The 72,089-nt window shown below is 35.9% G+C and overlaps 2 protein-coding genes and 2 long non-coding RNA genes across 5 annotated transcripts; 2 read left to right on the top strand and 2 right to left on the bottom strand.

Moving 5' to 3' along the window:
• Window positions 1–19,814: 19,814 nt before the first annotated feature.
• Window positions 19,815–24,954, bottom strand: LOC132608184 (uncharacterized; the record flags this gene model as incomplete). Its single annotated transcript, XM_060322253.1, has 4 exons — window positions 24,616–24,954; window positions 20,915–21,158; window positions 20,130–20,578; window positions 19,815–20,045 (listed from the first exon to the last, which is right to left on the bottom strand). Coding segments are annotated over exons 1-4 (1,263 nt in total), but the record flags the coding sequence as incomplete, so codon positions are not given.
• Window positions 24,955–38,433: 13,479 nt separating this feature from the next.
• LOC132605315 (uncharacterized) lies at window positions 38,434–39,887 on the top strand. Its single transcript, XR_009569140.1, has 2 exons — window positions 38,434–38,538; window positions 39,032–39,887. It is a non-coding gene; the product is annotated as an uncharacterized LOC132605315 (long non-coding RNA).
• A 1,713-nt stretch (window positions 39,888–41,600) lies between these two features.
• On the bottom strand, window positions 41,601–45,032 carry LOC132605316 (uncharacterized). The gene is made up of 3 exons (XR_009569141.1): window positions 44,847–45,032; window positions 44,031–44,081; window positions 41,601–42,612 (listed from the first exon to the last, which is right to left on the bottom strand). It is a non-coding gene; the product is annotated as an uncharacterized LOC132605316 (long non-coding RNA).
• Window positions 45,033–52,778: 7,746 nt separating this feature from the next.
• LOC132606813 (uncharacterized) lies at window positions 52,779–54,183 on the top strand. 2 transcript variants are annotated; one of them, XM_060320449.1, is made up of 2 exons: window positions 52,779–53,016; window positions 53,309–54,183. In XM_060320449.1, exons 1-2 carry the CDS (start codon window positions 52,916–52,918, stop codon window positions 54,015–54,017), a joined length of 810 nt encoding a protein of 269 aa, XP_060176432.1. In that variant the 5' UTR covers window positions 52,779–52,915; the 3' UTR covers window positions 54,018–54,183. The 2 variants fall into 2 exon arrangements, with proteins under 2 accessions (XP_060176432.1, XP_060176433.1); XM_060320450.1 differs by having other exon boundaries at window positions 52,800–53,016; window positions 53,316–54,183.
• The last annotated feature ends 17,906 nt before the right edge of the window (window positions 54,184–72,089 follow it).

Here is a 72,089-nt window from a genome sequence, read left to right on the forward strand (position 1 = left end):
TAAACGGTGCCACAAACAAGGCATACATGACAAGTATACACAGCATACTAGTACATACCTAGATCAGCTCATAACAGTGGTTTTCACTAATCACATTTAGATAGTATGCAAAGCTAACAGGATCTTTTTGTTTATATAGAGGTAGGCATAAATGGTCATAGCATTGATCTTTTTGTTTATTATCAAAACTCATCAAATACACAAAATCAACAGTAGGCCTTACGGATTTGGTCTTATACTCATAAGTCTTTCACGGGACAATTTGGGGACAGAAGACGGTGATTCAATACTCCACGACATATTTATCAAGTATAACGATCTGTTAGCCGCTTAGTAATTTGCGAATAAACAGGGAACTGCCTCAGTCAACGCAGTGACAGCTTCCCGAACAAACAAGAAGAGGAAGGAGACTTTCAACAAATGCAGCGGAAGTCATTTCTTGTATACCGGACATTGTGAAAATTCCAGGTAACAGTGAATATATCTAAAGAGGCAGCAACTGAGGGATGCTAAGCAAAATAACATAACCGGTAAAACAACGCGTCACACTTTAGTCTTCCTTAGTCTAGATAGCTACTATGTCTTCATGTATACATGTTAGATCCTTTAACAATTAGGCGGATATATTATACTCATCTACCAGTGAGCAGGCATGCTGAGGAACACGCAACAACTGATTTTGGAAAAAACAGGGGCATTCAAGGGCATTTGCAAACTCGGGTTATTTCTAAAATGTGGTAGAAACAGAGAGAAAGAAAAGAAACAAGCTGAAGATGACAGGTTTAAACCAAAACAAGAATGTAAAACTAAAAATGCATATGCATCCGAAGATTAGATCATATTATCTAACAGCCCATACTTTGAGTGTCTTCTTGAATTAAATCGTTTTTTTAAACCGATAGAGAGAATACTAAAAGCTACAATTGATTCATACTCATAAATTCGCACACCAAATTTGCGTAATACTAAAATGCTTATAGAATCAAATCAATCAAACCATATTGAACTTTAAACAAGTAACAAACATGAATATACACGAATCCTATCAAGCTACCAACTAAGACTACATTCGCTAACGACTGAACACCCGTAAACGAACCAAACTGACTGAAACGACAAACATATGTGAACGCATAAACACTTACAAACTGAAATTAGACACACCAGCTTGAAACATATATGTGTAGGACCATTAACTATCATTGATGTTACTAACACTATATTTCTTTCACTGGTTTTACTTCTATTTACTTGTTATGAGAAAGTGTTAGCGTGAGTATGAATAAAAATGGCACAGCTAACAAGATTAGCAAGACCAGCTAGTAACATCTCTTTCCATCTTTATTTGTCTTTCAAATTGGAGTCACCCTTACTAGTTATAAAGAATGAGATTCACAGAAATATTCTGCAGTCTTGACAGTGCGGGAGATCATGCGTATTTCAGAGTTCGCAGCTAAATACAATGGCAACACATGCAGGAAAGAGAGACAATACCAAACAGTTTAGGACAGGGGCGATATACCAAGCAAGTTCAATTATACATGGCACAAACGGCCTCAGTTAAATAGATACAACAAAGTTATTTAAGCAAATAAATCCTTATAAATAAAGTATGCAGGCAGATTTAACAATATGCTCACTAAGCAGAATTTAAATTCACTAACTATGAGCAAGTAATTAACATAGAACTTATCCGTGTCTATGAACCAAAGAGTAGACCATGCCAACTCCTACTAACAGAAAGGATAAGTCTTGATTTTTTCCTTTTACTGCAAACAGCCTTAAGTTTATCTGATCATTTGAACCAACGAAAGGTTTCACTTCAAGTCGTGGGGATTAGAGTATGATATTCAGAAACAGCACAGACATGATTTATTTCATAAATTTTCATAAACGAAACACTCGTGCATAACTGATATCAGGGTCTAAGACATTTAATTTCATATAAAACATACTCATCAGACAAAACAATAGAACTAGGCCTAATACATAGTTGCTAATGGGATTGAGCATAGAACGTAAACTAGAGGCCAAATCAAAACAGCAAACAACATCAACATATCATATAATCATTGCATCGTATCTAACCCAAGAAGATTATATACATATCAGTGTATATTGCTTGAACAAACAGAGCAAAAGAGGGACAGTGCTGGCCTGTTTTAATCATATACATGATATACCTAAGATATACACACCATAGTGTGTATAGCAGACGTATATCGAGTGTATGCCTTCGCCTTATCTTGATAGCTCATTGTATACCCATGTATATTCGGCTCTAAATGGGTTCTAAGTTATGGAATTCAATCTAAACATCCAAATTACGATATGCATCTTTCGAATTCATTTTTTTGGCGATTAACGTTCTATCCTAACAGCCCCCAAAACATCAGAAAATAATATGACGACAAAGAAACTACATAACATAAAAATAGCAGAACCAGCTAAAAATTTAACCAAAGCAGAAACTAAAGACCCGAAGTAATAAATGTATCGAAGTTTACCTGTTTTGTGCGCAATGAACTGGGGCGTCGAGGCCTCGAATCTACTCTCTCGTATGAGCCGATTCGAAACTCGACTCGAAATTAAAATGATTCTGTCGTAGTTAAAGTTCTTTGTCGAACAGCGAGGGAAATTAATCGAATGGTGAGACCTTAACCTCTCATCACAAATCTCGGATTTTAACAAAAGTATTTTTCCGATTTGAAGGGTTTAAGACCAGATTAAAAGAAAGGAATTTGTAACGAAATATTTATGTATACCCAATCATCCCCAAATCAGTGCTCAGTCCCTCTTGCGGTTGAACTTCACGAAATATTCTAAGAAATTGATGAAGATTGATTTTCAAAGGAGATTTGAGGCGATAAATACTTGCGTTTTTGTAAGGGAATTTTGTAGATTCCAGATCTTTTGTCTCCGTTCCTCCCTTCTTAAAATTAATTTCCACAGATTTATAGGGTTTCGTTTTGGTTTAAGAGAAGAGAGAGAGGAGCGTATGAGATAGGCGTGGGGAACAGGGAGGTGTGGAGATGATGATGGTGGAGATGGCAGAGAACGTTGGGATGGCGATAGTGGAGAGGAACGTGAGGGAGTGTGAGTGGAGAGATTAGGGTAAAGAGAGGAAAGAGGAGAAGATGACCATGTGCGGCTGCTGTTTTCTTTCCCTTAGGTTTTAGGTGAATAAGGTAGATGGGCCGGGTCGGGTGAAAATGGGTAATGGGCTGGATACCGAATCAAATAAATGGGTTGGATTATTTGGGTAGGAAAATAATATTGTATTTATCTTTTGGGCCATTAATTTGGTTGAAAATTGTTGATCCTTCCTCTGCTATTTAATTATTTTTGGGCTTCTAATTTAAGTACTAGTACAATATATACTATGTCAAGATAATTAATAATTAATATGTAAAAAAATAAGGATTTTAGAAAGTGTTGTCTAGTAATTAATTTAACGAATCCGAACCCGAAAACGAAACGATGACTAACTGTTTAAAATTTATGATAAAGTAATGCTCATAATGTTGAAAATAAAAGTAGTGATATTAATAGTAGTAGCAATAAAATATTGTGAAAAATAAAGTATTTAGCTCGTTAGTAAATTTAGAAACCCGAGTAAATTAAATAAAAGAGGGACAAAATTGGGTGTCAACAGTGTTAAAATGAGAAAATGCAGTAAGCTCATACCAGAATGCCTGCAACCATCATTAGGGTAAATGTTAAGATAGGGAAAGTGGTTGGAAAAGCAGTGAGTAGAAGTGAGGAATTTTTTCTTTTTGATCAAGTAGAAGTGAGGAATTATGATGCAATAAGAAGGTTTGCAAAAACAAAGCCAGGAAGTCTAAAAAATCTGCTTTAATTTATTTTTATCTTGTCAACTGGTACTTGAGTTAATCGTGTATGCTGTGTTTAGGAAAAAATTGAGCAATCCATGACTCAAAGCACCACAGATGAGTCCGAGATTTCGCCAAATGATGTCGTCGGAAAGGTACTAGGAAAAGAGCATTCTGGATGGGTAAGGTGCTTGGGATTATGAGCCGTCCCAAGTAGAGCTTTTAAACAAACAAGACCCCGTTATTGTGATTTGAATGCTTCAAGTTACAATAATGGTTCATGTTCTTCTCAATGGCAAGAGAAGTACAATCAGGTGTTGAGTGCTCACAACAAAAGCCAAGACAGCCTCAATTTTCTGATGAATGCTCACATTGAAATGATGAGCGCTTTCAAGATGTATATGATAAGGAAAGAAGGGAGAATACCTGAAGAATTTGCTGGGATCTTTGTTTCTACTACTCCTCCTTCAACGGTAAGATTGTTAACTTTGAAATGTAACTTACTCACATCCTAGATTAATCTCAAACTATAATCCCTTCATTGTAGACTTGTTGGAACCTGAAGTAGTTGCTTTTATGTACCTTTTTCTGTTAAGATGATGATAATGTCAGTAGTTATGCTCTATTTTTATTGTCATTCTTCAAGAATGGATACCTAGGGAATCTGGATCTAGACAACAAATATAAAGGTACATTTTTTGATAGCTACTTTATTGATGGATGATACTCTGTGTCCCTTCAATAATAGGACAAAGATTTTATTGATATGGACATCCTTTTTATTGTTTTAGATGGTCTGAATTTTGGACAAGATTTGAAGGTTAAGTAGACACCGCACCGCCTCAGGAAATCAGCCAAAAAACTGGACCCATTATTCAACCCCATAATTTGATTCTCTTAATTAATTTCTCTTCACCTGTGAAAATTAACATGGACTGAAAATGGATAGTATATAGTTAAGGTTACAAAAGATTCAGAGGGGTTGTGTAGAAATTAGGAGGAAAGTTAAGATATACTATATATATTTGGGAACTTTGCAGAAGTTGGCAGAAGTTGAAAGGGAAATGAGCTTAATGAGGACTGTTGTGTCTCAAATATATGTAGTGTGTATTTGTCATGGAAGATTATAGATTATTGTAATGCCCTTATACTTTGTAAAATATCACTTGAATCAGTGCCAAGAAAAATAATTCTCTCCTTTTATCAATGAATCAGGAGGACTGTCTGTTAGAGCTATTGATTCAAACATAAGTAGCATGAAAAATTATATCTCTGATTATGAGGATTTGATCATTAGTTATTTTAAATTCTTTTTTGTAGCCAAGTGATGCAGCTAGTGGACAAGCTTCACCCACGGACGTAAGAAGATCATTTGGTGGCAGTAATCGTAATGGCAACCAATGAAGTTCCGTGCAATTGTATTAGACAATTAAGTATGGTAGTTGATTGAATGGACGTAGCGGATCCTTTATGATTAGTGGTCTGAGTGGATGTGTTTGATGTTAGTTTTTGAGACTAATGAGGATACTGATGTTGGAGTGAATGTGTTTAATATTAGGTTTGAGACTAATGATAATACTTGCTTTATGTTAATTTCAATATGGCTTAATAATACATTGATGCTACTTGATTTTAGTAAACAATTTGAATAATAAATTGATGCTTCATTATATTTATATATTCTCAATCAGTTTTAGAGTAATAATTGTCCCAAAAAAAGGTATCAGAATAGCATTGCTAGCAATAGGCCGCTAAATAAATGAATTGTGGGGGTTTTAACCCCCAGAACATTTTTTTAATAAAAAAATAAATAACAATTGCGGAGGTCAGAACCGCCGCAAAATACATCACACAACCGCCGTAATTGTGTTGCAGCGGCCAGGAAAACAACCTCCGCAAAATGTTTGCGGCGACCAGAATTGGGGGGGTTTTGTGGACCACTGCTACAGCGGATAGCGGGGGTTAACAACCGCCGCAATGTGTGAATTTAACCCCCGCAAATGGAGCCTTTTTTTGTAGTGTCAGCTGCCACGTTACCGGTCAGTTTTGTAATTTTGAAAAATTGCAGTTTGGCCCCTCAATTGTTTTTGAAAATTATTTAGAAGGTGAAAAAATGACCATTGACGAGTCAACTTCATCTTCTGGAGCCATGATTATGCTCACGGCTACCAACTACACGCTGTGGAAACCTCGGATGGAAGATTTCCTCAGTTGTAAATACCTTTTTGATCCAATAAAGCTGAAGGGTATTAATCCTGACCCGCCCAAGTCAATAGATTGGAAGAAAATTAATAGAAAAACTATTGGTCAAATCCGACAATGGATTGACCATAGTGTCTTCTACCACGTTGTACAAGAAATCGACGTTTATGCCCTTTGGAAGAAGATGAAAGACATGTACCAGGCCAAGACCGCTCGGAACAAGGCCTTTCTGATGAGACGCCTTGTTAATATGAAGCTCAAAAGTGGAACTTCTATTGCCGAACATACCAGTGAGTTTCCAGAGTCTGGTAAATAAATTATCTTCTGTAGAAATGCCACTTGGAGACGAAATGCAATCTCTACTACTTCTTAGTTCCCTTCCTGATATTTGGGAAACACTAGTTGTTACTCTCAGCAACTCAGCCCCAGATGGCAAACTTACCATGTCTGTGGTCAAGGATGCATTGTTCAATAAAGAGGCAAGAAAGAAAGACATGAGCACAGATCAGACTCATGCCCTTGTGATGGAGAATCGACGAAGATCACAAGGAAAACAACAAAGAAACAGTAGAGGAAAATGGCAAAGTAGAGGCAAAAGTCGAGGGAGATCGTCGGATGGCCGAAAACCTTCTTATACCTGCCACCATTGCAGTATAGAGGAGCAAGGCAAGAGCAGTTCTCAACCGAAGAACAAGGGTGGTGAAGCGCTCATCACAATCTCAGGTGATGTAGCGTACTGTACTACCCATGATGAGACATGCCTTCACGTCTCAAGAGAAGACACGGAATGGGTGGTAGATACTGCAGCATCCTACCACGTAACTCCCCACAGGTACTACTTCACAACATACAAAGCTGGAGACTTTGGAGCGGTGAAGATGGTTAATTCCAGTTCCTCTGGAATAGCCGGAATTGGTGATGTACAAATAAAGACAGGTACTGGGAGCACAATCACTTTGAAGGATGTCGGACATGTGCCAGATCTTCGGCTCAATCTCCTGTCAGTGGTATCTCTTGACAAACAAGGGTATGAAAACCATTTTAGCAGAAGTACATGGAAAATGTCAAAGGGCGTTTTTACAATTGCTCGAGGACATGTTTGTGGCACATTGTACAAAACGCAGTTAAGAATTTGTACAGACAGCCTCAACATTGCAAAAGACGCTTCTCAGGATTTACGGCACCAGAGACTCGGCCACATGAGCGAGAAAGGGTTGACTACCTTGATGAAGAAGAATCTTATCAATGTTGACAAAAACGCTGCACTATTTCCTTGCAATCATTGTCTATTTGGTAAGCAACACAGAGTCTCATTTAATTTCACTTCAACAAAAAAGATCAGAGTTGTTAAGTTTGGTACACTCTGATGTCTGCGGTCCCATGGAGGTTGAATCACTCGGTGGAAGCAGATATTTTCTGACTTTTATCGATGATGCTTCTCGGAAAGTGTGGGTGTATTTCCTGAAGACGAAGGACCAGGTGTTTGAGTGCTTCAAGTCATTTCACGTCTTGGTAGAACATGAAACAGGAAAGAAGCTGAAATGTCTCCGATCTGATAATGGAGGGTATACTTCCAAGGCGTTCGATGCATATTGCAGAGCATATAGCATTCGACATGAGAATTCAGTACCACGCACCCTTCAGCACAATGGCGTTGCTGAAAGAATGAACCGGACTATCATGGAGCGTGTCCGGAGCATGCTGGACATGGATAAACTTCCAAAGGCATTTTGGGGAGAAGCAGTCAATACCGCATGTTATCTCATCAACCGATCACCTTCAGTACCGCTCAACTTTGAAGTTCCAGAGAGGCTATGGACAGGTAAGGATCCTACATACTCACATCTTAGAGTATTTGGTTGCTCATCATATGCACATGTATCCAAAGAGCTCAGGCAGAAGCTTGATGCGAGAACTATACCATGTATTTTCATTGGCTACGGAAATGAAGAGTTTGGATACAGGTTATGGGATCCTAAGGAGAAAAAAGTGATCAGAAGCAGGGACGTTGTGTTTCACGAAAATTTGACAATAGAAGACATTGAAAAATCCACGATGTCAAAGAAGTCAAATGAGGGTGCTCAAGTTTCAAATGAAGCACCAGAATTGTTCTTGAGAAATATTGACGAAGTGCCAGAAGAAAACTTAGAAGCAAAAGAAGATGAGGAGATAGAAGAGAGTGCTGAGCAAGGGGAGCCACAACCCACCTCACCAGAACCATCACACGACACAGATGATAGTAGTTCTTCTCAGATGGTTCCAACTGCTCGTAGATCTGAACGAGGCCATATACCATCAAAAAGGTACTCATCATCTGAATACCTTTTGCTTACTGAAGATGGAGAACCAGAGAGTTTTCAAGAAGCTATGTCTCATAAGGATAAAGCAAAATGGCTGATAGCAATGCAGGATGAGTTAGAATCTCTACAGAAAAATCAAACTTATAAGATCGTAGAACTTCCTAAAGGGAAGAAGGCACTGAGAAACAAATGGGTGTTCAAGTTAAAGAAGGATACAAGCGGACAAGTGGTGAAACACAAAGCTCGGTTAGTTGTCAAAGGGTTCCAACGGAAGAAAGAAATTGACTTTGATGAGATCTTTGCACCAGTTGTCAAGATGACCTCAATCCGAGTTATACTTGGCTTGGCAGCAAGTATGAACTTGGAGCTTGAACAGATGGATGTGAAGACAGCATTTCTTCACGGAGATTTGAAAGAAGAAATCTATATGCAGCAGCCAGAAGGTTTTGAGGTTTCAAGTGATAATCTCGTGTGCAAGCTATCTAAACGCTTGTATGGTTTGAAGCAGGCACCAAGGCAGTGGAATAAGAAGTTTGACTCATGCATGAAGAGTTAAAGCTACAATAAGACTACTGCGGATGAGTGTGTATACATCAAGAGACTTCCAGACGGTACCTTCATTGCTCTTCTACTATATGTAGACGACATGTTGATCGTTGGGAAATATCAAATGAAGATAAACCAACTGAAGAAAGAACTCTCTAAGTCTTTTGATATGAAAGACTTAGGACCGACTCAACAGATTCTTGGGATGCAGATCACTCGAGACAGGAAGAATCGCAAGTTATGGCTATCTCAAGAGAAGTACATTGAACGGGTACTTGAGAGATTCAACATGAATAATACCAAACCAGTTAGTGTTCCACTTGCGAATCACTTTAAGTTGAGCAAAAGAACATGTCCCACATCCAAGGAAGAGATCGGGGAGATGTCAGCGGTGCCCTATTCTTCAGAAGTTGGAAGTCTAATGTATACCATGGTATGCACACGGCCAGATATCGCTCATGCAGTGGGTACAGTGAGTCATTTTCTCTCTAACCCCGGGAAGGAGCATTGGGAGGTAGTCAAATGGATTCTCAGATACTTGAAGGGTACCACGAAGTTATGTCTTTGCTATGGAGGAGCTAATTCAGTCTTGGAAGGCTATACAGATGCTGATATGGCCAGAGATATTGATAGTAGAAAATCTACTTCACGATATATCTACACTTTTGCAGGGGGAGTTGTTTCTTGGAAATCAAGATTGCAGAAATGTGTTGCTTTATCTACAACAGAAGCAGAATACATTGTTGCCGCTGAAGCTGGTAAAGAAATGTTGTGGCTAAAGCGTTATCTCCAAGAACTTGGGATCCAGCAGAAAGAGTACAAGTTACATTATGACAGTCAAAGTGCTATAGACTTGAGCAAGAACTCCATGTACCATTCTCGTACAAAACATATTGATGTTCGGTATCACTAGATACACGAGACAATTGATCAACAACTATTGAGACTAGTGAAGACCAACACAAAGGAGAATCCATCAGACATCTGACAAAGGTGGTGACACGAGATAAGCTAGAGCTATGCAGAGACATAGTCGGGATGCTTGTTCTGAATATGCCTGGAAGGGGAGAATTGAAGAATTCAATTTCCAGGACATATCCAGTTACAAGAAAATTGAAGAATTCAATTCCTAGCACTTTCTATGAAGCTTCCTCCAAATCTATGAATGACAACAGATGCTTCCTCACACCTAGGAGTCACCTTCCTCTCACCCACCATTGAAGCTTCCTCCAAGCCTCCTCACACCTTCCTCCTACCTAGTTTTGGTCCTATAAATAGAGAAGCTTGTAAAGCTTTCTATCATCAGATATTAGATCATCACAGCACAACCAAGAAGAGTTGTGTAATATCCTTGAGAGATTTGTGAGGTGTCTTTTGAGAGTTTTTTTTTTTGTTAGAGCTTGTATGTCTCTTCTTTCTATTCTTGAAAGTAATAGAAGTATTTTTCTCTCATATTTGCTCGATACTTTAATTCCCCCAACAGATCTTGCAGAAAGAAGTTATTGCATAAAACACATACAAGAGCATTATACAACAATCCATGCAAATTACTGATGTATTTTGTTGTAGTTCTATTAAAAAGGTTGAATCCTCGAGAGCTATTATGGAGAAACCTTGCAATATAACAAGCGAAGGCGATCTTGAGGCATTGACAATATTGGAAGCTGAACTCCTAGAGCTAGCATGCACTATTGAAGATATAGTTGACTCGAGATCAAATCAAGTTTTCCTGGCAGAAACTGCAGAGGAATGAATCAGTGCTTTGTGACTAAATCTCCTCTTGAACAAGCAGTAGAATGCATTGATTCCACCATGAAGCATTGGATGGCAAAAGGAGGCAGGTACAACATATCTGAAAGCACAAAATTTGTCTCCTACCTATGTACCTCTACAAGCTATAGAGCCCGAGAATATGATGATTGGCCATGAAAATGAATTTGAGATGATGCAGGATCAACTTGGTCTAGGAGAAAGTAGGCGTCTGCAAGACAACTTTAGCTAACAAAACCTACAGCGATCCATTAATTCAGCCTCACTTTGACATTCATGCAAAAGCTATTGTTTCACTACAGTGTTGTGCGAGATATGTACTCTTAGGCCTTTTCTTCTATAAGTGATAGTGACATATGGAATAAGGAGCTTGTGATATCCCAGTTTGTAATAATGGAAGCCGAATACTCTTGACTAATTAGAATATAGAAATGGCTTAACATGCTTCGGAAATAAATTGCACTAAAGTGCAGCGGATTGCCGCAAGCAATTGTTGTGATCATGATTATCAAAACTTTGTTCTGATCACCTATGAGTTTCTTTTGTTACCTAAATTTATTACTTAAGTTAAAGAGGAAGAAAAGAAAAGGGAGATTGACTTTTAAAAATATAAAGAGAGTGTGAAAGAAAAAACATTTTAAAAAGGAAGAAAAAGAGGAAAAAGGTATTATCTCTAATATTTGTATATTAAAGGATGATTTGTAACATAATTAGGTGAATCATAAACGCGCAAAGCGCGGACAAGTTACCTTGTTTTAAAATAAGCTTGGAATTACTCCTCATCATTCAGATAATTATAAAATCGATGGTTCGAATATAATTCATCTACGCTAATCAAGGTCTATCTGAAGCAACATTTGTAGATTCATTTGTGTAGTTTCCCTCGTGATATTTGTTTAATATCAAGCAACCCAGTAAAGAATTAATTATGTATATTGTTTGGTGTTAGAAGCCTATATGATCACTCAATTTTGAGTAATTGGCCTCTATAGTCACTCAACTTTATTTTGTCTTTTAAAAGTCACTCAACTTTATTTTATCTTTCAAAAAGTCACTTAACTTTGAGTAACTGGCCTCTATAGTCACTCAACTTTGGGGAAGTGGCTTCTATAGTCACTCAACTTTGGGTAATTGGCCACCATAGTCATTTTAGCCGAAAATGACTATGGACCAGATCCCTTAAATTGTTCTGGTGGATTCATCAGTTCTATCAACATCCTTCGCCGGAAAATTAGACCGTATATATAGGTGAAATATCGTGATATTTATATGAATAAATGCACACCCTTTGTCACAATCGAGAGTGACAGTCCAGCGGTAAGGGTGTGCATTTGAGACATGCAAGTATGTGGTTAGATAGCCTTTTATAGTCATCATTAAGAATGTGACACGAGGATTGGTAGGCCGGATTCTATTACTAGAACACATTTATTCTGTTCTTTATTAGACCCTACCAGTTCTTCTTTAATTTTGAATGAATTAACATAGGGTTTTTTCTATCTTTTTTTATATTTAATTCAGTCTATAAAATTTAGAAATGCATCATCTAAAGTTAAAATGTCCATATTCTTCTTCTCTTTTCTACTTTTTCAGTCAAAATAAAGCAACAAAAAAAGAAAAATACTTCGAGGCACGCTTTCTTTTATTTTAACTACTATTTCTTTGCCTTTTTTATTTCATATTACCTATAGATTGTTTTGGCCTACGACCTTTTTTTTTTGTACTCTACCAATAGCAGTAGGTACTACTTTTTTTATGTTGCATGATTATTCTTATTTTTAATTTTTAGTTTTGGTGTGTGTTATTCTTTATATAATTCAACTAGATGCTAAAATTGTTTTTGTTGACTTTTCTATGTTAGTTTTGGATTTATACAATTGATAGTTTCATAATTCTAAGTTTTCATATAGAGCACCCGCTCATGAGTAAAAAAAAAAAAAAGGGGGGGCGGGGGGGGGGGGGGGGGGGGGGGGGGTTCGGGTTTTGTGCACCCACTCGACTATAAAAAAAAATTATTCACTCCTTTAAAATTTGAACACCTTGACTAAATTCCTGACTTCACCACTACAAGTAAGCACGCAAAATCATCAAATTAGATAAAATTAAAATAAGTGCCATACTAAGCTCACTATTTTGCGGTACCATAAAAGTCTTTCACACAATTACGTAATTCCCGTTCTTCTGTGTTATTCATTTTCCTCCTCGGAGAATTAAAAATGATTAATGATTTCCTTTCGGTTCATTTATTTGTCATATTTTTTACATGCTCCTTAAGAAAAAGATAATTTGACTAAATTATCCTTATTTTTTTAATGTACTTTCTTTTTTTCACCACATTACTCTCTCTCTCTCTCTCTCTCTCTCTCTCTCTCTATATATATATATATATATATATACATTTATTGAGTACAGGTAAAGGTGGAATTTAAATGGGCGTTTGGCCATGATAACCAAATATTTTTCACTTCATTTGGAGTTTTGAAGTTGGAGTTAAAGATGGAGTTGTATTTAGTTTGTAGTGACTCTAAAAATTTCGTAAGGTTTTATTATAGCGCCTCGGAAAAATTTCAAATTTAATTTAATACTACTACTTCTTAATTTGTGGGGCCATGCTAAGCTTTATAAAAAAACTAGTAAAGGGATCACAACAGAGAGTGGAAAAAAAAAACAAAGAGGTTAGCATTCTTTTTATTATTATTATTTAAAAAAAAGGAAAATGGTGCAATTAATACACCGACAGTGAATGGCTCCAAGGCAATAGGGAAGGGCGTATGCGGTTGATAGCGGCAGTAAAAACAAAACAGACCAAAAAGCTGGTCCTTTATATACATATATATCCTAAAGCCCATTAAAGCTCATTCCAAAAGCTAAAATTATTTTACAAAGTTGTCGGGGAAGCTAACAGTGAGGGTTTCGGCCAAGCTCTTCTGAGGACACTCCAAAGTAAATTCTTACTAATTATGGGTAAACTAGAGTTAGTTAACACTTATAGTTACATCACTACATTTATAGATTGGCTAGATTTTAGAAAGAACATCTAGAGTTTTCAAAAATGCCTAAAGTTGATTTTTGGGATTTTCTTCAAGAAGGTAATTTCTACACTTATAAATTATAAATATGAGTTTTTTATGAGTATCTATGGTGGTGAAAGGTATTATTTGAGCTGGTGTGGAGTGACCTTAAATACAAAACCCTAGCTTGATAGTAATAGAGGGTATGAAATTAGTGAAAGAGATGATGAATAGTATCGATAGGTTTAAATGGTAGACTTATACGGCTCAAATGAATGTATCAACGCGATTGATGGAATTAATTAGGGTGATTAACCAAGACATCACATGAATATTGAATTGTTGAAAATTTAGTGTTGGATACTTGGTTAATTGGCGTAGTTGTGATACGTTGTTGATGAATATGAGTTCGTTTATGTAGATTGAAGTTGTTAGGACCATTTGAAATGCTTGGAACGACTCTTAGCTTAATTAAGGAGACTTCAAGTTATGTCGAGCTTCTAGTTATTTTTATGTTTTAAAAGCTACTCTAATACTTGAATCGATTTGATTTACTCTAGTTTGATCAATAAAATAGATATGACTAACGATAAGGACTTTGATATTTATTTGCTCATCCGGTCGAGGGGATGACCGGACCCATGGGTTCTACACCCCAGTGTATCATTGCTAACCCGATCGAGGGGATGATTGGGCTCGTGGGTTCTGTACCCCGATGTATCATAGCCTATTTGGCGGGGAGAGTACGTCAGGCCTCGCGGATGGTGTCCCGAGTGTATACATCATATATATTTTTGAGACTTGAAATATGGATCAGAACCATGACACTTGAGATGTTTTTAAAATCCTAAATATGTTATAAAGTAACTGGCGTTTCATTACAAACTCTAGTGAATTGTATTGTTTATTTGATTTGTCTTTCAAGCACTTGTTATTTCCTTCATTTATATTCCCTAACTCTTACCGCTCCACGAGTTCTACCTATGACGCATATCTGAGTATTTCCAATACTCAGGCATCGTTTGTTTTAAATAATGTCAAGTTTAGCAGGCGGTCAGGTGCAGGACAATCAGCGTGCTAGTTAGAGTTCCTGTAGCTTTCTACTTTTGGTGGGCCCACTTTTCCAATCGTGGATCATCTATTTCGGTTGTATAGTGCGGGATGACCTCGTAACTTTATTATTTCATTCGTAGCGTCATAGAGGCTCCATAGAGACTTTGTATCATTTTGGGTAGTGGGTACTCATATGGCATAGCGAATGACATTTCTACTTATGTTTACTTTTCGTTTTGATGTACTTTGATCGTGAAGGGAGTTATTTTATTTTGTCTCATATTGTTATTAAGTTAATTATTTGAGTTAGGTGAATATGAGTTTGGGTTACTTATTATGTCATAATGGTTCGCTCGGTGTAAGTTCGCGGATAGATGATTTATTCGACCAGTTGCAGGGTGCTCAGTACTTTTCAAAGATTGATTTGCGGTCTAGTTATCATCAGCTAAAAATTAAAGAGAAGGACATTCCAAAAACGGCCTTTAGGACTCGCTATGGGCACTTTGAGTTCTTAGTGATATCCTTTGGGTTAACAAATGCTCTTGCGGCCTTTATGGATTTAATGAATCGGGTTTTCAAGCCTTTCCTTGACACATTCGTGATTTTTTTTATCGACGATATCTTAGTGTATTCCCAAAGTCAAGAGGAGCATGTCAATCATTTGAGAGAAACTTTGCAGACACATAAGGAAAATAAGCTTTATGCAAAATTTTCCAAACGTGAATTTTGCTACAGTCGGTTGCATTTTTGGGGCACATGGTTTCAAGTGAGGGTATTAAAGTTGATCCAGTGAATATCGAAGCTGTAAAGAGTTGGTTGAGGCCGACGACGCCGACAATAATCCGAATTTTCTTGGGTTTGGCTGGTTATTATCAGAGATTCATTGAGGGTTTCTCTACTATTGCATCGCCATTGACTAAGCTGACTCAAAAGATGACCAAGTTTCAGTGGTCCGATGCTTGTGAGAAAAATTTCCAAGAGTTGAAGGCTAGATTGACCACAGCAACCGTATTGACCTTACCGACAAGTTGAGGTGACTTTGTGGTTTACTGCGATGCTTCTAGAGTTGGGTTGGGTTAGGTTGTGTCTTGATGCAGAACAGTAAAGTTATTGCTTATGTTTCTAGATAGTTAAAGATTCACGAAAAGAATTATCTGATCCATGACTTAGAGCTTACCGCCGTAGTGTTTGCCTTGAAGATTTGGCGTCATTATATGTATGGTGAGCGTTGTGAAGTGTGTACTGATCATAAAAGCTTGCATTACATTTTCAAGCAAAGAGAATTAAATTTGAGGCACAGAATATGGTTAGAGTTATTGAAAGATTATGATTTAGGCATTCTTTACCACCCGGGGAAAGCAAATGTAGTGGCCGATGCATTGAGCTAGAGGTTGTTAGGTACTTCGGCACACTTAACGATAGCTCGAGAGATTTGAGGAGTTGCAGATCAAGGAATTAGACTCGATAAAACAGATGATGGAAATCTTACAGCTTATGCTTTAGCACGTTCCTCTCTTATTGAGCATGTCAAGGCTAAGCAATTTGAGGATATGAACATGGTGAACATCCGGAATGGTGTGCAGTCCAAGAATATTCTTCATACTTTTACTCTTGATAATGATAGGGTACTAAAAATGAATGGTCATTTGTGTGTACCCAACTTTGATGGGCTTCGTGATGAGATTATGACAGAGGCACACACTTCGAGGTATTCTGTACATCCGGGGTCCATGAAGATGTACAAAGACTTGCGACAGATTTATTGGTGGAACAATATGAAGGAGAGTGTTTCTAACTTTGTGTCGAGATGTTTAAATTTTCAACAGGTGAAAGCTAAACATCAAAGACCCGGTGGATTGGCTCAGAATATTAAAATTCAGCTATGGAAGTGGGAAATGATTAATGTGGGTTTTGTAGTTGGCTTACCTTGCACCCGTCTAAAGCATGAATCCATTTGGGTGATTGTAGACCGACTTACAAAGTCGTCACATTTCTTGCCAGTGAAGACGACTGACACAATGCCACAATATGCCAAGTTGTACTTGAAAGAAGTCATCAGACTTCACGGAATTCCAGTTTCCATGATATCTGACAGAGGGTCACAGTTCACGGCTCACTTTGGCAGTCCTTTCAAGAAGGGTTGGGCACTCGTGTCAACTTGAGTACTGCTTTCCACCCTCAAACTGATGGACAGGCTGAGAGGACTATTCAGACGCTCGAGAATATGTTAAGAGCATGCGTCATTGATTTTGGCTGAAATTGGGATGAGCACTTGCCTCTTATTGAATTTGCCTACAATAATAACTATCAAGCAAGTATTCAAATGGCTCCTTATGAAGCCTTGTATGGGAGACGTTGTAAATCTCCCATTGGGTGGTTTGAGTCGATGGAGGTAAGACTACTGTCACGCCCCGAACCAGGGCCTGGACGTAACACGGCACCCGGTGCCTGACTGCATGTGACCGAGCGAACCAACTGGCTGGATGAATCAACATGTGATACCAAAACATAACTAATTTATAAAATAAAACTAACACATGCTGATTAACTAAAAGTCTCACTGAAATATCATAATGCGAAAATACTTAGACAATCTGAACATATCTGAAAGTAGCCAACATGGCTAAACCAAAACGATTGAACAACTGCCAACAAGGCTAATATAATAAATATCTGACTATCTGAACTGTGTCTATGAAGCCTCTAAGAGTACTGAATGATAGAGCTGTCTATAAACTGAAATAACTGGGTAGCTGACAACGCCCCAAAGGAATGTGGGGCTCACCAGTAACTAATATGTGCACTCCTAATTAGCTGAGCCGTCAACCTGTGTATCGTTACCTGCATCGCGAGATGCAGGCCCCCAAACAATAAAAAGGGACATCAGTACATTTGAATTGTACTGGTATGTAAAGCAACTGATGCAATAAAATACTGGAACTGAAACTGAAAACTGAAAACTAAAACTGAACTAAACAGGAAAGCAAGAAGCTGAAGTACTCCCTGTTCTGGATAAAGAATCACCTGTAAAACTGTAAATATAACTGTGGCCTAGGGCCCAAATAATGTGCACAAAAACTGTGGCCACTGGCCCAAGCAATACGTATGCATAAACTGTGGCCTAGGGCCCAAAAGTACAGATACAGGTGTTCAACATTAACAATTTACAAAACTAATTCTGGCTATAGCTGATAGCATGATAACTGCTCCTGATTATGGGACTCTTGCAAATAACTGGTTATACACTGACTGAGACTCATATGATAAAAATGCATAAGTCGATAAAAATTACGTGCTGAGTTCATGATGTTCAAAGTGACAACCATGAACGAATTCTGTAACTGCAACCCTAGAAGATAATAGTTCTATATCATATCATGAAACTAGGCTAAACTATGTTCTGAGTCAAATTTCTGACAAGCATGAAGAATGAGGCATAGGGAGAATCATGAATATTCCCTAACGTAGATAGTTAGCCTCACATACCTTAATTCCAGCCTTTGAGCGTAATACAATGTTCGTCAACCTTTTCAACTTTGATCTATATCAATACAAGTCAAAGGGATTCTATATTACCAATAATATTCATGCTTTGGCCATCTAAGCATTTTATCAAACACTTAGTGGGCATGAAGCTCTACAACCTTCATTAATGGTGTTTTATTCACCCAATCCCCATTTTATGACTTCTAGGTGATTCTACAGTCTTAATTAGATGTAATTAACATCATTCTTCATCACCCATATGAATACAACAATCCCAAGTCAACAATCCAAAAACCCTAGCATAGTTCATATAATTTTCTTTATCAAACCCATTTACTATTCTCCCAAGAACTTATCAACACTTTAATCATCATGAAACATCATAAAACTTACCTTAGTTATTGTGGGAATAAGTCTTGAGTTGAAAAGCTTCACTTGAACAAAACCCTAGTTCCACCTTCTATGGAATTTCTTGACTTGAATGGATTTGATGTGTTTCTCACACTTAGTTTTGTGAATTAATGAAGTGGATCTTTAGTTTCACTTGGATTCTTGCATATGAAGTGTTTGGATGGCTCTAGAGAACCCTTGAGTCGTGTAGGAGAAATGGGAATGAAAAAAATGATTTTGGGTCTCTTATTAATATCTTAAAATCTGACCCATCGGGCAATTCTACGCCCATATTTACGGACCGTCAAACTGTTTGATGGACCGTCAAAATGGTCCGTAAAACTACCCAGCAAAAATTGAGTTTCTGTGACCATTTTACGCTGGCTTGAGTCAATTTGACGGACCGTATAATTGTTTTACGGACCGTCAAAATGAACCGTAAAACTGCCCAGCAAAATATGGTCTTCTGTGACCATTTTACGGACCGTATAATTGTTTTACGGATCGTCAAAATGTTATACGGACCGTCAAAATGAACCGTAAAACTGCCCAGGAAAATATGATTCTCTGTGACCATTTGACGGACCGTATAAATGTTTTACGGACCGTCAAATGTTCTACGGACCGTCAAATGGTCCGTCAAAATTCTTCTTCTCGGACAGTCTGTCGTATAATGGGCATAACGTTTTGCAAAGATGTCTGATTGAGGCCTGTAATATACCGTTGGAAAGCTATTTCAAGGGGATACAACTTTTATCAAGGAAGTTTTCCCAAATTCCAAATTAATAGAGGGGTTATGGTCGTTGGAAGTAAGACCTTCCAAAAACTCGTTTGAAAACACGCCCCGTAGAGTGGCTTCCAACTTTTCTTTGCCCAAAGACATTTCTTATGACTTAATTGGTTTTCAAAACACTTCCTATAACCCTCATCTTGGTTTCATTATATTATCATCTTATGAGTCAAACTCTTGTCCGAAGTTACGGGGTGTTACAATATCTCCCCCTTGGGATCATTCGTCCTCGAATGATAACCATTTGGGATTCTACAAAAAATTTGCCAGAGTTTCCCCTGTAATAAGGCACTACCAACCTGTCACAACAACCCATAATATCATTGCCTCACAGGGCTACATCACAACAGCATTACACATTGGCCACACACGACCAAAAACATAAAAAGAAAGTTTACATACCTCAAAATCTTGGCGCTTCATCATAAATCTCTTCTGCGGGCCGAAACAAGTGCGGGTACCTGGATTTCATATCCTCCTCGGCTTCCCATGTAGCTTCCTCAACTTTCTGACTCCTCCACAGGACTTTCACTGAGGCTACTTCCTTAGTTCTCAACTTGTGAACTTGACGATCAAGAATGGCTACGGGGATCTCCTCATAGGTGAGGCCATCCTTAACTGTTATAGTATTAGCAGGAATAACCAACGATGGGTCTCCTACACACTTCTTCAACATGGATACATGAAACACTGGGTGAACAGCAGCCAAATCTTGTGGCAAATCAAGTTCATAAGCTACTAGACCAACCTTTCGTAGAATTCTGTAAGGTCCAATATATCTGGGACTGAGCTTCCCCTTCTTGCCAAATCTCATGACACCCTTCATGGGTGAGACTTTAAGGAAGACCCAATCATCGACTAAAAATTCCAAGTCCCTTCGCCTCACATCTGTGTACGACTTCTGGCGACTCTGAGCAGTTTTCAAACGCTCCTGTATTAACTTGACTTTCTCCATAGCTTGATAAACCAAGTCTGGTCCTAACAACTCCGCTTCACCAACTTCGAACCAACCAATTGGTGATCTACACCTTCGCCCATACAGAGCTTCAAATGGTGCCATCCCAATGCTGGCATGATAACTATTATTATAGGAAAACTCGATAAGAGGCAAGTGATCATCCCAATTACCCTTGAAATCCAAAACGCATGCTCTTAACATTTCCTCTAGAGTCTGAATAGTACGCTCTGCCTGGCCATCTGTTTGTGGATGAAAAGTTGTGCTGAGGTTCACCTTGGTTCCCAATCCTTTCTGAAAGGATTTCCAGAAATTCGCTGTAAACTGAGCACCACGATCTGAAATAATGGACACTGGTGTCCCATGCAATATGACAATCTCATTAACATACAGCTTGGCATAATCTTCTGCTGAATCTGTGGTCTTGACTGGTAAAAAGTGCGCTGACTTAGTAAGCCGGTCAACGATCACCCAAATAGAGTCACGTCTCCTAGCCGAATGAGGTAGACCTGATACAAAGTCCATATTGATCATTTCCCATTTCCAGACAGGAATATCAATGTTCTGAGCTAAGCCACCAGGCCTCTGGTGTTCGGCTTTCACTTGCTGACAATTCGGGCACTTAGCTACAAAATCTGCTACATTCTTCTTCATATCATTCCACCAATAAATCTCTTTAAGATCATGGTACATCTTAGTGGAACCTGGGTGAATGGAATACCTGGAATTGTGAGCTTCTGACATGATTCGTTCTCTGATCCCATCTACATCTGGAACACACAATCTACCTCGGTACCTCAAGGTACCATCATCTCCCCCCTGTTCGAAAGCCGTTGTCTTATGCTTGTGAATTCCCTCTTTTAGCTGCAACAAGTAGGGATCATTAAACTGTTTCTCCTTGACTTCCACGACTAAAGAGGAAAGAGCCATGTTCTGAACAACCACACCACCATTCTCCGAGTCTAAAAGTCGAACTCCAAGATTGGCCAAACGGTGAACTTCCTTTGTCATAACTCTCTTATCCACGTCCACGTGGGCTAAACTTCCCATGGAACGCCGACTAAGAGCATCAGCTACAACATTCGCTTTCCCCGGATGATTGATAACGTCCAAATCCACCCTATTAATTAGAATGGGCACGGTCGTATGCAAATATAATTTACCCAACTATGAGTCGGGGTCGAATCCCACAGAGAACAATATATAGGCGATTAGGAAAAGTAGGAATTTTCACCAACTACGCTAAAGTCAAACGATGGATGATATTTTGGTTTTGTTTGAGAGAATTATAACTAATGCAAAAATGTAAACTAACCTAGAAAGCAAGTAAAATGATCAATGGCCACAAGCATGGATACAAGGGAAACTACGCTCAAGTAACGATCCAATGTACTTCATGATTTACAAATAATGGTGAGCTTATATTACTTAGCCTCGGATAATGACTCTAAATTAGCTTCTTCCGAAGACTAACTAGACTACCTAATTGAATATCCCTAAAGCAATTAGAAGCATTAAGAACACCCGAATATGGCTACAAGTGGTGTCGCCTATTCCTAGGTCGATTTCCATAAGATGAGGGTTAACGCCCCAAATTCTTGTTAATTAATCTTTCCCAATCCCGAGTTTGCCTCTTCCAAGTTTAAACCGAAATAAATGGGCAAGTCTTAGGGTTAGCTACTCCCTTAAGAATCATTCAACATGAGATTAATTAAAGAAACAATAACTCACTTCATTAGGAATAAAATCATTCAACACATAAGCAAAACAAGAGATTCAATCCAAACTTAAACAATATATACTTCCATAAACAAAGTTCAAGTATTGAAATGAAATACTACACACATAAATATTCAATACAAAACAAGAAATTGAAGAAAGGATTAAGAATATCTCATTAAAGTGCTTCCAATCTTCTCCTCCAATGTGTTGGTGTGAAATCCTAGCCTCCAAGGACTTGTGTTGAGCCAAAGATAAAATGTTTTCTGCCCTAAGCCTCTCTTTTATGCCCCATTTTTCAGATTTGCAATTCTGCCCGTTTTTGCAGATCTGGCCCGTTTTTGCAAAACTGTCCCATTTGGCCTCTTTTTGACTTAATTTTCACTTGGTTTCTTCCGATCACTTCTAAATCACATAAAACCTGTAAAATAGATGTAAACGATATTAAATGCACTATTTTCTCAAGCAAACATAGCAAAAATATAAGATTAAAGAAGAGATAAGTTGGTAAAATACCAACTTATCAATGATAAAGAATATCCACATCATAATCCTTAAGCAATTCGAGCCATCTTCTCTGCCTAAGATTCAACTCTCTTTGCTTGAAAATATATTGCAGGCTTTTATGATCGGTGAAAATATCCACATGTACTCCATATAAGTAGTGCCGCCATATCTTGAGTGCAAAAATCACAGCTGCTAACTCTAAGTCATGGGTTGGATAATTCTTCTCATGAGTCTTAAGCTGTCTGGACGCATAAGCAACAACCTTACCATGCTGCATCAAAACACATCCGAGACCAACTCCCGAAGCATCGCAATAGACAACGAATCCCTCGGTTCCCTCTGGTAGTGTCAAAACTGGAGCAGAAGTCAATCTCTTCTTCAACTCTTCGAAACTGTGCTCACATACCTCTGACCATTGGAATTTGACTTTCTTCTGAGTCATCTTAGTCAGCCGAGCTGAGATAGAGGAAAATCCCTCAACAAAACGCCTATAATAACCTGCCAGACCCAAGAAACTTCTGATGTCTGTTGCTGAGGTGGGTCTGGGCCAGTTCTTGACAGCGTCAATTTTCTGAAGGTCCACCTTAATACCTTCACCTGAAATTACATGGCCTAGGAATGCCACTGACTTGAGCCAAAACTCGCACTTTGAGAATTTTGCATAAAGCTCACGATCCTTGAGAGTCTGCAACACTATTCTGAGATGCTCTGCATGATCTGTCTCACTACAGGAATACACCAATATGTCATCAATAAACACAATGACGAATAAATCAAGATAAGGCTTGAATACTCTGTTCATAAGATCCATGAAAGCTGCTGGTGCATTCGTCAACCCAAACGACATGACAAGAAATTCAAAATGACCATAACGGGTTCTGAAAGCGGTATTCGGAATGTCAACTTCCTTAACCTTTAACTGATGGTAGCCTGATCTGAGGTCAATCTTGGAATAACACTGAGCACCCTGAAGTTGATCAAATAGGTCGTCTATTCTGGGAAGAGGATACTTATTTTTAATGGTGACCTTGTTCAACTGGCGGTAGTCTATACACATACGCAAGGATCCATCCTTCTTTCGGACAAACAAGACCGGTGCGCCCCAAGGTGAGACACTTGGCCTTATAAGTCCCTTATCAAGAAGATCCTTCAAATGAACTTTTAACTCCTTTAACTCTGCTGGGGCCATCCTATACGGTGGAATAGATATCAACTTAGTGCCGGGAAGTAGGTCAATTCCAAAATCAATTTCCCTATCAGGAGGGACTCCGGGTAGGTCATCTGGAAAGACTTCTGGAAATTCACTGACAACTGGCACTGACTAAAGAGCTGGAGTCTGGGCATCTGCATCCCTGACTCGAACTAAGTGATAAATACACCCCTTGGAGATCATCTTTCTGGCTCTAAGGTAGGAATTAAATCTACCCCTAGGTGCTACTGAATTACCTTTCCATTCTATAAGTTCATCGGGAAAATCAAATGTCACAGTTTTGGTTCTACAACCCACAGAGGCATAACAGGACTCTAACCAATCCATACCCATAATCACGTCGAAATCTACCATCTCTAATTCTATTAAGTCTGCTATGGTGCTGCGATGGTAGATTAACACTGGACAACCTCTATAGATACGCCTAGCTATAACTGATTCCCCAACCGGTGTGGATACTTCGAAAGGTTCTTGAAACTTTTCGGGTTCTATCCCAAATTTCTTAGCAATATACGGGGTTACATAAGATAGAGTGGATCCTGGGTCCATAAGAGCGAATATATCGTAGGTGAAGACTGTTAGCATACCTGTGACAACATCTCCACGAGCCTCTGTATCCTGGCGACCTGACAGTGCATACAGACGATTCTGACCACCGCCCGTATTACCGGGCTTTGCTGCTCCGCGCCCCTGCTGGGCTTGGAAATTTCAGGGAGTTGCTGAATTTGAGGACTGAGCTACATTATTGTTACCTCCGGTATTTCTTCTTGCGGACGGACAATCCCGCAGAAAATGACCCGGCTGACCACACCCGAAACAACCATCCATGCCCAAACGGCATACTCCTGAATGTTTCTTACCACAAGTGTTGCATGTAGGGTGCTGAAAACCACGGTTGGTCACGCTGGCCTGTGAATGTGAGCCTGTCGTTCCGAGGTTCCGGTCTTTCTGGTTAAACTTGGACCTTTGAAATGGAGCACTAGCTATTGAGGGAGTAGGTCTTGATGACCTATTCTTAAAAAACTGACGGTTGCCATCACCTTGAGATCCCCCATGACTGAAATTACTAGCAGACTTAGCCCTCTTGCTAAACTCCCTATCTTTTTGCTTTTGTAGGGCTTCTTCTTCCTTCATTCTTGTCTCGTTACCTTGCACGAATGCCAGTATCTTGGAAATATTCATCTTGTCGTTCTGAGCAACTGTGTTGGCATCCCTGTGCAACTCGGGTTTAAGCCCAAGTACAAATCTCCTAACCACGGCTCTCATATCAGGAACCATGTGAGGAGCATGTCTGGACAATGACACGAACTTGAGGTAATAGTCCTGAACAGTCATGTCCTTTTGCCTTAGATTCTCAAACTCTATAGCCTTGGCTTCTCTAACCTCAATTGGCATGAAGTGTTCAATAAAAGCGTCTGCAAATTCATCCCAAGTAGCAGAAGGTGCATCCTCCCCTCGGGACTGTTCCCATGTCTCATACCAAATATGGGCCACATCTTGCAGCTGGAAAGCCCGGAATTCTGCTGCCTCTGTATCAGTAGCATGCATCACACGATATATTTTCTGGAGTCCATCAATGAAATTTTGGGGGTCTTCCTCCTTCTTTAACCCTGTGAACACTGGCGGCTTCATCCGCATAAACTCCTGAGTCCTAGAACTGTTTGACCCACTACTAGCGCCTGAGCTAGGGGCCGTTTCCTGTCGCTGGGCCTGATTTGCCAAAATTTGAGTGAGCAACTGAATAGCTCCTCTAACATCTGCATCAGAAGTATTGGAAGGCGTAGCAGCGACATTAGCTGTGGCGGCTGCCTGGGCCTGAGTGCCCCCTTCTGTTGTTGCGTCAACGGTAGCCCTCTGGCTAGTAGTCGTATTTTTCTTGTTGTACTTCCTTTTTGGAGCCATTTCTGAAATACTAATTTGCACGAGTTAGAATAATTCCTAAAAGCATTACTTTATCTTGCACGATCTAGAGTATGAAAGAAGTGAAACAAATCCTGAATGTCTTGGTGGTCAACTGTTTATATGTGTGGGGCCCTCACACATATAAAAGAGACCCCACTGGACACGGCTTCATAGACTCCCTAAGACACTTGAACCTAGGGCTCTGATACCAAGCTTTGTCACGCCCCGAACCTGGGCCCGGACGTAACACGGCACCCGGTGCCTGACTGCATGTGACCGAGCGAACCAACTAGCTGGCTGAATCAACATGTGATACCAAAACATAACTAATTTATAAAATAAAACTAACACATGCTGATTAACTAAAAGTCTCACTGAAATATCATAATGCGGAAATACTTAGACAATCTGAACATATCTGAAAGTAGCCAACATGGCTAAACCAAAATGATTGAACAACTGCCAACAAGGCTAATATAATAAATATCTGACTGTCTGAACTGTGTCTATGAAGCCTCTAAGAGTACTGAAACTGAAAACTGAAAACTGAAACTGAACTAAACAGGAAAGCAAGAAGCTGAAGTACTCTCTCTTCTGGATAAAGAATCACCTGTAAAACTGTAAATATAACTGTGGCCTAGGGCCCAAATAATGTGCACAAAAACTGTGGCCTCTGGCCCAAGCAATACGTATGCATAAACTATGGCCTAGGGCCCAAAAGTACAGATACAGGTGTTCAACATTAACAATTTACAAAACTAATTCTGGCTATAGCTGATAGCATGATAATTGCTCCTGATTATGGGACTCTTGCAAATAACTGGTTATACACTGACTGAGACTCATGTGATAATAATGCATAAGTCGATAAAGATTACGTGCTGAGTTCATGATGTTCAAAGTGACAACCATGAACGAATTCTGTAACTGCAACCCTAGAAGATAATAGTTCTATATCATATCATGAAACTAGGCTAAACTATGTTCTGAGTCAAATTTCTGACAAGCATGAAGAATGAGGCATAGGGAGAATCATGAATATTCCCTAACGTAGATAGTTAGCCTCATATACCTTAATTCCAGCCTTTGAGCGTAATACAATGTTCGTCAACCCTTTCAACTTTGATCTATATCAATACAAGTCAAAGGGATTCTATATTACCAATAATATTCATGCTTTGGCCATCTAAGCATTTTATCAAACACTTAGTGGGCATGAAGCTCTACAACCTTCATTAATGGTGTTTTATTCACCCAATCCCCATTTTATGACTTCTAGGTGATTCTACAGTCTTAATTAGATGTAATTAACATCATTCTTCATCACCCATATGAATACAACAATCCCAAGTCAACAATCCAAAAACCCTAGCATAGTTCATATAATTTTCTTTATCAAACCCATTTACTATTCTCCCAAGAACTTATCAACACTTTAATCATCATGAAACATCATAAAACTTACCTTAGTTATTGTGGGAATAAGTCTTGAGTTGAAAAGCTTCACTTGAACAAAACCCTAGTTCCACCTTCTATGGAATTTCTTGACTTGAATGGATTTGATGTGTTTCTCACACTTAGTGTCACGACCCGACCAGGGGCCGTGACGAGTACCCGATACTTGTACCGAGCACCCCTTAGCTATCCTATATAAACAGTGCCATATTTTTTTTTTCTAAACATTAATATTTGCAGTAAACTTTCTAATATCGCGTTACACCAGAACGCGGACCATTCGGAATAAAATACATTAAACTGTACATAGCTGATTGTGTATATCTGTCTACGAGCCTCTAGACATAGTACATTTATACAGAGAAAGGGCCGAGTACTGTCGCGCCCGAAAATACATACACAAAATAGTACCGATGAAATAAGGCTCCGGAACAACTGGAGCGCTGTCGAATGCTGCTGATAGGGCACTAGGAATCTGGTCCGTATACCTGCTGACCTGCGCGGCATGAAACGCAGCGTCCACAAGAATGGACGTCAGTACGAATAATGTACCGAGTATGTAAAGCATGGAAAACAATGCAAGCAGTAACATAAAGTACGATCAATAATAATATCACAGAGCCATAGGGCGTATAACGAGGCAAGAACGTAACCTGTACATAGGAAGGCCCCTCTTTAGGCCGGCTGTCATGTAGGCTTTTCTTTTCATCTTTGAAACGTATCTTTTCATAGGCATAGGAATCAACATTTTTATATTACTTATTCTCGTGTACAGAAAACAGTACATTTCAGTAACGGTATCTTTTGCTCACATTTACAGACGCCGAATACAATCGGCTCTCCCAACCCCCCCTCGGTGTCCCTTATTCATGTATACAGAAAACAGTACAATTCAGTAGACGGTATCTTTCATTTACATTTACAGACGCCGAATACAATCGGCTCTCCCAACCCCCTCCCCAACGATGACCTAACATATTACATCACATATGTATCACACATTATATATATATATATATATATATATATATATATATATATACAGACGCCGCGTACGGCTCATCCCATATCCCGCGTCCGGGCATCCCGCGTCCAGGATGGAATCCAGCTGAATCAGGTGGTGATATAACAGTGGCCCTTCCCTTTTTCCCCACATACACATACATATACATTTACTCATCTTTTATGCATATACATGTCTTATATACATTTACTTTACCATATATATATACATACCCATACACGTATACCCGTTTTATGTACCTATATCATATAAGCACACAAGAGAGCCAAGGAAAATCTTGTATCCATCGGAGTGACATAAGGTCGGTGACCTCCGATTACATTACGGAATGCTAGTGAAAGCTTTGTCTCACCTTGAAGAAACAAGTATTTTAAGGCGAAACTATCAACGGAAAATAGTGTTACAGTAACCGAAAATGAAATCTTAGGTATTTTAGAAAATAAAGTTATAACTAGAAAATATAAATATGATTCAACAATTAGTTTATCGCTTTCATGTTTATATGAAGTACTTGGCTTAGTCGTAGAGTCGTTCCGGTCGTACTTATCATAGCTACATTCTCTTGTCTGACATTGTCATTATCATTATCATCATAGAAACACTCCCGCTGGAGTAGTCATAGTACTTATCACTTGGTGACGAAATCGGGATCAAAGGCCCCCTTTTGATTCACTTCAAGTACGTTAACCAAGATTATAGGAAAATCCGAGAGTAACGGGCCCACCTCGGGCCGGACGAGGTAGCGTATATAATTTACCCATATTACGTGTCATAACGTTACTTGTATGAGTCTTAGGGTAATCGGGTCCCACTTAGGCAAGTTATAGGGGTCTAGAAGGTCTTTTCATCATTTTGCACACTTTCTACTTCAATTCAATTGAACGAAAAGTTGAAAACTTTAGGTGCGGATTCCAGGGATTAGGGTTGTCCCCGAGGCTCGTACCCGACTTCTTTTAGTTAAGACATGCCATAGAAAGAAAGGTGAAGCCTTACATACCTCTTTCCGCTCCTTTAGCTACTCCAAATTCGAGTCACAATCTCGTCAAAATCTGCGATTTGGTCATTTTTACCAAAACTCTCATTAGCATACTTAGAGTTAACACCTTAAGGAAACAATTGGCTATCGAAATTTCGGCAGCATTTCCTCTGTAAATACACCATCCTCGACATTCAACATATTCAAATTCGCATCAATCAAAATCCGGGAATTCAAACCCGACCAAACTATCGATATGAATTCAACGACTACACTAGCAACTTCCATATTCAAACAATTCACTACTTTTTTTTTTCAAAAACCGTCCAACTTCAATAAAATCAATAACGAGCTCATGTATACGTTCCAACGACATCACACTAATCATATAGTCTTTCATGCATACAAAGAAACATTACATTCCATTCGTTTAACTTCTAAAGAAAGTCTCCACCATTTCAACTTTGCTAAGGTTCATAGATAATCATTAACACAAAGAATCCGCAACATAACGACAATCAAAGCACTACATAAAATTGACTCGTTCTCCTCCATATTATACCACAACCACACGGCCACACCACTACACACAACACACGGCCACATGCATGCATACTACAATCTCTCCTAAAATTCATTCAACTTCCATTTTCCACATTTCATTCACAACCATAACAACCAACACTAGGCAAGATAATTAAAACACACTTTCTACACCCATATATATATACATATACATACACGGCCATGCTTCATATTCCTCTCCTTCATGATTTTCATCAATTTTAACATACTACTACACATATAAACCATGCATAACTCATAAAACAAGATCAATACTCACCTTTCTTCTTCAACTTCTCACTTGCCTATCTTTTGGCAACTTGTAGGATTATGAGTTGTTCTTGCTCCAACAACAACTCCACCTTGTTAAGCACCTTTAGCTTGGTAGGAAATGATTTTTGGAAGAATTTTATCAATTTTCCTTGGGAAATTTTACTATGGCCGAAATGCCTTAGGGTTTTCTCCTTCTTTCTTTTGTTCTTGTTTTTCTTGAAATTTCTAGAGCTTGTTGTGATAAAGATGACTTAGTCATCTTTTTATTGACCAAATTTTTATTCAATATGGGCTTGACCCATATGCATGGACGTTTGGGTCTCAAATTTCCTTAAAATAAAATATGTCAAGCCCACTTTATATTCTTAGCTAGTTCTTGTAATTTATGGAAACAATTTTTCCAACTTCCAAATTTGCCCTTCGTCGTTCTCCATATTTCCACTTCTAGACTCTTCATAAGCAACTCATGTGCCAAACAAAATAAAATATTGCCTTGCTTGTTGTTTTCCCGCATTTGTCTTGAATTATCCGATTGCATAAAATGCGGGATATAACATCCTCCCCCCCTTTAGAACATTCGTCCTCGAAGGTTAAACTTGCCTCATAGCGTAGTATAATATTTCGGGGAGGTCTCCTTTGTAAATACCTCCTGTCGCTTAGCATATTCATCTTAGAAGCTTAGGTTGCCCTTTTTACGATCTTTACGGTTGAAATTCCTTCTTCATGGCGCCCGCTGCGTCTATCCCCTCACTAGACATGTTCCCGTATACCGCCATATTAGGGATTCCTTGCCTTAGCTAGTGTGGACTCAATATTGGCCTCACCCTGACATTTGTACTTTTCTCCTTCGTTCCCAAAGCTTTCCGTTGTCACGACTTCCCTTTTTCTGTTAGTCTAGTCCGGCTCGGCCTATGTGACTCGTGTGGGGTTTCTAACCACTTCCCACACCCCAATTTACTCTGGGCTACCTACTTTTACACTCGTCTCTTGTTTCCGCATCTATGAAATTTTCAGCATATTTCCCAGGGGGTCACCCATCATGGGATTACTCCCACCTGAGCACGCTTAACCTTGAAGCTTTAATGCATTTCGATGTCTCGGTGTCAATATTTTTACTTCCGCTTCCTCGTACTACTTATGCCGCATAATATGGAACGAGTTGGGGTCTCGGCAGTTTTCGAAACGTCCGCGTAACACGTCTTTTCCTTTATTTACAGTTCTAACCTTCGCAATTTTCGGGTGTTCGCCATTTACCTATGCGTATGGCCACTTTCCGTCCAAATTTCCAAATTCTCAATGTGTTCAGTAATACAGAGGACAGTATAGGGAAAAAAAATTGAATTAATTAACACACGTCTATCACAGAGGATACTGAAAAAGTACCTGTGGCCGCGTCTGCGGAAGGCTCAGGGTCCTGTCGTCCTGTCAGTGCATATAGGCGGTGCGGAGGACCGGCTGAACTAGGTGCTCCTCCCCTACCTCGGCCGCGGCCTGCTGGAGCCTGAGAAGTCTATCCACGAGGGCGCACAGTCGACGACGAACCGATCGCTGATCCGGCTGGCTGAGTTTGGCCTCCTCCATCCTTTAGTGGGCAATCACGTACAAAATGGTCAGTCCGACCACAGGCAAAACAACCACCGGTGTCTAGGTAGCACTGCCCAGAGTGTGGCTTGCCACACCGAGCACATCGTGGTGGGGGAAGCCCCGTCCTGCTAGAATCGGCTCTGTACTGGAGTCTTGAAGCCTTAGAGCCTTGTCCTGTTCCTGAATTGGTAGGTCGGTCAAATCCCCATTCCGCAAATCGAGGAGGTGCACTGGCCGCTGGTTGGCCCGAATACCCAGATTGCTCTTGTGCCTGCCCCCCTCTATACTCGCTCCTACCCCTAGAAAATCTGCCTCTTTTTCTGGAACCCCTATCTGGATAGCTCTCCTCTCTCTGTGTCTGATACTGCTCCTCCAGATTTTGGGCGTGGGCCTGGATGCGGGTAATAGTCATCCCGTCTTGGAGTGAGGCCGTCAAACACTCCTTAACCAAATGTGGCCCTAGCCCGCTTACAAACCGGTGCACATGGTCTCCCCTATCTGCTATCAGGGCGGGGGCATACTTGGCTAGCGAGTTGAAACGAAGACTGTATTCCCGAACGCTCATATTTCCCTGTCTCAGGTTCAAGAACATATCGGCTCGAGCCCGTCGAACCTCTGGCGGTAGGAAATGTCGTAGGAAAGCCTCAGTGAACTCCTGCCAAACCGGAGGGGGTGCATTTGCTCCCCTCGATGATATCCAGTTACCGTACCACAGAACTGCCACATCCCACAGCCTGTATGAAGCCAACTCTACGGACTCCGTATCCGAAGCATGTATGATCCTCAGATTCCTCAGCATCTCGTCTATAAAACCCTGCGGGTCCTCCTCTGGCTTCGATCCATAGAACTCTGGCGGCTTCAGGGTAATAAAGTCTCGGGCCCTTGCGCTTACCGCCCTGTCGCCTGTGTCCACATCTTGCCGCTGAGCTTGTGCGGCGACTAGCTGGGTCAATAACTGCATGGCCTCTGCCATCTGCTGGCCCGGAGCTGCTGGCGGTGGAACTGGAGGTGCGGGGGCTGGAACTGGAGCTCTTCCCTGCTCTGCCGGTGCAGGGGGTGCAGGAACAGTCTGAGGGGGAGCTTCATTGTGAGATTCTTCTTCGTCTAGCTCCTGTTCAACTCTGCGGGCCGCCACCCCCTTGGCTTTCTCGGCCGTCGTAGCCTTTCTCTTCGGCGGCATTACTGAAACCATAACATCGGTTTTAGAAAAGGAGCATGGAAGCCTGGTAACATAGCTCTATCGCACGATTTCAGAATACAAAGAAGGTCACATTTCCTAAATGCCCCGTAGCCTCCTGTCTATAAGTATGGCGCGCTACACACCCATAGACAAGACTCTACTGGACACGGCTCGTAGACAAACCCTAGGACCGAACTGCTCTGATACCACTTCTGTCACGACCCGACCAGGGGCCGTGACGAGTACCCGATACTTGTACCGAGCACCCCTTAGCTATCCTGTATAAACAGTGCCATATTTTTTTTTCTAAACATTAACATTTGCAGTAAACTTTCTAATATCGCGTTACACCAGAACGCGGACCATTCGGAATAAAATACATTAAACTGTACATAGCTGACTGTGTATATCTGTCTACGAGCCTCTAGACATAGTACATTTATACAGAGAAAGGGCCGAGTACTGTCGCGCCCGAAAATACATACACAAAATAGTACCGATGAAATAAGGCTCCGGAACAACTGGAGCGTTGTCGAATGCTGCTGATAGGGCACTAGGAATCTGGTCCGTATACCTGCTGACCTGCGCGGCATGAAACGCAGCGTCCACAAGAAGGGACGTCAGTACGAATAATGTACCGAGTATGTAAGGCATGGAAAACAATGCAAGCAGTAACATAAAGTACGATCAATAATAATATCACGGAGCCAAAGGGCGTATAACGAGGCAAGAACGTAACCTGTACATAGGAAGGCCCCTCTTTAGGCCGGCTGTCATGTAGGCTTTTCTTTTCATCTTTGAAACGTTTCTTTTCATAGGCATAGGAATCAACATTTTTATATTACTTATTCTCGTGTACAGAAAACAGTACATTTCAGTAACGGTATCTTTTGCTCACATTTACAGACGCCGAATACAATCGGCTCTCCCAACCCCCCCTCGGTGTCCCTTATTCATGTATACAGAAAACAGTACAATTCAGTAGACGGTATCTTTCATTTACATTTACAGACGCCGAATACAATCGGCTCTCCCAACCCCCTCCCCAACGATGACCCAACATATTACATCACATATGAAATATATATATATATATATATATATATATATATACAGACGCCGCGTACGGCTCATCCCATATCCCGCGTCCGGGCATCCCGCGTCCAGGATGGAATCCAGCTGAATCAGGTGGTGATATAACCGTGGCCCTTCCCTTTTTCCCCACATACACATACATATACATTTACTCATCTTTTATGCATATACATGTCTTATATACATTTACTTTACCATATATATATATACATACCCATACACGTATACCCGTTTTATGTACCTATATCATATAAGCACACAAGAGAGCCAAGGAAAATCTTGTATCCATCGGAGTGACATAAGGTCGGTGACCTCCGATTACATTACGGAATGCTAGTGATAGCTTTGTCTCACCTTGAAGGAACAAGTATTTTAAGGCGAAACTATCAACGGAAAATAGTGTTACAGTAACCGAAAATGAAATCTTAGGTATTTTAGAAAATAAAGTTATAACTAGAAAATATAAATATGATTCAACAATTAGTTTATCGCTTTCATGTTTATATGAAGTACTTGGCTTAGTCGTAGAGTCGTTCCGGTCGTACTTATCATAGCTACATTCTCTTGTCCGACATTGTCATTATCATTATCATCATAGAAACACTCCCGCTGGAGTAGTCATAGTACTTATCACTTGGTGACGAAATCGGGATCAAAGGCCCCCTTTTGATTCACTTCAAGTACGTTAACCAAGATTATAGAAAAATCCGAGAGTAACGGGCCCACCTCGGGCCGGACGAGGTAGCGTATATAATTTACCCATATTACGTGTCATAACGTTACTTGTATGAGTCTTAGGGTAATCGGGTCCCACTTAGGCAAGTTATAGGGGTCTAGAAGGTCTTTTCATCATTTTGCACACTTTCTACTTCAATTCAATTGAACGAAAAGTTGAAAACATTAGGTGCGGATTCCAGGGATTAGGGTTGTCCCCGAGGCTCGTACCCGACTTCTTTTAGTTAAGACATGCCATAGAAAGAAAGGTGAAGCCTTACATACCTCTTTTCGCTCCTTTAGCTACTCCAAATTCGAGTCACAATCTCGTCAAAATCTGCGATTTGGTCATTTTTACCAAAACTCTCATTAGCATACTTAGAGTTAACACCTTAAGGAAACAATTGGCTACCGAAATTTCGGCAGCATTTCCTCTGTAAATACACCATCCTCGACATTCAACATATTCAAATTCGCATCAATCACAATCCGGGAATTCAAACCCGGCCAAACTATCGATATGAATTCAACGACTACACTAGCAACTTCCATATTCAAACAATTCACTACTTTTTTTTTTCAAAAACCGTCCAACTTCAATAAAATCAATAACGAGCTCATGTATACGTTCCAACGACATCACACTAATCATATAGTCTTTCATGCATACAAAGAAACATTACATTCCATTCGTTTAACTTCTAAAGCAAGTCTCCACCATTTCAACTTTGCTAAGGTTCATAGATAATCATTAACACAAAGAATCCGCAACATAACGACAATCAAAGCACTACATAAAATTGACTCGTTCTCCTCCATATTATACCACAACCACACGGCCACACCACTACACACAACACACGGCCACATGCATGCATACTACAATCTCTCCTAAAATTCATTCAACTTCCATTTTCCACATTTCATTCACAACCATAACAACCAACACTAGGCAAGATAATTAAAACACACTTTCTACACCCATATATATATACATATACATACACGGCCATGCTTCATATTCCTCTCCTTCATGATTTTCATCAATTTTAACATACTACTACACATATAAACCATGCATAACTCATAAAACAAGATCAATACTCACCTTTCTTCTTCAACTTCTCACTTGCCTATCTTTTGGCAACTTGTAGGATTATGAGTTGTTCTTGCTCCAACAACAACTCCACCTTGTTAAGCACCTTTAGCTTGGTAGGAAATGATTTTTGGAAGAATTTTATCAATTTTCCTTGGGAAATTTTACTATGGCCGAAATGCCTTAGGGTTTTCTCCTTCTTTCTTTTGTTCTTGTTTTTCTTGAAATTTCTAGAGCTTGTTGTGATAAAGATGACTTAGTCATCTTTTTATTGACCAAATTTTTATTCAATATGGGCTTGACCCATATACATGGACGTTTGGGCCTCAAATTTCCTTAAAAAAAAATATGTCAAGCCCACTTTATATTCTTAGCTAGTTCTTGTAATTTATGGAAACAATTTTTCCAACTTCCAAATTTGCCCTTCGTCGTTCTCCATATTTCCACTTCTAGACTCTTCATAAGCAACTCATGTGCCAAACAAAATAAAATATTGCCTTGCTTGTTGTTTTCCCGCATTTGTCTTGAATTATCCGATTGCATAAAATGCGGGATATAACACTTAGTTTTGTGAATTAATGAAGTGGATCTTTAGTTTCACTTGGATTCTTGCATATGAAGTGTTTGGATGGCTCTAGAGAACCCTTGAGTCGTGTAGGAGAAATGGGAATGAAAAAAATGATTTTGGGTCTCTTATTAATATCTTAAAATCTGACCCATCGGGCAATTCTACGCCCATTTTTGCGGACCGTCAAAATGGTCCGTAAAACTACCCAGCAAAAATTGAGTTTCTGTGACCATTTTACGCTGGCTTGAGTCAATTTGACGGACCGTATAATTGTTTTACGGACCGTCAAAATGAACCGTAAAACTGCCCAGCAAAATATGGTCTTCTGTGACCATTTTACGGACAGTATAATTGTTTTACGGATCGTCAAAATGTTATACGGACCGTCAAAATGAACCGTAAAACTGCCCAGGAAAATATGATTCTCTGTGACCATTTGACGGACCGTATAAATGTTTTACGGACCGTCAAATGTTCTACGGACCGTCAAATGGTCCGTCAAAATTCTTCTACTCGGACAGTCTGTCGTATAATGGGCATAACCTTTTGCACAGATGTCCGATTGAGGCCCGTAATATACCGTTGGAAAGCTATTTCAAGGGGCTAAAACTTTCATCAAGGAAGTTTTCCCAAATTCCAAATTAATAGAGGGGTTATGGTCGTTGGAAGTAAGACCTTCCAAAAACTCGTTTGAAAACACGCCCCGTAGAGTGGCTTCCAACTTTTCTTTGCCCAAAGACATTTCTTATGACTTAATTGGTTTTCAAAACACTTCCTATAACCCTCATCTTGGTTTCATTATATTATCATCTTATGAGTCAAACTCTTGTCCGAAGTTACGGGGTGTTACAACTACTTGGTTCCGATCTTGTGCATGATGCCTTAGAGAAGGTAACCTTGATACAAGAGCGGCTAAAGACCGCTCAGAGCCGACAAAAATGTTACACTGATGTATGATGACGTGCCTTGGAGTTCAAAGAGGGCGATCAAGTATTCTTGAAGGTGTCGCCGATGAAGGGTGTTATGAGATTCGGGAAGAATGGAAAGTTAAGTCCTAGATTCATTGGCCCGTATCGAGTCTTGAAGAAGATGGGTGAAGTAGCCTACGAGCTAGAGTTATTTGCATCGATGAATACGATTCATCCTGTTTTCATGTATCAATGCTACGTGGGTACAAGCCCGACCCTACTTACGTCATCTCTTCGGAAGTAGTAGAAATAAATGATGGCTTGACTTATGAGGAACAACCATTTGAGATTCTTGATAGGCAAGTCCGTAGATTGAGAACCAAAGATATAGCTTCGGTTAAAATATTGTGGTGTAACCATGATGTGAAGAGCCTACTTGGGAGGCCGAGAAAGATATAAAAATTCGATACCCACACTTGTTCACATCTACAAGTATGACTACTTCCTAAAATTTCAAAGTTTGATAAATATCATGTTTATTTCCGTAAGGCGAGTAAGTAACTTTGTTTAGCTTGCTAATGGATAGAAATTTATTCTTTTTAATATCGTAATTGATTCATTATTGTCTCTGGTGACTAGACTTATCTCATTGCCATATATTTTATCGTTTTGATGCCAGAGGTGCAATTTAGTGATATTTGGGGCATATGAGGCTCGTGGAGGCATGTATGATATATTCATGATGTGTAAAGACGTGAGGGGCCAATTTTATTGTATTCTTGTGGTAAGCTGATAGGTTGAAAATTTTGGATAGGCCTACAAACAAAGGAAATTCTGTCGAAATTTTTGAAAATTTAGAGAGTTGGTCAAATTTTGAGGCCTTGAGAGTCGAAGGTGAAAATGGGAGATTAAGAGAGGTGTTGTGCAAAAAGTTAAGCATGACTTGTGAACTTGAAAATAAGCTACGAACTTCATTCGAGGACAAATGATCCTAAGTGAGGGAGAATGTAGTGACTCTGAAAATTTCGTAAGGTTTTATTGTAGCTCCTCGGAAAATTTTCAAATTTAGTTTAATACTACTACTATTTATTTTGTGGGGCCATGCTAATATTTAAAAACAACTAGTAAAGGGTTCACAACAAAGAGTGGAAAAAAAAAAGCGGTTAGCATTCTTTTTTTTTAAAAAAAAAAAAAAGGCAAATGGTGCAATTAATACACCGACAGTGAATGGCTCCAAGGCAATAGGGAAGAGGGTATGCGGTTGATAGCAGTAGTAAAAATAAAAGAGACCAAAAAGCTGGTCCTTTATATACATATATATCCTAAAGCCTATTAAAGCTCATTCCAAGTGCTAGACTTATTTTACAAAGTTGTTGGGGAAGCTAACAGTGAGGGTTTCAGCCAAGCTCTTCTTAGAACACTCCAAGGTAAATTCTTACTAATTATGGGTAAAATAGAGTTAGTTAACACTTATAGTTACGTCACTACATTTATAGGTTGGCTAAATTTTAGAAAGAACATCTAGAGTTTTCAAAAATGCCTAAAGTTGATTTTTGGGATTTTCTTCAAGAAGGTAATTTCTACATTTATAAATTATAAATATGAGTTTTTTATGAGTATCTATGGTGGTGAAAGGTATTATTTGAGTTGGTGTGGACTGACCTTAAATACAAAACCCTAGCTTGATAGTAATAAAGGGTGTGAAATTAGTGAAAGAGATGATGAACAGTATCGATGGGTTTAAATGGTAGACTTATGCGGCTCGAATGAATGTATCAACGCGATTGATGGAATTAATTAGGGTGATTAACGAGGACATCACATGAATATTGAATTGTTGAAAATTTAGTGTTGGATACTTAGTTGGTTAATTGGCGTAGTTGTGATATGTTGTTGATGAATACGAGTTCATTTATGTAGATTGAAGTTGTTACAACCATTTGAAACGCTTGGAACGACTCTTAGATTAATTAAGGAGACTTCAAGGTATGTCAAGCTTCTAGTTATTTTTATGTTTTAAAAGCTACTCTAATACTTGAATCGATTTGATTTACTCTAGTTTGATCAATGAAATAGATATGACCAACGATAAGGACTTTGATATTTATTTGCTCATCCGGTCGAGGGGATGACCGTACCCGTGGGTTCTACACCCCAATGTACCATCTCACCCGGTCGAGGGGATGATTAGGCTCGTGAGTTTTGTACCCCGGTGTATCATAGCCTATCTAGCGGGGAGAGTACGTCAGGCCTCGCGGATGGCGTCCCGAGTGTATACATCATATATAATTTTGAGACTTGAAATATGGATCAGACCATGACACTTGAGATGTTTTAAAAGTCCTAAATATGTTATAAAGTAACTGGAGTTTCATTACATACTCTAGTGAATTGTATTGTTTATTTGATTTGTCTTTCATGCACTTGTTATTTCCTTCATTTATATTCCCTAACTCTTACCGCTCCACGAGTTGCACCTATGACGCATATCTGAGTATTTCCAATACTCAGGCATCGTTTGTTTTAAATGATGTCAAGTTTAGCAGGCGGTCCGGTGCAGGACGATCAACGTGCTAGTTAGAGTTCCTACAGCTTTCTACTTTTGGTGGGCCCACTTTTGCAATCATGGATCATCTATTTCGGTTGTATACTTTTGTATAGTGCGGGATGACCCCGTAACTTTATTATTTAATTCATAGCGTCATAGAGTCTCCATAGAGACTTTGTATCATTTTGGGCAGTGGGTACTCATATGGCATAGCGAATGACATTTCTACTTATGTTTACTTTAAGTTTTGATGTAGTTTGATCGTGAAGGGAGTTATTTTATTTTGTCTCATATTGTTATTACGTTAATTATTTGAGTTAGGTGAATATGAGTTGGGGTTACTTATTATGTCATAATGGTTTGGTTTGCTCGGTGTAAGTTTGTAGGCATCGGGTGCCGGTCACGTCGCAACCCATTTTGGAGCGTGACATGGTTATACTCCTAGTTTTTTTTTTCAAAGAATATTTGATTGTTTGAATTTACTAAAAGTGAAAAAAGGGTTTAAAGTATTTTTTCCAAAATTCAAATATAACTTCAAATTGTATTTGAAATTTTCATGGCCAAACGCTGATTTTCAAATAAAGTAAAACAAATTCTAGAAAAAAGCTGAAAATTCTCATGGCCAAATCGATTTATAATTAATTATATCATGTTTTCTAAAATAACAACTATTTTTTTGAATCATCTATTTTTAACAAGAAAGAAAAGTAAAAAAAAAATAACTGAATTAGGAGTACTATTTATTCAACAAACACGCAACGCCAGCTTTAGTATCGCTGCTCAAGGAAAACCACGGCGACAACAACCTGTTTCGGTTTCTCCAATTTGAAGCAATCCAATTTCTGTTTGTTAAATATGATCTCTTTGTGCTTCGAGTAGAATCATATACTCCCTTCATCCCATTTTAGTTTAGTTACTTTCTTTAATCATAAATGAAAGTATATTTTTATTATATTATCCTTATCTCTTTTCGATAAATTACACTCTAATCAATATTGGTTATTTTAAAAAATATTTAATATTAAGGATAAAATAGGAAAAAATAATTAATTGTATCTTAGTTTTTTAAATAGACAAGTATTTTGAAATATATATTTTTAGTAATATGGCCAAATGATAAGGGACGGAAGGAATATATATAACTTTGACTTAAAACTTATCTCTCGCTTTTCCCAAGCATCCATTGGTTTAATTTCCTCATTGATTGCCTGGATTCTCTAGATTGGCACATACATGTGCGCGCGCGCATATTGTAGGTCATGACCAAATTCCCCCCTTGTTTTCCTCATTTAGGGCCTGTTTGGAAAGCCACCTGGTAATTGAAATTGGTGTAATTACTAGGGTAGTAATTACACAGCTTAGTAATTACACAGTAGTATAATTACAACGACCTGTTTGTTTGTCATAACGTAATTACAGTGTAATTACAAGCGTGCTGTTTGGTTGCACAAGTGTAATTAAACAGTTAGTTTAATTTAAAAATAAAATTTAATTATAAAAATTTAAAATTAATATTTAAAAAATATTGCCTTTATAAATGATATTAAATTAGTTATTTAATAACACATTGTTTCTTGAAAATATATTAATTAATAATCATATATTTGTAACTAATATTGTAACAAAAATAATTGATATATATTTTTCAAATTAATATTTAATTTTAATTAATTATAAAACTTAAAAGAAGACTTTTTTTGTGAGAACGTTATGGATTGGATGTTTGACAAAAAAACAATATTAATAAATATAATACCATAATATTATTCAAATATTTGACACAAAAAATCCATCAAATGTAAGTGAAAAATAAACAACATGCAATGTGAAAGCAAATAACTTAAAATTGAAAATATAACCTAAATTCAAAAGAAAAAAAAAAGTTCAACATAATACTCTTATGTCAAATTCTAACATTACATAAGTAAGTTCCAACGTAACTTAAGTAAATAATTCAAAAGAAAGGAAAAATATAAGTCTATAACCCTATTCATAATGAAATTCTACTTTAATAACGTCACCCGTTATATGTCAAGTTTGTTAATAACTCATTCTTTCCAATATTAAGAGGTGTAGTTTCAAATATTAGAATAATAACACGGTTATGCTAAATGAATAAAATAAAAAAATAAAAAAATATGAGCAATTACATGAAATCACAAGAAGTAAAAGTTGGGAATGAAAAGAAAGAAAATGAAAAATAAATAATATAAAAAGAAAAATACATTTTAAAAAAAATAATAAAAAAAAGTAAAAATAAAAAAGAAATTAAAATAATAGAAATAAAAAAATATTAAAAATCAAAAAATTAAAATAATAGAAATAAGATAAGTTAAAGTAAAAAAATAAACAAACTAAAAAGTAACTATGTAATTACAGGGTGTAATTACACCCAATTCTCAGCCCCCCCTTGAGAATTGGAGAGTGTAATTACACCCTGTCAATTACACCCAATTCCCACCTAACTGTGTAATTGCTTGGTCAAACAAACTGTCACGACCCAATCCCGTGGGCCGCGATTGGTACCCTAACTGGGTACCCATACGTACCTACCTAACAGAGTTGGCGAACCAAACAGAAAATTCAAAATAAGCGTTTACAGAATCAAGCCAATACAGATACGGCGCGCGCGAAAATATATATATACATATGCATACTCAAACTTTCGCATAAGCCGATGAGGCTAACATAACAGACAGAGTCACGAAATCGTACGTACCTACCCGAACCGTAGCAACCCGTAACCCACATACATATCTAAAGGCCTCTAACAGACATACAGAATCATATGACGGGACAGGGCCCTGCCGTACCCAGAGTTACCATACATACAGAATATACAGATGTCAGAAGGTATATACCAAAAGTACACGCTCCGGATCAAAAGGAGCTCTCCCAAAAACAGCAGAATCGATGCCCTAAACTGGCGGCGTATCTCCGGGTGCGTCTGTACCTGCGGGCATGTAACGCAGCCCCCGAAGAAAGGGGGTCAGTACGAAAAATGTACCGAGTATGTAAAGCGAAAGTACAGCAAACATAATCATAGTCTGAACCAGAAGCACAGAAATATAGCGGACAGAATCATACTCCAAACGGACAGACAGAAGTGTACCAGACATAATCATAATCCCGACGGACAGACAGAATCATAATCCCGACGGACAGACAGAATCATAATCCGATCAGACAGACAGAATCATGCATAGGGCACAGGAACGCGGTCGCCACTTCTGCCTTTGGCGCCACAACATATCATATTTCAGAAGATTTCATATCTTCGAACATCTCCGTCACATAACACATCATATCATAACCACGGTAACCCCGGGGACAGATCACACGTCGGGGAACCGGACACATCATACTTCGTAACATATACACGGTAACCGGGGACGGACATATACCACAGTACCCCGGAACCGGACACATCATACTTCGGAATTCATATATGGGACCCGGCCCCCGACAAGGGACTCGGCGGCCCATCCGCACGATATAAACCGGCCCGGGATCCGGTGAAAGGAATCATAGCACATGCACGAGCAGAGTAGTGAGCAACTGAATGCACATAAATCGAGACTCGATAGAATGATTGAGTGTACCATCAGAATATTCGTAGCAGATTATTCATAACAGATTTCTCATATCATAATTCTTATATCAGATTACATACCGAGATCGGGACACTTTTATCGGAATACTTTGATCAGAATGCTTATGTCAGAATACTTATATCCAGATACTTATATCAGATTACTTACAACAAAACGCCCATATCAGAATATTTATGTCGAAACTTTATAACGGAATTCTTGTAGCAGAATTCTTATATCGGAACACTTGTGGCAGAATGCTTATATCGAAGTACTAATATCAAAAGGGGTATACGAATCATATCTTTCGGATGTTCTGGCGGATTATGTCGAAACAGAACTTGTGAGACCGTTTGTACACATCAGAATAGGTCATATAACTTAATGGGATTGTTAAATACTTATTGTTTAGTAGTAGAGGGAGTAGCTAAGAGTTTCCTTTAGTTATTGCTCAAAAATAAGTCAATAGCATAATCAGGGTAGTTTCAGAATCAGTGGGCCCACCTCGGGCCAACTTGAGGCGACATGCGTAAATTACTGATAATAGACCTTATGAGGTCATCCATAATCATTTGGAAGTATTCTGACTCCGTTTAGGAAAGTTTCATACAAAAGTTCACTTTAGGGACAAGTTGTAAGAAAAGTGATTCAATCTTACTGAAGGAATTGGAGCGGATTTCCATCTCGAATTCCGAGGAACGGAGTCGTATTTAAGGCTCGCGGCCGAGCCTATTACGTTCAGAACATACCTAAGAATAAAGGGGAAGGCTTTACATACCTCAATAGCGTCTTATGCTCGCTTAGCTTCACTTCCAATTTCGCCCAGAATCTACAAATGGTCAAGTTTACCAATTGTCAATTCAAGCCTTTAAAATTCCATACTTAATCACATAATTGCCTACCGAAATTTCGGCAGCATTTCCCCTATACATATAACATCCCCGAGACTTAGCTCGGCTTAATATATCAACACAGCAACCCAACAACAACATCAATAACAACAACAAGTATCACAAAACACATAATATGGCATACTAGCCATCTTTCCGTCATAACATAACATCTTTCATTCCGACCTTACATTTCCAAACCAATCTTACCATTTTCATATTCATCACTTATCAAGGTCATTACAACATACTTCGGAGGCATATCATACCATTTTCATAAAATATTCATAAGATATACACAATATACAAGCTTCCACCCAAAACCATAATCCACCTAGACTTCCAATCTTTAACATAAACATCCATAACATATTCTTATCTTCCAATTCCATTTACAACCATAACAATTTGCATTCTTACAATTTCATTCTCATAATCACATAAACTATAATAAAATCACCTACTTTCCGACAACCAATTAACAACACTTTTTCTCATTTACATCACAAGATTACAACACAATTAACATACTAAATATAACAAATCCATGTTCTCTCCAACACATAGTACTACACGGCCACACACACATATTTATACACTCACACGGCCATGCACCCACACACCATAATTTCATGATTTTCACACACTTTTACTCATCATAGCACACATACTTCTTCCATAACATAAAGGGATGAAATTCATACCTCTTTCTTCAAGTTCTTCACTTGCCACAAAATCACTTTCTTGCCAAGATAATTACACCACTTGTAGAGAACCTTGAGCTTAGTAGGAATACAAGAAAATTGTAGTTCTAGAATCAAAATTGAAGGCTTGGAATTTTTCCTCTTCTTTCACTCTAGCCGTGACCCCTCTTCTTTTTCTCCTCTCAATTTCTTTTGATGTCTTGAATCTTCTAGGTGAAGATGACTCATATATGGTCTTTTATTATAATTTAGCACATGGAAATTGATAAAATTCCATGGGTTTGGGCCTTACAATGGCCGGCCACCCCCTTATCAATTGGGCCTTATTTTCTTATTTTTTTTAACCCAATTGGCTAAATTTTGTAATTCATGAAGCAAGTTTCCAAAATTTTAATTTTTGCCCTTGGCCACCTTTCGTAATTCCACACCAATGTTATCCTAGCCGGCACCTTCATACCAAGTAAGGTCCAAATATGGCCTTATTCATTACAAGTCAAGTTATCTCAAATTTTTTTTGAATATGCAAAAATGCCGGATGTAACACAAACAGGTCAAACTGTGTAATTACACCCAATTCCAATTACTTGGGTGGCTTTCCAAACAGACCCTTACTAGTTTTGGAAGTAGGATTGCATGCAACTCAAAATTTTCAAGTTACATGCATGAGCTTTTCGCTTTCACACGTGCTTCTTCCGTTTCATATTATTTGGCCACATTATTAAAAATATATTCCAAATTACTTATTCATTTATAAAATTAAGATAAATTAATTAATTTTTTCATCTTACCCTTCGTATTAAATGTTTTTTAAAATAATCAATATTGGTTAGAATGCATTTATTAGAGAGAGATAGAGATAATGTAGTAAAATATATCTTTTAATTTAAGACTTCTTAAAGAGCGTGAAAAAGAAAAGGGGTGATCAAATAATATGGGACGGAGGGAATACGTGATTATGGGTTCTTCTCTTAGGAAGTCCTGCTTCTGTGATATTTCCTATTGTTATATCTAGGGAGAAAGAGACGTTTTTCTAATGATATTGTTTTCTGCTTCTATCATTATTGACCTTACCTTTAATTTCACTTTGATAGGTTTTCTATCCCATGATACCCTACTAGCATTTTTTCATTTCAACTATCCGATCTTAACTCTAGCTACTTAGTAAAATTAGTAAAGCCCCATTAGTTGGTAACTCAGAAATGCTAAAGAACTTGCGTTAAAAGGCATGGAAATTAATGCTGTTCTTTTGTGAATTTCGATCCAATAATTTAATGTTGCTCTCTTTGAAATTAAGAAATCACGGCTAAATTGACTGTTTTTCCACTGTTGATCTATGAAATCAGAATAAAACCTTTGAGTAAGAAAATTTTGATACTATCAAGGGAGTCAAACGAGCGGGTTGGTTTGAATTTGGGTAGATTGAATGGACTAAGTTAATAAATGGACACATCATTGTTATTTGAAATTAAGAAACCACAGCTAAATTGACTGTTGATCTATGAAACCAGAATAACACTTTTGAGTAAGAAAGTTTTTATACGCTCGTGGGAATTAATTGGGCGGGTTACATTGAATTTGGGCAGATTAAATGAACTAAGTTACTCCCTCCGTTCCATAATAGGTGGTGTTTTCGGCTTTTCATTTTGTTTTAAAATAAGTTGTGTTATAGGATTTCAAGAAGATATTGATTTTATTCTCTCAAACTTACCGTTATTTACAATCAGGATTCATTAAGTAGCTTTTCTTTTTCTAGGCATTAATTAGGAGTATGTTAGTAAAAAGCACTCATAATTTTCTAGGAGTGAGCAATTTCTTAAGGGGTGTGCATAAGCTAAAAACACCACTTATTATGGAACGGAGGGAGTAATAAATAGGCAGGATATTGTTACTTGGGGTTAAATAGGTTAGGCTAAAAAGCCAGTCTTAAATCAATCAATCCAATTCTTACTAAATTTTAATTTCTTAGTTTGTTCTTGTCTAATTTATGAAGTACCTAATAATTTATTTCTTTGCTATGGTTATATATAACATATCAAATAAAATTAACGTCTTTTTGAAATATTTTGATAAAAAAAAAATTATGATCCATTTGGGTTATATATCAGACTAATAGATGGACTAAACTAGACGAGTCAAAATGGGTTGACCCGATAAATAGGGGGCCCAAAGGCCAACACAAACTTGAATGAGTCGAGCGAGTCATGTTTTTATGGGCTAATTTTGTCACCCCTACTATCAAATCACCAAGAAGACATTTATTTATAGGACATTTATTCATAGGTAATCTTGCTTAAAATATGACATGTATAATATTGAAAACAAGATAAGCTACCTCACTACTAGAAATATGGGTTTTTCCCACCGACATTCAGTGAGAAATTTGTGCTATAAAATATGATTTTTTTTCACCTTATTCCCACTGAACCAACTCACTAGAAAGAAATATGGTGGAAACATGTTTCATTAAAACACCGAGAAACTTTCTATTTTTCAGTGTCAAAACACTACTATTTAGGTTTTTTCCACCGAATATCAGTGTGAAATAACCACTGAACATTTTTCGATAGGAAATTAACGAGAAAATAATGATTTTTTGGTTGTGCCTACCATCACAAAATTAACCTGATAGTGTAAAAATATCCTTTTATATATGTATTAAACTCTCTATTTGTAATATTTTTCTTAGGATATACTCCCTCTATTTCAATTTGTGTGAATTCATTTTCTTTTTAGTCCGTGTAAAAAAGAATGACTGCTTTTTATATTTGGGAACAATTTACCTTTATGTAATGATTTATAGCCACACAAAATATATGTGACTTATTTTACATTATAAATTTAAAAATCTTCTCTATTTTTTTAAATTTCATATTCAATTAAATGAGTTCACATAAATTAAAAAATGAGAGAGTATGCAGTGACTAAGACAAACAATATTAAGAAATTGATATTTAATTTTTTACATGATGTTACATGCGTAATTTACGGAACCGTGAATGATATAAAGAGAACTAGCAGTTCGCTTTATCATCCAAAAAGAAGATGTAACACTCGGTACGTTAAAGTTACCAATATACTTTCTCTCTTTTATAATAAGTGATATTTCAATTTATGCACGTTACTTAAGAAATTACTTACTCCTAAAAATTAGAAATGTTTACAAGTTTAATTTCTTCTTGAAATCTTAAAACACTATTTATTGTGAAACAAAATGTAAAGGCTAAAACACTGCTTATTATGAATGGAGAGAATTTTTTTCTTTTTGAAGCAACCACTAAGCAGCTGCCTAGTGGCATTAATCAATCATTTACAATCAACACACAAAATGACAATCCAAAATGGAAATCCAACACAACACTAAAAAGAAAGTAGATTCTCTTGGATGCACAGATCTAGTGGAAAATTGCATAAGCTGCAAATAATATGGGAGAGAGGGAGTACGTTAACTCTAGCTACTTAGTAAAATTAGTAAAACTCCATTAGTTGGTAACTCAGAAATGCTAAAGAACTTGCGTTAAAAGGCATGGAAATTAATGCTAGTTCTTTTGTGAATTTCGATCCAATAATTTAATGTTGATACCTTTGAAATTAAGAAATCACGGCTAAATTGATTGTTTTTCCATTGTTGATCTATGTAATCAGAATAAGACCTCTGAGTAAGAAATTTTTAATACTGTCAAGGGAGTTAAACGGGCGGGTTGGATTGAATTTGTGCAGATTAAATGGACTATTATTATTTGAAATTAAGAAATCACGGCTAAATTTACGGTGTGTCCACTGTTGATCTACGAAACCAAAATAAGACTTTTGAGCAAGAAAGTTTTTATACGATCGTGGAAGTTAAATGGGCGGGTTAGATTGAATTTGGAAAGATTAAATGGACTAAGTTACTCCCTCCGTTCCATAATAAGTGGTGTTTTAGGCCTTTTATTTTGGTTCAAAATAAGTAGTGTTTTGGGATTTTAAGAAAAAATTGATCTTGTTTTCCTAAAATTACCCTTATTTATAATCAAGAATCATTAAATAGCTTTTCTTTTTCTAGGCATTAATTAGAAGTATGTTAGTAAAAAACACTCATAATTTTCTAGGAGTGAGCAATTTCTTAAGGGATGTGCATAAGCAAAACACACTACATATTATGGAACGGAGGGAGTATTTAATAGGCAGGATATTGTTACATAGGGTGAAATGGGTTAGGCGAAAAAGCGAGTCTTAAATCAATCAATCCAATTTTTACTAAGTTTTAATTTCTTGGTTTGTTCTTGTTTATTTTGAAGCAGTGTTTTAAAAGGCGAGGGCGTAAGGCGGGGCGTTTTACGTCTGCCTCAGTGAGGCATAAGCCCCGAGGCACGGGGCGTAAGCCCCATGGGGTTTTAATTTTTAATATTTTATAAAATGATATAATTATAATAAATACTTTTAAATATGTGAAATAGCGTAAAAAAATTGAAGAAAATTATAAATAAGTGATATATATATATATATATATATATATATATATATATATATATATATATTCTTCACCCAAAAAAAAAACTAATTAGAACAATCTATTATACGCTACTTACAAGTACAAGTGACTGCTTGTTACTTTTTTGAGATAGTAGAATACAAGATAAATAATTGGAAAATAATATATAGTGGGCATTCTAGCAATTAAAAAAGGTCTTGACTTTTAAATTTAATGTTTCAGTTCCTTTTTAAAACATTTGAGTAATTACATGTTAACTTTTGAGAATTTGAACATTATATTAAGGACTTATTTAACAAATTTTATTTTAGTTCAAAGAAGTTTTTTAGGCTTACGCCCCAACAAAAAAACTCACCCTAAACGCCTGGGCGTACACCCCCAATTGCTGGGCGTACGCCTTTGGAGACTTTAGCCCCGACCCATCGCCCTGGGGCATTTTTAGTACGCCCCGCCACAGGGCTCGCCCCGAAAACGTCTTTTAAAACACTGTTTTGAAGTAACTAATAATTTTTTCTTTATTATGGTTATATATAACATATCAAATAGAATGAACGTCTTTTTGAAATATTTTGATAAAGTTTTTTTTTTCAATTTGGGTTACATATCAGCCTAATAGTTAGACTGAACTGGACGGGTCAAAATGGGTTGACCCAATAAATAGGGGGTCAAAGACCCACACAAACTTGAATGAGTTGGGTGGGTAATGTTTCTATAGGCTAATTTTGTCACCCCTACTGTCAAGTCACCAAAAAGACATTTATTTATAGGTTATCTTCCTTAAAATATGAAATTTATAATATTGAAAACAAGATAAGCTATCTCACTACTAGAAAATAGGTTTTTCCCATCGACATTCAGTGAGAAATTTATGCTATAAAATATGATTTTCCCACCTCATTTTCACCGAACCAGCTCACTGGGAAAACACATGGTGGAAACAGGTTTCTTTGAAATGCTGAAAAACTTTCTATTTTTTTTGTGTGAAAACATTACTATTTAGGTTTTTTCCACCGAATATCGGTGTGAAATAACCACTGAATATTTTTTGATAGGAAATCAGTGAGAAAATAGTAATTATGTAATAGTGCCTACCATCACAATTATATATATATATATATATATATATATATATATATATATATATATATATATATATCAAACTCCCTAATTGTAATATTTTTCTTAGGATATGTAGGGACTAAGATAATCAATATTAAAAAATTGACATTTAATTTTTTACATCGTGTTACATACATAATTTACGTAATCATGAATGTGAATGATATAAAGAGAACTACTAGCTCGCTTTATTATTCAAGAAGAAGATGTAACGCTTGGTATGTCCAAGTTACCAATATACTCTCTTTGTTTTATAATAAGTGGTGTTTTAATCTATACATACATTTTAAGAAATTACTCATTCTAAATTCTGAGTATTTTTGCTAACATAGTCTGGGAGAACAAGGTCAATTTATTCTTAAAATTCTAAACCATTATTTATTTTGAAATAAATTAAAAAACCTAAAATATCACTTATTATGAAAGATTTTTTTTTTTTTTTTTTTAAGCAACCACTAACAGCTGCCTAGTGACATTAATCAATCATTTACATCAACACACAAAATGACAATCCAAAATGGAAATCCAACACAACACTAAAAGGAAAGTAGATTCTCTTGGATGCGCAGATCTAGTGGAAAATTGCATAAGCTCCAATGATATTGTTTTCTACTTCTATCATTATTGACCTTACCTTTAATTTCACTTTGATAGGTTTTCTATCCCATGATACCCTACTAGCATTTTTTCATTTCAACTATCCGATCTTAACTCTAGCTACTTAGTAAAATTAGTAAAGCCCCATTAGTTGGTAACTCAGAAATGCTAAAGAACTTGCGTTAAAAGGCATGGAAATTAATGCTGTTCTTTTGTGAATTTCGATCCAATAATTTAATGTTGCTCCCTTTGAAATTAAGAAATCACGGCTAAATTGACTGTTTTTCCACTGTTGATCTATGAAATCAGAATAAAACCTTTGAGTAAGAAAATTTTGATACTATCAAGGGAGTCAAACGAGCGGGTTGGTTTGAATTTGGGTAGATTGAATGGACTAAGTTAATAAATGGACAAATCATTGTTATTTGAAATTAAGAAACCACAGCTAAATTGACTGTTTTTCCACTGTTGATCTATGAAACCAGAATAACACTTTTGAGTAAGAAAGTTTTTATACGCTCGTGGGAATTAATTGGGCGGGTTACATTGAATTTGGGCAGATTAAATGAACTAAGTTACTCCCTCCGTTCCATAATAGGTGGTGTTTTCGGCTTTTCATTTTGTTTTAAAATAAGTTGTGTTATAGGATTTCAAGAAGATATTGATCTTATTCTCCCAACCTTACCCTTATTTACAATCAAGATTCATTAAGTAGCTTTTCTTTTTTCAAGCATTAATTAGGAGTGTGTTAGTAAAAACACTCATGATTTTCTACGAGTGAACAATTTCTTAAGGAGTGTTCATAAGCTAAAAACACCACTTATTATGGAAAGGAGGGAGTAATAACTAGGCAGGATATTATTACTTGGGGTGAAATGGGTTAGGCTAGAAAGCGAGTCTTAAATCAATCAATCCAATTCTTACTAAATTTTAATTTCTTGGTTTGTTCTTGTCTAATTTTTGAAGTACCTAATAATTTTTTTCTTTATTATGGTTATATATAACATATCAAATAGAATGAACGTCTTTTTGAAATATCTTGATAAAGTTATTTTATAAGTCAATTTGGATTACATATCAGCCTAATAGATGGACTGAACTGGACGGGTCAAAATGGGTTGACCCGATAAATAGGGAGGTCAAAGACCAACACAAACTTGAATGAGTCGAGCAGGTCATGTTTCTATGGGCTAATTTTGTCACACCTACTGTCAAGTCACAAAAAAAACATTTATTTATAGGACATTTATTTACAGGTAATCTTCCTTAAAATATGACATTTTTTCACATTATTCCCACCGAACTAGCTCACTGAAAAAACATATGGTGAAAATATGTTTCATTGAAACACTGGGGAAATTTCTATTTTTTCCGTGTAAAAACGATACCATTTAAATTTTTTCCCACTGAATATCAATGTGACATAACCACTGAACATTTTTTGGCAGGTAATCAGTGAGAAAATAGTGAATGTAGTGAATGATATAAAGAGAACTAGCAGTTCGCTTTATCATTCAAAAAGAAGATGTAGCTCGGTATGTCCAAGTTACCGACATACTCTCTCTATTTCATAATAAGTGGTATTTCAATTTATGCATATTTTTTAAAAAATTACTCACTCCTAAAAATTATGAGTGTTTTTGTTAATATGCCCTCAGAGAACAAGGTCAATTTTTTTTTAAAATCTTAAAACACCATTTATTTTGAAACAAAATGAAAAACCTAAAATACCACTTAATGTGAAATGAGAGAATACATTTTTTTTAAGCAACCGCTAAGCAGCTGCCTAGTGGCATTAATCAATCATTTACATCAACACACAAAACGACAAATCCAAAATGGAAATCCAACACAACACTAAAGGGAAAGTAGATTCTCTTGGATGCACAGATCTAGTGGAGAATTGCATAAACTCCAACTTTCTTCACCCTCTGATTTCACACTTGAAGCTCTGCTCCACAGCTCCTCAATCTTCAAACCCAGGTATATTTTTCTATTCCTTCAAGTAGTTGTGTAGACATGGTTAACAGCTACCTTTGAGAATTATTTCTCTACCAATATATATATTACTCCTCTTGAAAATAGTTATTCAAAGTTGTAGTAAATCAAAATTGATTAGAATTTGGTATTTTGATTCATGTCTAGTTAAGATTTATAATCAAATTTATATAGGAATAGATTTTCTTATTTTGAGTTAAAGTTGATTTCATACCATTATAAATAAGAGTGCTTCAAGCTATTTTCATAAAGAAAGATAACAAGAAATATTGTGAAGATTGCAGACAGCGTTCAGAGCACCAACACTAAGAGTGAAAATGTCATCGTCAGACCTGTTGCCCCTTCCTTGGCTCGTCGAAGCGAGCATCTATACTGTGAAAATTGGCAATGACACTGTCATCACAACAGTTGCTGATCATGCAGTTATTTTCTACAGTAGCATCTCGGAACTAAAGAGTGAATTGAAGAGTACTCTAAATCCATTTGTTGGAGTTGATGTGGTAAATAATGGAGATTTATTGCTGTTTCATGTGAAAAACCGGTGCATAATAATTCAATTTAAGCGCTTGGTGCTCTCGGATAATAAAAATGATATCCCCCACTCTCTTAAGGAGTTCCTGTATGATCGAACCATTACTTTTATAGGTCCTAGAAACATAATCCAGAAATCTACACTCTCATATCAGCAATCTGGGCTCTGCGGGGAGAAGTTAGAACTTAATAGAATTGTGGATGTTGGTTATTTGGCTGCCAAGCTTCTGAAGAAACCAAAGCTGTTGAGTAGTACACTTGAAGAGTTGATGGGTGAAGTTGACGTTGATATTAAGAAGCCCGTCATTAGTGAAGGCTCAATACGTCCTAATTGGCAATCATCTTCTGTTCTTTCGGAGGAGGAGGTGAAATTTGCTATGTATGAAGTCCATTCATGCTATCAAATTGCAAGCAAGCTTGCTGATGCGATAAGCGCAAGTGTGATTGGGGTGTAAGACCGAGTCAGCAGAACAACTCAAAGATAAAAGAAGTATCGTTAAGTTGCCTTTGTTCTGTAGTTGTTATTTATGATGCCGTTATCCAGACTGCTTATAAGTCTTAGTTCTATGATATTGTTCTTTTAAGACTTTAAACTGAAATGATTGTTAGTAATTTTCTTTATTTTATGGACTCACATAGTAATATATTTATATATAGATATGTTATCATTAAAGGAGTCGATTTTATGACCTAATTAAAATATTGAAATATTTGGACTTATAAAGTAAATATCAATTATTATGGGGTTTACTTTAAATAAGTAGAAATTCATTGGTCGTTTTTTGGTGTCTGATGGAGACTTATTGAAAAGGTACCGTTTAGACCTGAAAAGGCTGATGGAGACTTATTGAAAAGACACCGTTTAAACCTGAAAAAGGCACTTAAACGTATTATATAAGAATGTGGTTTCTAAGTCAGCCTCTTTCTTTTCTACTCCATCTGAGAAGAAACAAATAATAGCAGTATCCGAACTGAGAAGATTCTATCTCCTTCAAACAATTCTTGCAATAAAATAAGGTTAGTGTTTCTACAATTGTCGTCTATCGATTTACTTGTGATTCCTGAACTTTATCTTCTATCAATGATTTCTTTCTCAAGAAGGTTATGTTCCATCTTCAGAAATGTCCTAAGAACATTTCGAACAAACTTGAAATCACTAATCATTGAGATAGTTATAACATCGATGGTTCGAATATAATTCATCTACGCTAATCAAGATTTATCTGAAGCAGCATTTGTAGATTCATACGTGTAGTTTCCCTCGTGATATTGGTTTAATGTCAAGCAACCTAGTAAAGAATTAATTATGTATATTGTTTGTATAAACAAGTACTGCATTATCACACACACATATATATATATATATAGCATGTGAACCTAATGACCCTTAGTTCATGTAAGTTTAACTCATAAATAAATGATCACACAAAGGCAAGTGGAGAATGGTGGGGTTCTGCGTGCTATATAATGGTTTAATTATGCCCATTTTGCAGCCAAAATTATAACAGCATATTAGTTTCAATATATATTGGTGTAAATAGTCAGTGTCATTAGATTAATATTTAAGTCCAATAAATATAAATTAATTGAAGTCTAATTTTATTGAGCTTGTCCATTTAATTGGGTTACAAATGCTGAGCTTATTTTGATCTTTTTTATTTTTTGCATGGAATGTCCTTCAAAGGCACTGGTCTTTAATTTTTGCCCCTCAAATTGTTGGTCTTTAATTTTTTCTAAGGTAGAGTTTGTATCCAAAACTCATGGGTTCCGGGATCAAATCCTTTCTCAGTTAAAAATTAAAAAAAAAATTGCAAGACAGAGTTTTGGATACAAACTCTACCTTAGAGTTTGAACCCTATGAGGAAGAGTTTACGCAAAAATTTGCCTTAAGACCTAACTTTTGCTTGAATAAGCCTAATTTTGATATAACCCTCTACCTTGCGAAGTTCTTTTTATTTTTCCTGAGTTGGGATTCACACAAAACTTCGGAGTATTAGGCGAAGGTCAAAAATTAAAGACCAACAATATGAGGGACAAAAACAAAAGACCAGTGCCTTTGAAGGTTAATCGCAAATAAGAAGCAGGAGGAAAAATGAAAACTAAAGTTATTTTTCTGGTGGAAGTATTTGGTTTTAAAAAGCCAATTTATAAGGGCAATTTACATAAATAACTATCTTTTAATGCTTGCGTTCAATCTGCAGCTACATTTTTCTATTCACAATTCGTAGCTATATTTAGGCATTTTCGTCATATTTGATGTATTTCAGTGTATTTGAATGCACTGTTTAATTGTATCCAACCTTATTTGATGTCACATGTATTTGGCTGTATTTTGGATACATGCAACATTAATTTGTCTGAATACATGTGTATTCAAATAATGTATTTAAGTGCATTTAAATACACGACGAAGCTGTGTATTTTATTGTATTTATGTATTGATGTATCCTTTTGTTTTGGTTGTATATAGATCATTCAAACTATACATACATTCAAATACGCCTAGTTTTCCCAAAAATACAAGTTATTCATCAATATAAGTTTTCTAAATACGTGTATTAAAAATGATTATATTCTAGTGCATTTAAATACACGACGGAGCTATGTAAGTATCCTTTTTTTTTTTTTTTTTGTATTTGACTGTATATATATCGTTCAGACAATACATACAGTCAAATGCACCTAGTTTTCAAAATATAATCAGCCAAATACATTAAACTTATATTTATACTAAAAAAATTACAAAAATACACTCAGATTATGAGATACAAGGAGAGAAAGCCGAGGATTCCGGTCAAATACAAAAAAAAATACATTCAAAAAATGACTAATAGATTCAAATATATTCAGATCTGATACACAAGGAGGAGGAGAAGACATGGATCCCGTCCAATCTCCAGTCAAATGTGAAAAAATACACTAAAAAAAATATTGAATACACTCAGATATGAGATATCATGTTGTTCATGGATTTTGATTTCTCCAATGTTTTTGAATCTCCACGCGCTGTCGACAAGTCTGAACTCCAAAACGAATGGTCACGCTACCGATAGCGTCACCATCCTTTCCAATTTTCCATCATTAGCCGCTGTCTCCACCACCAAAACAAAGATCACAACGCTGTTGACAGAAGATAGACATTAAAAGAAATAGTGGAGAAAAAAAAGTTTCAAACTATAGCAGTAACAAAAGGTAGAGAGAAATAAGAGGTGGACCGGTTGGAAGCATTAATACTTCTTCAGGTGTTTGAGATTGAGATTGTTTAACGGTGATGTAGGATGAGAACTCTTTAAGGTGATATGATTTTTCTAATTTTCGAGGAGAGGAGGTTGAGGGATAAATACAGGTCATAAACCTAATGTATTTGATATAGCTATGAATGATAATTTACTACTAAATATAAATAAATTAAAAGGTAGTTACTATCAATAATTATCTCTTAGATGTAATTATGCCAAGTAATTATTCCATTTTTAAATATGAAATGTGTGCATACAGGCTACTCCATGCCAATTTCAATCAGTTTAGGTGTTTTGTGCCAGCAATTAGCAGCCCGAGTTAATATGCCATGCCAATTTACATTTTTTCCTTTTTGGGGTGGTCTTTAATTTTCGACCCTCAAATTGCTAGTCTTTAATTTTTTTCCCTTCGCTTAAAAATGTGGCCGAAAATACCATGAGGTTCTAGGTTCAAACCCTCGTTCAGTCAAAAAAACAAAATTACAAGGCAAGAATTGGAAAAGTGTGTCGTATGCGGCATAAGTTGCCTTGAGGCTTAAAACTAAAGTTATGCCAAATCTGGCATAACTTTAGTTATGCCTTAAGACAATCTATGCCGTCTCCGGTAGAGGTTGCATTGGCATAACTTAAAGTTTGCATTGTAAGGCAACCTATGCCGGATCCGGCAGAACTTTAGTTATGTCTTAAGGGAACCTATGCCGCAAAGGCAGACTTTTTCCAAAAGTCTTACCTTGTGATTTTTTTTAAAATTTTTATGCCCGATCCGGGGTTCGAACCCCGAATCTCAAGATATTCTTGGCAAAGGACAAAAATTAAAGACCAGCAATTTGAGGGGAAAAAAATTTAAGACCACCCCGAATCAGGGTATTCCTGCGAATTGCCCTCCAATTTATCGTTAAAATTTTAAGAAAATACTTGGGCTAAGCTCAATAGCTACCTTACGCGGCTTTACAGAGAAGAGATAATGGCTTATATAGAATAGAACCAAATGAATGGTGCTTCCTTGTGTGGGCTTCTGGTCAATGAGACTTGATAGTATATTGTTTATTTTTTTGTTTAAAATAATTCTTAATTCAAAAGAAATATTCGAGTTGGACGCTATTGTTGAATTAACCACACATACTAGAGGGAGGTAGTGTTTGGGCATTAGCCATGAATGGACGTTAAATAGTAATGTTGGGGCCTAATATGAAGGGTGGTCTTAAACTTGTGATCTTATTTGGTCCAAAGACAAAATTTCAAAGTTTTAATAAGTTCTGCTCTATGAACAACACTTTTTAACTTTTGACTTTGAAGAATCGACTTTGAGACAAGTGAGGGTCAAAATTCAAGACAATCAATTCTCAAGATCAGGGAGTGTAATTTCCACTAATTTGAAGGCGAGGATTTACGTTCCCAACCCATTCGATACCATTGATTTATATGGCTTCATCCCATGTATGGTATACATTATATACAACAAGTTTGGATCTCTAAACAATCAGTTAATAAATGAAATAATTAATCTTTTTTGTTAATTTAGTAGAGATAAGGGAATAAAATATTTATCTAGTATGCATAAAAAGATTACTTTTACAAGTTGATTAAATAAAAAATACAAATTAATACTTTCTCCGAAAAGCCCAAACACTGCATATGACTAATTCCCCGTTAATAATCTAACCTTTACAAGCAATTAGTAAGTGAGGCATCAACATCAGATGCTTTTTGGCTACCACACCCATAAACTCGACAAAACCTCAGAAACATTAGCAAAGAGAATGTTGGCAAATTTACCAGTGTTAGTGGAATCTTTCATGACTTAAAATTCTATTCTTAATGTAAGGCAAAATGGAATGTCAACACTACTTTAATTACACATAAGATTTCAGTTCCACTATTTCTCTCCCAATATACGTGGTTCAACCTTGACCTAGTGGTAGATAGAGTCTTTGTGGATCGGTCTTTACTCTCCATATTATACTAGACGGCGCATGGGCCTAACACTTTAGATTATAGTGCATTTATGTGTATGTAGTTATTTTTAAATAGTGATAATATATATATATATATATTATGTTCAAAACACGATTAATATAACATTGTAGTTTGTATTCCGTATCTAAAATTTTATTATATTAATGTTTGTTATGAAAACAAAATCGGCAAATTTATTAATATTTTTTAAAAGAGAAGACTTGTTTAAAAGGAAACTATTTTCTTCTCTTTGAGATAAAACAATAGCAATATTTAAGCAGCAGTTGATACTTTCAATTTTAATTCGATTAATTTAAAGGTGTAAAATACTTATTATTTTTTATCAAATTTTGATTTGAACAATTCTAATTCAAATTATTAAATTAATTTTACATGTTTAAAACGAAACAAAGTAGAAATTGATTTTTTATTTAAACGAAGAAATACTATTTTTTAATTTTTAGTAAATATTCTCGGTTTAGCTCATTTTACTTGTCATGATGTCTTTTGCATGGTTTTTTTTAAGAAAACGTTGATTAGAATTATAATTTGACTAATTTATGTTATTCATTATTTCATCTTCATTTGATAATTTTTTTAGGACATTAATTTCTTTTCACATTTATTAGAGTAAGAAAAAAAATAAAAAAGTAATTAAATTCTATCTTATTTTAAAATATAAATATTTTAAGTATATTTATTTCAGTAAACATAACAAATAAATGATATAGCGGAATAACAAATACAACAGTTTAATATCTAGATAAGATCTCAGGCTAATATAAAAAAAATTGTATGATTTGACTACTTAACCTTTTGAAGAAAAGTAATTTCATGGATTGACACGCACGTGGTAATGAATTCATCATTATTGACTTAATGAGATACATTGGAAATTACATGAATATTGTTTGATTTTTTAATAGGGGATGCACTTTTTTTTGGACATTATTAATTTGCACTGTTTTTATGCATATATATATATATATATATATATATATATATATATATATATATACTATGTTCAAAACATGATTAATATAATATTATAGTTTGTACTCCGTATCTAAAAGTTTATTATATTAGTGTTTACTACGAATACAAAGTTTGCACTTTTTTTTTGACATTATTTTTTTTAATAAACAAATACATGGCGGAATAGCAAATACAACTGTTTAATATCTAGATTAGATCTCAGGCTAATATAAAAAAAAATGTATGGTTTGACTACTTAACCCTTTGAAGAAAAACAATTTCATTGATTGACACGCACGTGGTAATGAATTCATCATTATTGACTTAATGAGATACATTGGAAATTACATGAATATTGTTTGATTTTTTAATAGGGGGTGCACTTTTTTTTGGACATTATTAATTTGCACTAAATATGCATATATATATATATATATACTATGTTCAAAACACGATTAATATAACATTGTAATTTGTACTCCATATCTAAAAGTTTATTATATTAATGTTTACTACGAATACAAAGTCTGCACCTTTTCTTTTGACATTATTTTTTTTTTCATATGGGGTTCGCTTTTTTTATTTTATTTTTATTACTTGATTTTGTTAATATGGGTCCACTTTTTTTTTTACCGTGAGTTTGGAGATGGTGGGATCCATTTTTTTTTATATTGCTTGATGTCGTTTAGTATGGGGTCCAGCTTTTATGGGGTGCACTTTTTTTTTTGGGACATTATTAGTTTGTACTATTTTTATGCATATAATATATATACATATACTATGTTCAAAACATGATTATTATAACATTGTAATTTGTGCTCCGTATCTAAAACTTTATTATATTAGTGTTTGCTACGAATATAAAGTATGCACTTTTTTATATTGCTTGGTGTTGTTTAGTATGGGGCCCACCCTTTTGGACATTATTAGTTTGCATTATAAATATATATACTATGTTCAAAACACGATTAATATAACATTATAGTTCGTGCTCCGTATCTAAAACTTTATTATATTAGTGCTAGCTATAAATACAAAGTCTGCACTTTTTTTTTTTGACATTTTTTGTTTTTTTTTAATATGGGATTCACTTTTTTTTATATATATTGCTTGATTTTGTCAATATGGGATACTATGTTCAAAACACGATTAATATAACATTGTAGTTTGTGCTCCGTATCTAAAACATTATTATATTAGTGTTTGCTACGAATACAAAGTCTGCACTCTTTTTTTTTACATTGTTTGTTTTTTTAATATGGGATTCACTTTTTTTTTATATTGCTTGATTTTGTTAATATGGAGTCCACCTTTTTTATTTTCCCGTGAGTTTGGAGATGGTGAGTTCCACTTTATTTACTTTTTTTTTTAAATATTGGTTGGTGTTTTTTTTTTAATATTGGTTAGTGTTTAATATGGGGGACCACATTTTTTTTAAATGCTTAATTGGTTGGTGTTTTTTTGAATTTCTTAATATTAGTTGGTGTTTAATATGAGGACCACACTTTTTTTTAAAGTATTTTAAGTATATTGCTGTACAATAATTTCATTTGCTCCCACAAATTGGTTGATACCCATGTGGCAATAAATTCATCATTATTGATTTAATTGTTTGATTTTCTAAGCATTTTTGTATTTTAAGTATGTTGCTGTATAATAATTCCATTTGCTCCCTCTAATGGGTTGATACGCATGTGGCAATGAATCCATCAGGTTATATGGGCCCACCATTTTTTTTTTCAAAAATTGGAAAACGGATATATATATAAATATTTTAAGTATGTTGCTGTAAAATAATTTAATTTGCTCCCACTAATGGGTTGATGCGCATGTGGCAATAAATCCGTCATTATTGATTTAATTGTTTGATTTTCTAAGCATTTTTGTATTTTAAGTATGATGCTTTACAATAATTTCACTTGCTCCCTCTAATGGGTTGATACGCATGTGGCAATGAATCCATCATTATTGATTTAATTGTTTGATTTTGTAAGCACTTTTTTTTAACAACAACAACAACAACCCAGTGAAATCCCGCAACTAGGGTCTGAGGAGGGTAGGGTGTACGCAGACCTTACTCCTACCAAGGTAGGACGGCTGTTTCCGAAAGACCCTCGGCTCAATAAAAAAAACATAAAAAGAGGTCAGATAAGGCTAAGAGATTCAAATCGATATGGAAATGAAGTAACGCAAGCGACACAGATAATATAGAATAATCAAAGCACAGGAAATAACAAATAATAGCATAAAATAGAGCACAAGAAATTATACTACGATAATGCGACTACTAATAAGACAGGATAATGAGACTATCTACTAGCCTTCTACCCTAATCTGGGTCCTCCAAACCCTCCAATCTAAGGTCATCTCCTATTTAACATTGTTTGTTTTTTAATATGGGATTCACTTTTTTTTTAATATTACTTGATTTTGTTAATATGTGATCCACTTTTTTTTTCCCGTGAGTTTGAATGTGGTGGGTTCCACTTTTTTTTTTAATTACTGGTTGGTGTTTAATATGGGGCCCATAATTTTTTTTAAAAATATTAGTAGTTGTTTAAAATATGCGGGCCACAATTTTTTTTTAAATTTAAATATTAGTAGTTGTTTAAAATATGTGGGCCACAATTTTTTTTAAATATTAGTAGTTGTTTAAAATATGTGGGCCCACAATTATTTTTTGGGCCCACAAACGGACGACAAATTCTTTTGGTGCCTGACGATGAAGAAGTGAGGAAACTCACTCTTTTTTTAATTTAAATATTAATAGTTGTTTAAAATATGTGGACTATAACTTTTTTTTTAAATATTAGTAGTAGTTTAAAATATGTGGGCTCATAATTATTTTTTTGGGCCCACAAACGGATGAAGAATTCTTTTGGTGCCTGACGACGAAGAAGTGAGGAAACTCACTCTTCTATATAGTTAAAAGGCTCACAAACGGACGACGAATTCTTTTGGTGCCTGACGACGAAGAAGTGAGGAAACTCACTCTTCTATATAGTTAAAATATAGTGCATCTTTCATGAATAATATTTGAAAAAATATCTGCAAGTAAGGGTTTAGATTACATATTCAGTGTATTATTACAACTTCAACTTAAAAAAGAGAATTTAAGTTATAGTTTGAAGCGTAATGGTTTTCACTAATTATGTTATTTATTTATTTTTCAAATAAAATTCATGTCCAAATACAATCACGTTCAAATATTCTGTGATCAACATCATATTTAATTTATTTTTCAACTTTGACCAAATATTATCCAAATGGCCTCACGTCTGATAACATGATGAGGTTGCCAACTTCACCTCATATTAGGAGATAAGTAAGGATTTGACTAACTAGAGGTGGAATTACCTTGTTCAAAGAGAATTAATTGAAATTCCTTCTTCGAAAATTTCAATATGCACGAAAGTTAAAAAAAAAAATTATATGTATCTATTAAATGTTGAATTCTCTTTACATTTCATGTGTTTACTTTTTTTATGTTTTAAATTTCTTTAATAAAAAGTTACTAAAATTTTTTTTTTAATAAAAATCATAGCTCCACCACTATCACTAATTTCTCTCGCATTATAAGTGGGTCATCTCTATATATAATGACAAATATAGACCCATTTTCTTCTACATATATTCACATTTTAAATTACACACTGACAAATGAATTGTAAATACAATACTAACCCCGTACATTTATGAATTAACTTAAATAAATCTTAAATTCGTTTTCCTTCCTCAAAAATATTAAAATAGGAACCCAAGTAGGTCCAAGTAGTCAAGAATTTGTAGACCACATGTGCATGGATTTGTTTGGGGACATTACAATTAATATTAGGTAATTATAATGCGTTGCAAGTAGTATTGGTTGGTGTCCACATCATGAGCTCATTCCTTCATAGCCACATGCACTGTTTTGGGAAAGATGGTAAGCAAAGAAACTTTCTATTTATAGAAAATCACTTAATCCTTTATAAAAAATAATTTAGTACTCTCTTTCATTTCCCACACAGAAAAAGTCAGCAGTAACCATTCTTCCTTGTTGAAATGTGAAAACAAGCATATAGTTTCTCCCAGTAGCATATGCTTTTCTATTTCTTACGAAATTAAGATTTCCAATACTATATCTATTAATTAACAATTAATAAAGCTAATCACACTACTAGACAATCTTCAGGGTTAAACAATTACTTCTTTAAAATAAAAACAATTAGTACTACGTACAAGCTTCTTGAAAATTAAGATATTTTCCTGTCTCCTAGCTAGAAATTCAAGATTCGAAAATTTTTGTTCTCAAAATGTATATAGCAAGAGACATGAGATGCGACTCTCACCAATCCACTAAGCTCAACAAGAACCTATTCTGACTTTTTTTTTTTTTCTGCTTTCTGCTCATTGATTTACGTTCTCTAAATTAATAATTTTCCTTCTACATTTCTGTTTAATTTTTTCAAAGGAGCTTGTGTTGTAGTAACTAGCATTTGGCTTCTACGTATATACTATATACTAGACAACCCCCGGTGCTTAATTTAAATAGCAAAGGTATAAAGGGACTTGTAGTTAGGTAATGAGTTTGAGAGGAAATGAGATTTCTTGCCTTCTTACAATTTGAATAGAAGAAAATATCTTTTCAGATATCTTATATGTGTTTTTCTTAAGATTCCCTATTTGTAAAAAATAATGATCTCCTGTAAAGGGTTTATAAAACAAAAAAAATTTGTAAAGAACCAAAAAAACCACTTCTCCCCGAGTTTGAGCCCCGGCAGCGACATGCAAATTAAGCCTATCATTTAAATGGAGAAGGGTAGAGAGACCCTCACATCAATCCGAGTTTTGAAGACTATGGTTAGTCCTAGGAGTTGGCCCAGACGAATTTCTGGCTCATAAAGAAAAGAGAATTCAGTATCGTGTATAGTAATTTTCTTGACAGACGAAGAAAAAGCCCTTGCACACAACATTGACCAAAAACCATTTACAACAAAGAGAGAGGTTAGACAGAGGGAGGGAGGTAAAGTAATCAATACATCATTTTGTGGGGGAAAAAAAAAGAAGAAAATTAACTTTAGGAATGCTGCCAATTTAATAGGTACAGTTGGAGCCAACAACCCTATGTGGTAGCGAGAGCAAAAGTTCAAAAATAATCTATAGTAATTAGTAGGCGTTTGGCCATAGAAATTATAAAAAAAATATTTTTTTTTTGGAATTTTGGAGTTGAAGTTAAACCTGTTAACCGGTTTGAATCGGACCGGACTGCTAACCGGTTTGAATCGGACCGGACTGCTAACCGGTTAACAAACCGGCCGGTTTCCGATTAAAAAATCGGAACCGGCCACAGGTTCCGGTTTAATCGGTTCCGGTTTACCGATTAAAAACCCGAAACCGAAACTGGTCCGGTTCAAACACGTCCAAAACCTTTTTTTTTTGTATAGTATATATATATATTATAGTATTTCCTACTATATTGTAAGTATATTTACATATGTTATATAAGTTTATAAGTAAAGTTTATATATTTACTGATTAACAGGCTAACAACAAGTCAGCAATACAACATATACGTGTATATATATACATACCTAAAATATAGTAAGAATATACTTATATATATCAATATACTTAGGTTATATAACTTATACATACATATATATATATATATATATATATATATATATATATATATATATATATATATATATATATATATATATATATGTGTGTGTGTGTGTGTGTGTGTGTGTGTGTATGTTTAAGTTATATGTATACTATATATAGTTATAAGTTTTATATATATATATATATATATATATATATGGTTAAGTATACTATATTATAACTAAGTTATTTATAACTTAATTTTTTTCTAAGTTTATAAATTCGTATATACGTATATATATATATATATATATATATGCTTAAGTTATACTACATATAAGTTATATGCTTAAGTTATACTACATATACCTAAAACATAGTAAGAATATACTTATATTTAAGTTATATGTATACTATATATTATAAGTATATTTTAGTTATTTTTCAAGTATATAACTTTCTAGTTTTTAATTTAAGTAGATGTATATTATAACTATATTTTAGGTATATTCCTAACTTAATATATATATATATTTAAGTTATATGTATACTATATATTATAAGTATATTTTAGTTATTTTTCAAGTATATAACTTTCTAGTTTTTAATTTAAGTAGATGTATATTATAAGTATATTCTTAGTATATTTTAGGTATATTCCTAACTTAATATATATATATATATATATGTTTAAGTTATATGTATACTATATATTATAAGTATATTCTTAGTATATTTTAGTTATTTTTCAAGTATATAACTTTCTAGTTTTTAATTTAAGTAGATGTATATTATAAGTATATTCTTAGTACATTTTAGGTATATTCCTAACTTAATATAAGTAAAAATATGAACACAAGTAAATAGAAGAAAGCTCAATGAGTCATATATTTTATTAGCCATATATTTTATTCATTCTTGGATAATATTTATTTGCAAGTTGTAGTTTTTTTTTTAACTTTCAAATCATACATGAGTTGCAAAGAAATAGTAGAATAATAAAATCACCAATTCTCAATCATTTAGTTAATTACCCCCATATCATATTCGACCATGGAGATATCTTTAAAGTCTTCCATGTGATCCGGTCCGCTTGCTATCAAATCTTCAATCTCTTCCTCTTCGCCTTCCTCCGCTTCTAAGTTTTGGTTGCGTCACCCCGATCTAATCTAATCACGAATGCACACTAGTACTTGCAAGCTAAAGCTGGATAATGAGTGTCTATGGTCTCCAATTTGTTGTCTTCCTTGGCTAAATGCACTCTTCGAAGCCACGGTTGATACTTGAACCGTAAGGATATCTCGAGCCATTCTTGAGAGCGGATGGCTTGCCTTGTATTTCTTCCACCATGCTAAGACGTCCAACTCATCTAGTTCCTTGATATCCACATTTTGCCGCATCAAATAAAAGTTATATTCATCAAAGTTTGCACTACAAGAAGGAGTTGGCTGTGAATGTAAAACTTTTAAATGCGACAAACCCGACAAGCCTTTTTTGCTATTTTGAGAAGTAGTAGGGCGTAGAGCAACGGGTGTAGCATGTTCTTCCAAATTAGAATAATGAGTAAAAACTTTTCTAAACTCGTCATCAATCATCAATAGCGAGTTCGGCTTCAGCTAAAGATGGTTGAACTCCCTCTTCAATTTCTAAAAATGTATAAATTTGACCAACCAATGCTTTAGTATAAGACACTTTTAAACAAGGATTTAAAAGAGAATCCAATATAAATAAAGTTGGGATGGGAAAAAAATACTTCTTAAATTTTGTTGTCATATAAAAAATAGCCGCTTGATAACTGGGTTTATATTTATACTCTTGTAAAACTCTAGCTATTTCGGCTAAGTATGCTAAAATTTCAGTTACCGTGAGATAGAATTATTTAGAAAAAGCAAGAGTTGCATCATAAAATTTTTCTAAGAGTTCAACTCATTACTTAATATCTTCCCAATGCGTAAAATTTAACCAATCATCATTATTAATATTATATTTGTTGTGAACTTGTTGTATGGGAATCCTATACTCATATGCTTGCTATAGCATAATGTAAGTGTAGTTCCACCTAGTCTCGATTTCTACTTGAATTTTTCTAGGTCTAAGGTTATTTTCCACACAACAATTCTTAAAATCTCTAAGTCTTCCCCTATTAGTATTACAAAAAAGAAACGCAACCGCCTCTCTAAACTTTTGAATAGAATCGTCAAAACGCACAAGACCATCTTTAACAATTAAGCTTAAAATGTGACAACTATATCTTACATAATTTTTTTTTTAGCGGAGGGTTTAATTCTCTTTTTAAAAGACCAATCGCCTTTGTATTATTAGAAGCATTATCTAAAGCAATACAAAGTGTTTTTCTATAAATGTTAAAAAATCTCATAATAGTAGACATTGAATCCGCTAAAATTTTTCCATCGTGACGATCTTTTCCTTCATCATATAAAAAAGATATAATTCTTTTTTGCATAACCCAATTGCCATCAACCCAATGACATGTAATAGCAAAAAAAATCTAACTTGTTAAGACTAAGACCCAAATCAGCGGTAAGAGAAACATTACAATTTAAAGAATTAAATACATAGCGCAAATAAAATCTATATTTTTTAATACAAATCTATAACATCCGCTCTACAAGTACTTCTAGGAATACCCTCAAATAACGGATTTATAACAACGTTGAATGTAAATAACAAACCCTAAACCCGAAGGAAAGGAAAATGGTAAACAATCATAAGCTACCATTTTAGCTATTTCTACACACTCTTTTTTTATTGTCACACTTAAAATTTTTACCGATTCGTGGGTCTATCGTCATTTGAATACCCCCCACATTTGAACCCGTTTGCTCTCCCCAAACATCCATATGTTTCTTTCTCATATGACCATTTAGTGTATCCGTTCCACCATCCTTACTAGTTTCTTGCCTAAAAACAAATATTTGTCCACATAGGGTACATTTAGCTGTTTGGCTTTCCTTATCCTTAGTCATGAATTTTCAAATTTTAGCGGTTGGCTTATGAGTTCTAGGCGGTTGGCTTATGAGTTCTAGGCGGTTTGTCTTGTGTATGTGATTGTGCAGGACATGTATCTCCTATAGGATTTTCGGGGGCTTGTGTTTCATCATCATCATCATCAATTTCATTAAAAATGTCGGTATAATGTTATTACATTGCCTCATGACCTAAAAGTGGATTATTTCCACCAACATCAATACCTAAATTAGGTGTTTCTTCCACAAATGTTTTCTCATTAAGCCCATCCCTAACAATACCACTACTACCGGCACCACATCTAAATCTCTTGGGAATTATTAAATAAAATTAATTTAAATCACACTCAAATAAATCACAAAAAAATAAATTGCAACAAATTAAATTGCTAGAATTAAATTGCGTAAATTAAATTGCGAAAAATAAATATAGAGTTGGAACGAAGGTACCAAATTGCCAGACTAATTTTCAACAAAGTGAAGGCGGCTAGAATTGCAAATCCACCAAATCAACTTCGGATTGTTGCAAAATCACCAACTTCACCAATAATATTATAATTGCAAAATTAATAATTGAACCTATAATAAGACTTTATAATATTTATTTGAGAGAAATTTAAAGTGACTAATTGTTGCAAAGTAACTATAATTGAGAGATTGAGATTTGAGAGAAAGAGAAGAGTGAATTGATGTGGATTAAAATGAAAATAGAGAGGGGTTTATATAGGGGCGGGGGATGGGTTAGAGTGTTAAAAAAACAGTTTTGGGGGGGGGGGGGGGGGGGGAATGGGTTTGGGACCGTTTGGCAACGACCATTTTTGCAAATGGACCGTTGCCCAACGATCCAAATTAGCAGCCCAACGCCTACAATTTAAAAAAAAAAAAAAAATCGACCTGTTTAACCGGTTCCGGTTCCAAAACAATAGAAACCGGAACCGGTAGTTAATATATGGTTAACCGGAACCGGTTCCGGTTTCGATTTTACCGGTACGGTTACCGATTTGAACCGGTTAACCCGAACCGGTTGACGGGTTTAGTTGAAGTTGTGTTTGGCCATAGTTTGTGCAACTAGTATTTTTTGTTGAAATGTACTTGTTTTGATTGTGAAAAAAATAAAAATCTTGAAAAATGAGTTTTTTTTGTTTTTCAAATATTAACTACAACTTCAAGTTGTATTTAAAATTTTCATGACCAAGTACTAATTTTGAGCAAAAAAGTGAATAATTTGGGTTAAAATTAACTTTAGGTGTGCTGCCAAGTAAGTAGGTATAGTTGGACATTCAATTGTTTCTTGTAGGTGGGCCGGGGGCGGAGGGAGGGGTGGCGTGGCGAGGGGGAGGGGGATTCTGCAAAGTGTAGTTTTTTATCCTTTTTTTATTTTTGTTTTTGGTTTAGCAAGGCCAATTGTATAATCATGTTACCGACCACACCAAGCCCACTTCACGGTTTGTCAGATAATAAATGTATAAGAATTCAAACTTAATTATTTAATACTGTATCAACATATTGACACATCGCATTTATTTTCAATTATTCTCGCTGATCTCCAATTTCGTACATTTTACATACATTTCAATGATTTCATACACTTTGAATCTATAGGCAGCTATTTTGGACTAACTAAACAATGGCAGAAGTTGCAGTAATGACCGCTTTGACATGCAAACAAAGTAGAGTTTGCACATGTAACCACTTTGACATACCAAAAATGATTAGCCTTTCTATTCTAACCTCCATCACACTTTCTCCTAGCAAGGAGTAAATTTTTACCATAAAGCTGCTGGTTAGGAAGGGATCTTACCCATGTATTAAAACCAAGATAACTAGTATTTTGTATCATGTTTGGTAGCATTATAATTGCTACGTATAAAATTCAGCCACCAAGTATACGATGGGTCATTTGCATTTTTGGCCCTATTTTGTGCTGGTCTTTAATTTTTGTCCTTTAAGATAAATAGTTTTTTCGTACGACATAAGTTTATATTTTCGCATCATAATATTCCATAAGTTATACCGGGGCCCTTAAAGAACTTATGTCACGCTAGGCATAATAAGTTCCATTTTGATGGGCTAAAATTAAAGACCAACTCATTCGAAGAGACAACCGTACAATTTGTACATTACGATGTTTGGTTTACAATCTCTCATGACTAGAACATGCAAGATAAAATGGAATAACTAAAATATGAATTAGTAATACATGAATAATTAAACTTTTCATAACTAATTTTACATTACAAATACCTGCATAACTCTAACCAGAGACCAAAACACCTTAATTAGTAACTAAACCTTCACCCAACAAAAAAAAAAAAGAAGAAGAAGAAGTAGAAGAAGAAGAAGAAGATGATTAGGATCAATGCCTATGCTGTCCTCAATGTTTTATTGTGTCCCAACTGGAAGCTCTATGGGCAATGACAGGTTGTCCTTTCTGTCTTAGGACTGAGGATCTCTATCTCTACACACCCAAAAGGACCTCCCACATAAGCCAATGACATCTGGACACAATATTTTTTTACTCTCTCCAACATAGTAATTCCTGTTTGTTTATCCATTCGTTTTAATTTATGTGATCGCATTTGATTAGAAATAAAATTAAAAAAAAAATAAAAAAATTGTGTGACTATTGATGATCCACTAAAAATTAGAAGTTTATGAATAGTACAAAAAAATGTCATTCTTTTAAAATAAATTAAAAGAAGTTAAAAGAAGTGGGACACATCAAATGCGACTAATAGCCTGTTTGGCCAAGCCAACATATGTGTCAATTTAGCGGTAATTACATAAGTTTTAATGAGAATTTTTAAAATTTGTCCATAAAGGAACAGTAACACCTTTCTAAGAATACTTAAGGTGAGTTTCACAAATGCATAACCGAAGTACTATAATATTGAAATTGCGGAACCGAAAGTTTCAATTTCGATACAATAATTCAATATATACCAAAGTATGTCTCAATTTCTATACAATAACTCTATTTTTTTTTTTTTTAAATTAGTGTAGCTTCTCCTACACTAGTTTAGTTTATGAGGGCATTTAAATAGAGTCCAGAACCAAAATGCCCCAAAAAAATCACTTTGAACCAAAATACCCCAATAAAAAAAAAGTTACAAAATTACCTTTAGCGCAGTAATTTACTGCGCTAAAGCAGTTCACGGAGACGGATCCGTTAACTGCTTTAGCGCAGTATTTTACTGCGTTATAGAAGCAATTTTTTTTCTATAACGCAGTAAAATACTGCGTTATAGAAACAGTACCAAAAAACAAAAAATTGGCCAACTTTATTTTTTGCAACACTTAGTCTTTTTTCCATACTTTGACCAATCATTAGTCGTGTGTCAAGACTCCGAAACGTCAATATTTTATATAGAACCTGATATTTTTTTCTGCGTACAATAATGTAGGCCCAATACATCAAGGATACGTAAACGTTCGGATAGTCATTTTAGGGGTTGAAAAGGTGCCCGAAGTAAGTTTTGTTTGAAAAAACTTAGTGTTTTTTCCGTATTTTGACCAACGATTAGTCGTGTGTCAAGACTCCGAAACGTCAATATTTTATATAGAACCTGATATTTTTTTCTGCGTACAATAATGTAGGCCCAATACATCAAAGATACGTAGACGTTCGGATAGTCATTTTAGGGGTTGAAAAGGTGCCCTAAGTAAGTTTTGTTTGAAAAAACTTAGTGTTTTTTTCATACTTTGACCAACGGTTAGTCGTGTGTCAAGACTCCGAAACGTCAATATTTTATATAGAACCTGATATTTTTTTCTGCGTACA

This window comes from Lycium barbarum, chromosome 8 (assembly GCF_019175385.1).
Source record: "Lycium barbarum isolate Lr01 chromosome 8, ASM1917538v2, whole genome shotgun sequence".
Classification (NCBI taxonomy): Eukaryota; Viridiplantae; Streptophyta; class Magnoliopsida; order Solanales; family Solanaceae; genus Lycium; species Lycium barbarum.

What these genes read in the sequence shown, in the direction of transcription:
- LOC132606813 (XM_060320449.1), top strand. Translation starts at nt 52,916, where the DNA reads ATGCACAGATCTAGTGGAGAATTGCATAAACTCCAACTTTCTTCACCC. An exon ending in TCCTCAATCTTCAAACCCAG is followed by an intron (nt 53,017 to 53,308) that starts GTATATTTTTCT and finishes AATATTGTGAAG; the next exon opens with ATTGCAGACAGCGTTCAGAG.